At 45.3% G+C, this 72,089-nt stretch overlaps 1 protein-coding gene across 2 annotated transcripts; it reads right to left on the bottom strand.

Annotated features, from left to right (window-relative positions):
* Positions 1 to 21,399: 21,399 nt before the first annotated feature.
* LOC103634048 (aminopeptidase M1-C) lies at positions 21,400 to 42,090 on the bottom strand. Of its 2 annotated transcripts, none has more exons than XM_020540886.3 (20): positions 41,525 to 42,090; positions 38,168 to 38,416; positions 37,902 to 38,047; positions 37,524 to 37,626; positions 37,106 to 37,292; positions 29,472 to 29,565; positions 29,197 to 29,350; positions 28,869 to 28,973; positions 28,666 to 28,782; positions 27,697 to 27,810; positions 25,025 to 25,207; positions 24,544 to 24,835; positions 24,347 to 24,468; positions 24,157 to 24,254; positions 23,783 to 23,960; positions 23,594 to 23,708; positions 23,444 to 23,511; positions 23,246 to 23,323; positions 21,983 to 22,057; positions 21,400 to 21,875 (listed from the first exon to the last, which is right to left on the bottom strand). In XM_020540886.3, exons 1-20 carry the CDS (start codon positions 41,702 to 41,704, stop codon positions 21,693 to 21,695), a joined length of 2,841 nt encoding a protein of 946 aa, XP_020396475.1. In that variant the 5' UTR covers positions 41,705 to 42,090; the 3' UTR covers positions 21,400 to 21,692. The 2 variants fall into 2 exon arrangements, 1 of the variants encoding a protein (XP_020396475.1); XR_004851467.1 differs by having other exon boundaries at positions 21,418 to 21,875; positions 23,594 to 23,631.
* Between the last annotated feature and the right edge of the window lie 29,999 nt (positions 42,091 to 72,089).

Below are 72,089 nucleotides of genomic sequence, written 5' to 3'. Positions count from 1 at the left end.
CCAGTCATCATAACCCTGGGGTTTGGACCGTACGAGTTCAGATTGAGTGACTGCTCATACAGTCTCGAGTGGTTGTACTTGTCATGAGTACAAGTAGTGAAGGATAACAAATCGGTCCTTATATGAGGGGACAATCCTTTTGCTCACACCTAACCAGGCTGAGCCAACACCTGAGGCCCTCCCCTAAACTAGGGAGTCCCTGATCATCCCTACTCAAAGGTGATAAGGGTGGCAACCCTTCATCATACCCATTTTGAAAAGCATTTTCTTTTGAAAACTCACACCTTTTCTCAAATCATTTGTAACAAGGATATCAAGGAGTATAAAGATTAATTGCGGCAAGCGACTGGGTGGCCATAATAACTTGTCTCAAAATCATATCATGCATAAAATAACAGGCTGAGGGTTGTGGTTGAAAATCATAGGTAATTTATGCATCAAAGGGATCCAGTGAGCTTGCTGTGCTTATCTGGCAAAAGGGGGGAAGCTCGCGGAACTGGCTTCTAGCTCCACTGCCTGGCGTAGACTTGCAGATCTGGCCTCCACGAGACAGCACGAACGCTCCGATAACTATGCAACATGAATAAGCAAACATACAAACCAGCAAGTATATCAACAAATATTTAGTATAGTGGTCAGAATAGCGGTATATGGATGGGTAGAGTCTTGAGTAGAATCTATGTCATGTGGTGTTGAGATACTACTAGTGGTGGAGTGGAGGTGCTTACCAGGAGGGTGGATTGGAGGCGAAGTGACACTATGCGCGTAGCCAGCAGAGCGGAGTAACTGAGTGGGTGGGGTGTTTGCCTTGGCTGAGGGTGTTGAGTGTGTGTGGAGAGGGAGAGGGTAGCTGGGTGTATTTATAGCTGGGTGTATGTGGTGTAGCACAGTGAAATTCACTGTTGGTGAGAATAGTGACGAATGAATCGTCTGACTTAGTCTGAATAGGAGAGTTATAGGCAGAATATGGGACAAGAGTATTTTGGGAGTTTTCTGGAATATGAACCATGCTTAAGGGATGACATGGTTGGTTAGGGAATAGTTTGATAAGAATTTAGAAACAAGAATTATTGGAATCTGAGTTTGGAAGCCGGGTTCGAAGGATTCTCAAAGTTAAGCGTGCTCAACTTGGAGAAACCTGGGATGGGTGACCAGATGGGAAGTTCCCACTGGAAGTAAAATCACAGTAACCGGAGTTCGTATGACTGAATATTGGTCTGGCAGGTCTTAGGTGGACTGGACAGCATGATGGATGAGTAGTTCAAATTTGGGGTGATCGAATGATTGATGAATAGTAACGATGAATAGTGACAACAAAAAAGTATTGTATATATCATGGATGAATAGTAACGATGATGAATAGTGTCGGTGAATAGTAACAATGAATAGTAACGATGATCAATAGTAACTATGAACGATGATGAATAGGAACTATGAACGAATGGACGAACGATCGAATGATCGGACGAACGAACGATTGGAATTTCGGCAGCATAACGGCTAGACAAATATTTTCTGGATGAACGATGAATAGGGACTATGAACGAACGATGAACGATGAATAGGAACTATGAACGAACGATGAACGATCGAATGATCGAACGAACGAACGATCGGAATTTCGGCAGCATAACGGCTAAACAAAGATTATTTGGACGAACAAACAGACGAACGATCGAACGATCGGACGAATGAACGAACGAACCATGAACGATCAGACGAACGATCGAACGATCGGACGAACGAACAAACAAACTAAGAACAGGTGGACGAACGATCGAAGAACGACCGAACGATCCTTGTGCTTGTGTGGGAAGTGGAGTGGGCGTGGGGGGGAGGGAGAGAGTTGCCATGAAATGGCTTGGGGTGGCTTGAGAGGAGGCCCTTGGCCCTCTATTTATAGGCTCGGTGGGGGATTAGGGGGGAGGGATGAGAGGATTAGTGAGAGGATGAGAGGATTAGTAGGAGATAAGCATGGATTTGTCTTGTATAAGTGTAATTAGCTTGTAGAGCTCACTATATGATAGCGGAGGCGTACATATACGTATGAGCATGACGAAAGTTATGAAGAAAATATTTGTAGGGACTTTAAAAATGATTCTGAAGGTATTTCTCAGGAGGAAAATATTTGGAGATATATCGGTGGAATATTTGGGGAATATTTCTGGAAAGAATTTGAGGGGGTCACTGGTGAAATATTCGTAGGATACTTTGAGGAGGATTTTGGAGATAATATAGACCACTATATTTTATTTGCTGATATCAACTCGCAAACAAACATTTTGAAACGAAATTTAAAAGTCATTCTGAATTTAGAGCGAGTTTGAGAAATTTTCAAGATTTGAATTTTTGGGATGCTACAGATCTACCCCACTTAAAATGAATCTCGTCCTCGAGATTCGGCTTAGAAGGGTTATGGGTATAGCTTTACTTCAGCTACAAATCTTCACTTTGCATACTCTTCGAGGAGATGGAGCTTCAACAAAATATGGCCTTTGAGGAGCATCCTGTTGCTGATTGCAAACGCTGATTCTGGCTACTCAAGATCATCTTCAGGCTTCTAGCTTTCGCTTGGCAGCTAGCTTATTGAAGAAGCATCGATGCCAACACGCAAACCTTTCCCTTGCAAACTCCCACATGGATTCCTTCCTTGATTGGTCTTCTTGTGCTTCATCAACAGAACTTGGGTGACCACTTCTCATCCAGAAACTTATATACTTTGATGATCTGGTCCTCCACAAGCTTGCTACAGGCCTTCTTCTTTTTCTCCACAGCAGGAACCTTACTGGAACACTACCCCACTTAAAAAGAATGAGGGTAGATCTCTTAAATCTTGGGGATTTGAACTCCTTGAAGTACCTCATAACAAGGGTGTTACGGGGCCTTCTTCTGCTGTTGCTGTTTGAGCAGGCTGCGGGGAGATGACTGACACAGGGTTGATTCTGGGAGAACCTTCTTCTTATCTTCTCTTCGCTATCTTCTTTTCTCTTCTCACTTTTCACTGCCTCTTTCTTTCTCTTTGTTCTTCCCACTGGAGGATTCTATCAAAGAGTATTACCATCACACACTGGAGGAAACCAAAGACTATGAACCATGTACAACAGTCTTTCACCCAAGAATCACCAAACATTGTGATCTTAGGAGCGAGGGAGTGGAAAATGGAGTTGCTTGCTATTTGGCAGAGGGGATTTTATCGAGAGTGTTTTGCTTTGGCGAGGTGGGGATTGAGGGAGTTGGTGGGGGGGTTTATAGGCGAGCGGCATGCGAGGCGGTGCTCGGGGTGCGAAGTGGCGGTGATGGAGTAGGTGCCACGCGACAGCAGGTGCGACAAGGGGAGGGGCCTGTTGCCGGCGATGATGGTGGCGGTGGGTGCGCTGCAAAGGGGGCGTGGGCGGCGATAGTGCGCTGCAAAGGGGGCATGGGCAGTGGTTGGAGGCGGGGCACGCGTGCGGGGGGCACGGGTGAGTGGTGGGGTCGACGACCCTTATGTTTGTGGTCTCTAGTTCCAAGAATCTTTGCCTCTCTTTATGGTAATAACTCCTTCTGTCATCTTTTTCTGTTTACTTTGACTCAGGGGCAGTGCTTTGATTCTCACGGTCGATCCTTTTGACTGAGCGACTGGACATGTTCCTTCTGTAGCTTATTCCAGGCTTCAAGGGTATGCTTCCTTGTATCTTCTTGGGTAAGGCACTTTTCTCTTGAGATGGGTTAAGATGAGAATGGAAGCATAAGGTGAGGATTAGCCCTAATTTGTTATCTATGTTTTTAGAGAAAACCTTTCTTTAAAAAGAAGGAAAACACACAAGCTCAGCAATGATAAGCACAAACAAATCAAATGTTTTGAATAGGGGAAGAATAGAGTTTTTCCAAAGCACGGACTACTCAGAGTCGGGGGCTAAGCATAACTACTATTTCTCGGCTCCTGAACTGAGAACTATGCTAAATGCAACTTATGAGCACTAATGTTAAATCATCACATATGCACTCAAAAGGGGAGAAAACATCAAGCGAAATTCATTTTGAAATGCCCTAGGGGGAACACAATTAGAGTTTTGCAAAACACGAGTCTACACGATTACCTCTCATACATGCAGGGCTCTAGCCAAAGTGAAGAAAAAACTTCACTACCCAATGCATGCAGAGGACTGTGCATAACTAACTTAGATCTGGCAACTTCTCTTCTGGTGAGGCTGGCACAAAACTTCAATCTGAGACATCTCCTGGATGGGTCAAGAGGGAGCTAATGTTGATGACTTCTTCTGGCGGCAACTGAGATGGTAGGACGGGGTCGAACTCTTCTTCAAGCTGGACTGGCTCTTGTAGCTCCTCAGACGGCGGCGGTGTTGGCGGGGTGCTTACGACTCCTTCCTTGACCTCAAGGGATGGTGCTGGAATCTTCTTCATGGTGAGGGGCTCAAACAACTCCGGCGGGGGATCTTGGGAGGATTCGGGGTGCTCTTGCTTATCCATAGCCTGAGAGAAGACTGGAATTCCTTCCAAGACTATGGTTGCTTCTGGGAGTTCCCAAGCCTTCTTCTCTCCTCTGATAGAGACCGGGTGACCTTCAAGTATCTCAGGATCTTCAGCTCTCATGGGTTGAACTGGGTTGGATGAAGCGGGCTCTTGGATCCGCAGGGCTCTATGTTGGTTGTCGGTTACCAAGTAGGCCTCCATCAACTTCTGGACGTGCTCATCCTTGACTTGCTTCAGGGCTTCAACAGCAATGGCTTCACAACTTTCGAAGGCAGTTGCACAGGCTTGAGCTGAGGTGAGATCCACATGGAGCTGACGGTTGTGCTTCTCTGCATCTTCTGCTCGGGCAATCATCTCACGGTGGTGCCGAGCCAGGAAATCATACTGTGCGTCTAGGGTGAGCAGGTATGCGGTGAGGTACACAACTGTGGGGTCATCCTCAAGCAGCTGTTGTCCTTCCAATGCACGCATCCTGACCATCCAAACAAGACGGTCTCTCTGAAAGGGCGGAAAGAATCTGAGCGGGGTGTCGGCCACTTCTTCTTCATAGATTTGACATAGGGCCCTCAATGCCTTGCGAGCGATGACTTGGCAGGTGTCTTTGAATCTATGCCCCGCAGCAGTGACACTCCATTCCACATGGTGCGGACTAGATCCAATGTATACAGTCACGACACACTTCTTCGTGCCATGCTCGATGAATTCACGACCATCATACTCTGGCTGGCTCCTGATTCTGAGGCAAACTGTGCATGCTCTCAACAACTTGGGGAAACCATCTTCATTCTGACAAATGTTGGTTTGGCAATGGACCTCCATCTGACTTCTTAGAGAAGGAAAGGGGGGAAACATTTTTGAAATGAAGGGATGAGAGCAAGAATTTTTTTAAGAAAATGGTTTTGACTCAAAAACTTTTGGATCAAGCCTAAGGGTTACATCATGTGGCCAACCTAACAGCTCTGATACCACCTGAAGCGCCCTAATCCTCTGGGACTCAAATGTGATACAATTACTAGTCCCAGGAGGCTAGTAAACACATTTAGATGATTCCAAATCTGCTTAAACGAGACAAACCTATAGAGGTGGCGATCAACTTTAAGAGTTGGTCCACAACTCGGGACATATCATCAGAGTGGGGCTGAAGCAGCCCGATATACGCAGCGAAGCAAATCAGCGGTCCAACAGCCATAGGCAAGGTTGGGAACAGGCGTAACTCTTACCCGATCAACGATCTCCTTCTCTGAAAAACAACAAATAAGCAAGGGTGAGTACAAACGCACTCAGCAGCCCACCTTCACCCGCGGAATGGGGAAATCAGATATAATGCATGGAATATATGGAGCTAAGGATATTTTGCAGAAATAGCAGTATTTGATGCAGGGTTATTTTGTAAAACATTTTGTATTTGTCAAAGCACATCCTCTCCCAAAGGAGCAGGAAGTTTTTCAATATAGAGCAAAATCCCCTGGACTAAACCATCCAGGTATCTTAGTAGTTTCCCACTGGTTTTCATTTTCAAAAACAGCTACTGGACTTCTCGTCCACCATAGCTCACGGCTTAACCGCCGGACCTTTTAAAACCACTTTTCAAAAGCATTTTTGGAAAACAAAACACTAATTGTCATACCACACCAGACTCGTCCATACCAGTGGACATGGACTATTCGAATAGGTTTGAACTCTGCGTAGAGGTGTACACTTTACCCACTAGTCCGGTTTCTGCAATCTCACCGCCGTGAGACCCGAATACCGAATCTCTCTCTTTCCTTGCACGTCCTTACCTTAATGGTTATACCGGAATGAGTCAGGCCACCACCATGTCCAAACCGGACAAAACATTCCCCCTCCTTATCCTCTCGGTGCTCCCCGGCCATCATAACTCTAGGGTTTGGACCGTACGAGTTCAGATTGACTGACTGCCCATACAGTCTCGAGTGGTTGTACTTGTCATGAGTACAGGTAGTGAAGGATGATAAATAGGTCCTTATATGAGGGGACAATCCTTCTGCTCACACCTAACCCGACTGAGCCAACACCTGAGGCCCTCCCCTAAACCAGGGAGTCCCTAATCATCCCTACTCAAAGGTGATAAGGGTGGCAACCCTTCATCATACCCATTTTGAAAAGCATTTTCTTTTGAAAACTCACACCTTTTCTCAAATCATTTGTAATAAGGATATCAAGGAGTATAAAGATTAATTGCGGCAAGCGGCTGGGTGGCCATAATAACTTGTCTCAAAATCATATCATGCATAAAATAACAGGATGAGGGTTGTGATTGAAAAATCATAGGTAATTTATGCATCAAAGGGATCCAGTGAGCTTGTCGTGCTTATCCGGTGAAAGGGGGGAAGCTCGCAGAACTGGCTTCTGGCTCCACCGCCTGGCATAGACTTGCAGATCTGGCCTCCACGAGACGGCACGAATGCTCCGATAGCTGTGCAACATGAATAAGCAAACATACAAACTAGCAAGTATATCAACAGATATTTAGTATAGTGGTCAGAATAGGGATATAAGGATGGGTAGAGTCTTGAGTAGAATCTGTGTCATGTGGTGTTGAGATACTACTAGTGGTGGAGTGGAGGTGCTTACCAGGAGGGTGGATTGGAGGCGAAGTGACACTATGCGCATAGCCAGTAGAGCGGAGTAACTGAGTGGGTGGGGTGTTTGCCTTGGCTGAGGGTGTTGAGTGTGTGTGGAGAGGGAGAGGGTAGCTGGGTGTATATGGTGTAGCACAGTGAAGTTCATTGTTGGTGAGAATAGTGACGAATGAATCGTCTGACTTAGTCTGAAAAGGAGAGTTATAGGCAGAATATGGGACAAGAGTATTTTGGGAGTTTTCTGGAATATGAACCATGCTTAAGGGATGACATGGTTGGATAGGGAATAGTTTGATAAGAATTTAGAAACAAGAATTATTGGAATCTGAGTTTGGAAGCCGGGTTCGAAGGAATCTCAAAGTTAAGCGTGCTCAACTTGGAGAAAGCTGGGATGGGTGACCAGATGGGAAGTTCCCACTGGAAGGAAAATCACAGTCACCGGAGTTCGTATGACTGGAATATTGGTCTGGCAGGTCTTAGGTGGACTAGACAGCATGATGGATGAATACTGATGGTGAATAGTTCGTATGAACGAACGATGAACGATGAATAGTGACTATGAACGAATGATGAACGATGAATAGGAACTATGAACGAACGGACGAACGATCGGACGAACGAACGATCGGAATTTCGGCAGCATAATGGCTGGACAAAGATTTTCTAGACGGATGATGAATAGGGACTATGAACGAACGATGAACGATGAATAGGAACTATGAATGAACGAACGAACGATCGGAATTGCGGCAACATAACGGCTGAACAAAGATTATTTGGACGAACGAACGGACGAACGATCGGACGAACGGACGAACGGACGAACGAACCATGAACGATCGGACGAACGAACAAACAAACTAAGAACAGGTGGACGAACGATCGAAGAACGACCGAATGATCCTTGTGCTAGTGTGTGCTTGTGTGGGAAGTGGAGTGGGCGTGTGGGGGAGGGAGAGAGTTGCCATGAAATGGCTTGGGTGGCTTGAGAGGAGGCCCTTGCCCCTCTATTTATAGGCTCGGTGGGTATTATGGGGGGAGGGATGAGAGGATTAGTGAGAGGATGAGAGGATTAGTGCGAGATAAGCATGGATTTGCCTTGTATAAGTGTAATTAGCTTGTAGAGCATGAGGAAAGTTATGAAGAAAATATTTGTAGGGACTTAAAAATGATTCTGAAGGTATTTCTCAGGAGGAAAATATTTGGAGATATATCGGTGGAATATTTGGGCAATATTTCTGGAAAGAATTTGAGGGGGGTCACTGGTGAAATATTCGTAGGATATTTTGAGGAGGATTTTGGAGATAATATAGACCACTATATTTTATTTGCTGATATCAACTCGCAAACAAATATTTTGAAACAAAATTTAAAATTCATTTTGAATTTAGAGCGAGTTTGAGAAATTTTCAAGATTTGAATTTTTGGGATGCTACACCTTGCTTACAAAGCACTTGAGAGTAAGAGTTGAAAAGAAAAAGAAGGTGAAAGGGAAATAGGGTCAAACCTTTTCCTAAATGATTTTGGTGGTTGAATCGCCCAACACAAATAATTGGACTAACTAGTTTGCTCTAGATTATAAGTTCTACATGTGCCAAAGGTTCAACACAAACCAATAAAAAGATCTGAATGAGGGTTCAAAAGAAAGGAGCAAAAGAAACCGAAGAGAACCCTGGTCTGGCGCACCGGACTGTCCGGTGTGCCACCGGACTGTGTCCGGTGCACCAGGGTGGATCGACCTCAAACTCTTCACCTTCAGGTTTCTCCAGGCGCACTCCGCTATAATTCACCGGACTGTCCGGTGTGCCACCAGACTGTCCGATGCACCAAGCGGAGCGACGGCTATCAGCGCAACGGTCGACTGCACTGTGCCCTGGCAGAGCTACAATTCGTGGTAGAAGTCAGAGCAGGCGCCAGTGGCGCACCGGACAGTGAACAGTGTGTGTCCGGTGCGGCACCGGACTGTCCGGTGCACCAAGAGGTCAGAGCTCCAACGGTCGAAACCGTCAGAACCCTAACGGTTGGGTGACGTGGCTGGCGCACCGGACTGTCCGGTGCGCCCATCGACAGCAGCCCAACCCCAACGGTTGGTTGGGTGGTTGAGGCTATAAATACCCCAACCACCACCATTCATTGCATCCAAGTTTTTCAGACATCTCACTCAATACAAGAACTAGTGCATTCAATACAAGACACAATTCAATTGAATCAAAGCCTCTCCAAGTCCCAATTCCACTCAAAGCAATTAGTGACTAGAAGAGAGAGTTTTGCTCGTGTTCTTTGAGCTCTTGTGCTTGGATCGCTTTTCTTCTTCCCCATTCTTGTTCTCAACACCTTTGTAATCAAAGCAAGAGACACCAAGTTGTGGTGGTCCTTGTGGGGTCTAAGTGACCCATTTGATTGAGGAGAAAAGCTCACTCGGTCTAGGTGACCATTTGAGAGAGGGAAAGGGTTGAAAGAGACCCGGTCTTTGTGACCACCTCAACGGGGAGTAGATTTGCAAGAACCAAACCTCGATAAAACAAATCATCGTGTCATCCGCTCTATTTCTTTGGTTGATTTGTTTTCACCCTCTCTTTTGGACTCGGTTTTATTTCTAACGCTAACCGGGCTTGTAGTTGTGCTTAAAGTTTATAAATTTCAGATTTTCCTATTCACCCCCCTCTAGGTGACTTTCAATTGGTATCAGAGCCCGGTACTTCATTAGAGTCTAACCACTCGAAGTGATGTCGGGAGGATCCGCCAAGAGGGAGATGGAAACGGACACAAGCCGCGGGAAAGCTTCATCGAAGGAGTCCGGGGCCAAAGGAAGGGAGGAATCACCTCCCCGCGTCAAGTCGCATCGGAGTGGCGATAAGAAGAAGAAGATGAATAAAGTGGTCTACTACGAGACCGGCTCTTCATCGCCATCCACCTCTGGCTCCGACGCGCCATCCGTCACTTCTAAGGGCCATGAGCGCAAGAAGTTTAGTAAGATCCCCTTACGCTACCCTCGCATTTCTAAACATACTCCATTACTTTCCGTCCCTTTATGCAAACCACCGATTTTTTACGGTGAAGATTATTGTATGTGGAGTGATAAAATGAGGCATCACATAACCTCACTCCACTCCAGTATTTGGGACATTATTGAGTTTGGAGCACAGGTACCATCCGTAGGGGGTGAAGGATACGATTCGGACGAAGTTGCCCAAATCTGGCACTTCAACTCCCAAGCCACTACTATACTCCTCGCCTCTCTAAGTCGAGAGGAGTATAATAAGGTGCAAGGGTTGAAGAGTGCTAAAGAAATTTGGGACGTACTCAAGACCGCGCACAAAGGAGATGAGGCGACAAAGATCACCAAGCGGGAAACGATCAAGGGGGAGCTCGGTCGATTCGTCCTCAACCAAGGAGAGGAGCCACAAGCCATGTACAACCGGCTCAAGACCTTGGTGAATCAAGTGCGCAACCTATGGAGCACAAAATGGGATGACCATGAAATGGTCAAGGTTATTCTAAGATCACTCGTTTTTCTTAACCCTACACAAGTTCAATTAATTCATGGTGATCCTAGATACAAGCTAATGTCTCCCGAGGAGGTTATAGGAAAGTTTGTGAGCTTTGAATTGATGATCAAAGGCTCCAAACAAATCATTGAGCGAGGCACCACCTCCACACCCAAGGTGCAACCCGTCGCATTCAAAGCGATGGAGGAGAAGAAAGAAGAGTCTACATCAAGTAGACTCCCCATCGACGCCTCCAAGCTCGACAACGAGGAAATGACACTCATCATCAAGAGCTTCCGCCAAATCCTCAAGCAAAGAAGGGGGAAGGATTACAAGCCCCGCTCCAAGAAAGTTTGCTATAAGTGTGGTAAGCCCAGTCATTTTATTGCTAAATGTCCATTATCAAGTGATAGTGACAGGGGCGACGACAAGAAGGGAAGGAGGAAGGAAAAGAAGAGGTACTACAAGAAGAAGGGCGGTGATGCCCACGTATGTCGGGAATGGGACTCCGATGAGAGCTCCAACGACTCCTCCTCTGACGAGGATGCCGCCAACATCGCCGTCACCAAAGGCCTTCTCTTCCCCAATGTCGGCCACAAGTGCCTCATGGCAAAGGACGGCAAAAAGAAGAAGGTAAAATCTAGAGCCTCCACTAAATATGCAACATCTAGTGATGAGGATAGCTCTAGTGATGATGAAGAAAATTTGCTTGCTCTTTTTGCCAACCTAAACATGCAACAAAAAGAAACATGAATTGATAGGTGCTATTCATGAGAAGGATGAACTCTTGGATAGCCAAGAGGACATTCTAATTAAGAAAAATAAAAAGCATGTTAAGGTAAAAAATGCTTATGCTCAGGAAGTAGAAAAATATGAAAAAATAACTAGTGAGCTTAGCATTTGCCATGACACTATCTCTAACCTTAAAATTGAAAATGCCAAATTAATTGCTAAGGTGGAGAAATTAAATGTTTGTGATGATTCTCTTGTCAACCTTAAAAATGATAATGCTAGTTTGATTGCTAAGATTGACAAGTTGAATGAATCACTTTCTAGCCTTAAGATTGAGAATGATAAATTAATGTCTAAGGCTAAAGATTTAAATGTTTGCAATATTTCTATCTCCAATCTTAGAAATGAGAATACCATGTTACATGCTAAGATTGATGAATTAAATGTTTGCAAACCCTCTACATCCATCGTTGATCATGTTTCTATTTGCATGAGATGTAGAGATATTAATGTTGATGCTATCCATGATCACCTAGCTTTAATTAAACAACAAAATGATCACATAGCTCAACTTAGTGCTAAAATTAATGAGCATGAGATAGAAAATGAAAAAATTAAATTTGCTAGGAGCATGCTCTATAATGGGAGACGCCCTGGCATTAAGGATGACATTGGCTTCCAAAAGGGAGACAAAGTCAAGCTTAATGCCCCTAAGAGATTGTCTAACTTTGTTAAGGGCAAGGCTCCCATGGCTCAGGATAACGAGGGCTATATTTTATATCCTGCTGGTTATCCCGAACATAAGATTAGGAGAATTCATTCTAGGAACTCTCACTTTGGCTCTCATCATGCTTTTATGTATAAGAGTGAGGCATCTAGTTCTAGGCAATCCACTCATGTTAAATTGCCTAAAAAGAAAACTCCTACTGCATCAAATGAGCCTATTGTTTCATTTAAGACTTTTGATACTTCATATGTTTTAACTAACAAATCAGGCAAAGAAGTTGCCAAATATGTTGGGGCCAAACACAAGGGCTCAAAGACTTGTGTTTGGGTACCCAAGGTGCTTGTTTCTAATGTGAAAGGACCCAAGACCGTTTGGGTACCTAAGAACAAGGCCTAAATTGTTTTGTAGGTTTATGCATCCAGGGGCTCAAGTTGGATTATTGATAGCGGGTGCATAAACCACATGACAGGGGAGAAAAGGATGGTCTCCTTGTATGAGAAAAACCAAGATCCCCAAAGAGCTATCACATTCGGGGATGGAAATCAAGGTTTGGTCAAAGGACTTGGTAAAATTGCTATTCACCTGACCATTCTATTTCCAATGTTTTCTTGTAGATTCTTTAGATTATAACTTGCTTTCAGTTTCTCAATTATGCAAAATGGGTTACAACTGTCTTTTTACAGATATAGGTGTTACTGTCTTTAGAAGAAGTGATGATTCAGTAGCATTTATGGGAGTATTAGAGGGTCAGCTATACTTAGTTGATTTCAATAGAGCTGAACTCGATACTTTCTTAATTGCTAAGACTAATATGGGTTGGCTCTGGCATCACCGACTAGCCCATGTTGGGATGAAGAATCTTCACAAGCTTCTAAAGGGAGAACACATTTTGGGACTAACCAATGTTCATTTTGAGAAAGACAGGGTTTGTAGCGCATGTCAAGCAGGGAAGCAAGTTGGTGTTCATCATCCACACAAGAACATCATGACGACCGATAGGTCGCTTGAGCTACTCCACATGGATCTATTCGACCCGATCGCTTACATAAGCATCGGCGGGAGTAAGTATTGTCTTGTAATTGTGGATGATTATTCTCGCTTCACTTGGGTATTCTTTTTGCAGGATAAATCTCAAACCCAAGAGACCTTAAAGGGATTCTTAAGACGGGCTCAAAATGAGTACGGATTGAGAATCAAAAAGATAAGAAGCGACAACGGGACGGAGTTCAAGAACTCACAAATAGAAGGCTTTCTTGAGGATGAGTGCATCAAGCATGAGTTCTCTTCTCCCTACACACCACAACAAAATGGTGTAGTGGAGAGGAAGAATAGAACTCTACTTGACATGGCAAGGACCATGCTTGATGAGTACAAGACTTCGGACCAGTTTTGGGCGGAAGCAATCAACACTGCTTGCTACGCCATCAACCGACTCTACCTTCACCGAATCCTCAAGAAGACATCATATGAACTCCTAACCGGTAAAAATCCCAATGTTTCATATTTTATAGTCTTTGGTAGCAAATGTTTTATTCTTATTAAAATAGGTAGAAAATCTAAATTTGCTCCTAAGGCTGTAGAAGGCTTTTAACTTGGTTATGACTCAAACACAAGGGCATATAGAGTCTTCAACAAATCCACTGGACTAGTTGAAGTTTCTTGTGACATTGTGTTTGATGAGACTAATGGCTCTCAAGTAGAGCAAGTTGATCTTGATGAGCTAGATGATGAAGAGGCTCCATGTGTCGCGCTAAGAAACATGTCTATTGGGGATGTGTGTCCTAAGGAATCCGAAGAGCCCACACAAGCACTAGATCAACCATCATCATCCATGCAAGCATCTCCACCAACCCAAGATGAGGATCAAGCTCAAAATGATGAAAATGATGATCAAGAAGATGAGCCACCTCAAGAGGAGAGCAATAATCAAGGGGGAGATGAAGTTGATCAAGACAAGGAAGATGATAAGGGTCAATGACCGCCTCACCCAAGAGTCCACTAAGCGATACAAAGAGATCACCCCGTGAACTCCATCCTCGGCGATATTCATAAGGGGGTAACCACTCGATCTCGTGTCGCTCATTTTTGTGAACATTACTCTTTTGTGTCTTTTATTGAGCCATACAGGGTGGAAGACGCATTAAGAGATTCGGACTGGGTGTTGGCAATGCAAGAGGAGCTCAACAACTTCATGAGGAATGAGGTATGGCATCTTGTTCCACGTCCTAATCAAAATGTTGTAGAAACCAAGTGGGTCTTCCGCAACAAGCAACATGAGCATGGTGTGGTGACAAGGAACAAAGCCCGACTTGTGGCCAAGGGATATTCACAAATCGAAGGTTTGGATTTCGGTGAAACCTATGCACCTGTAGCTAGGCTTGAGTCAATTCGCATATTACTTGCCTATGCTACTTACCATGGCTTTAAGCTTTACCAAATGGACGTGAAAAGTGCCTTCCTCAATGGACCAATCAAGGAAGAGGTCTATGTTGAGCAACCTTCTGGCTTTGAAGATAGTGAGTACCCTAATCATGTTTATAAACTCTCAAAGGCACTTTATGGGCTCAAGCAAGCCCCAAGAGCATGGTATGAATGCCTAAGAGATTTTCTTATCACTAATGGTTTCAAAGTCTATAAAGCCGATCCTACTCTCTTTACTAAAACAATTGCAAATGATTTGTTTGTATGCCAAATTTATGTTGATAATATCATATTTGGGTCTACTAACAAATCTACATGTGAAGAGTTTAGTAGGATTATGATTCAAAAATTCGAGATGTCTATGATGGGGGAGTTGAAGTATTTCTTAGGATTTCAAGTCAAGCAACTCCAAGGGGGCACCTTCATCAGCCAATCCAAGTATATTCAAGACATACTCACCAAGTTTGGAATGAAGGATGTCAAGCCCATCAAGACACCCATGGGAACCAATGGGCATCTCGACCTCGACACGGGAGGTAAATCAGTAGATCAAAAGGTATACCGGTCGATGATAGGATCTCTACTCTATTTATGTGCATCTCGACCGGATATTATGCTTTCTGTATGGATGTGTGCAAGATTCCAAGCCGATCCTAAGGAAGTTCACCTTAGGGTCGTGAAAAGAATCTTGATATATTTAGTTCATACACCTAAGTTTGGTCTTTGGTACCCCAAGGGATCCACCTTTGATTTAATAGGATATTCAGATGCTGATTGGGTAGGGTGTAAAATTGATAGGAAGAGCACATCAGGGACTTGTCAGTTCTTGGGAAGATCCCTGGTGTCTTGGGCTTCAAAGAAACAAAATTCAGTAGCTCTTTCTACCGTCGAAGCTGAGTATATTGCCGCAGGCCATTGTTGCGTGCAATTACTTTGGATGAGGCAAACCCTTAGGGACTATGGCTACAAATTGAGCAAAGTCCCTCTCCTATGGGATAATGAGAGTGCAATCCGCATGGCGGATAATCCCGTTGAGCATAGCCGCACTAAGCACATAGCCATTCGATATCACTTTTTGAGGGATCACCAACAAAGGGGGGACATCGAGATTGCTTATGTTAGCACCAAAGAACAATTAGCCGATATCTTTACCAAACCATTAGATGAGAAAACCTTTACCAAACTTAGGAATGAGCTGAACATTCTTGATTCTCGGAATTTTGATTGATACTTTGCACACATAGCTCATTTATATACCTTTGATCATATCTCTTTCATGTGCTATGACTAATGTGTTTTTGAGAAAATTCTTATGCTAAGTCATAGATTGAAAGGGAAATGGAGTTCTTGGCGAATACAAGGCTTCCACTCCACTCTACCGGTATTATTTACCCTTCATCGTCACTCCAAATCGCTCTCCACTTTGGTATAATCTTCACTCTTATTACTCATACCATTGGGGAGAAAGTAAAAGGGCTCTAAAGACTCCGCTTTTGGCGATTAATGCCAAAGGGGGAGAGAGTATTAGCCAAAGCAAAAGGACCGCACCACCACGCCAATTTCAAAAAATTTCGAAACAAAGTTTTTAATGTTTTCAATTGATATCTTTCAAATTAGTATTCCTCTAAGAAATTCTATCTCAATTGGTATCTATATTTTAAGGAGGAATTTTTCAAAATTTGGTATCTAAAATATATCAATCTTCTTTCAATTGGTAAAAACCCTCTTGAACACTAAGAGGAGAATTTCATTTAGGGAGAGTTTTGTGAAGTCAAAGGAAAAGAATTTGAAACAGGAGGAAAAATTTTCAAATCTTGAAAATGCTTCTTGAAATCTTATTCATATACCTTTGACTATTTGCAAAAAGACTTTGAAAAGAATTTCCAAAAGATTTGCAAAAACAAAACAAGTGGTGCAAAAGTGGTCCAAAATGTTAAAAGAAAGAAAGCAATCCATGCATATTTTATGAAAGTATAGATTGGTTTAATTCCAAGCAACCTTTGCACTTACCTTATGCAAACTAGTTCAATTCTACACTTATATATTTGCTTTGGTTTGTGTTGGCATCAATCACCAAAAAGGGGGAGATTGAAAGGGAAATAGGGTCGAACCTTTTCCTAAATGATTTTGGTGGTTGAATCGCCCAACACAAATAATTGGACTAACTAGTTTGCTCTAGATTATAAGTTCTACAGGTGCCAAAGGTTCAACACAAACCAATAAAAATATCTAAATTAGGGTTCAAAAGAAAGGAGCAAAAGAAACCGAAGGGAACCCTGGTCTGGTGCACCGGACTGTCCGGTGTGCCACCGGACAATGTCCGGTGCACCAGGGTGGATCGACCTTAAACTCTTCACCTTCGGGTTTCTCCAGGCGCACTCCGCTATAATTCACCGGACTGTCTGGTGTGCCACCGGACTGTCCGGTGCGCCAAGCGGAGCAACGGCTATCAGTGCAACGGTCGACTGCACAATGCCCTGATAGAGCTACAGTTCGCGGTAGAAGTCAGAGCAGGCGCCAGTGGCGCACCGGACAGTGAACAGTGTGTGTCCGGTGCGGCACCGGACTGTCCGGTGCACCAAGAGGTCAGAGCTCCAACGGTCCAAACCGTCAGAACCCTAACGGTTGGGTGACGTGGCTGGCGCACCGGACAGTGTCCGGTGGCGCACCGGACTGTACGGTGCGCCCATCGATAGCAGCCCAACCCCAACGGTTGGTTGGGTGGTTGGGGCTATAAATACCCCCAACCACCACCATTCATTGCATCCAAATTTTTCAGACATCTCACTCAATACAAGAGCTAGTGCATTCAATACAAAACACAATTCAATTGAATCAAAGCCTCTCCAAGTCCCAATTTCACTCAAAGCAATTAGTGACTAGAAGAGAGAGTTTTGCTCGTGTTCTTTGAGCTCTTGTGCTTGGATCGCTTTTCTTCTTCCCCATTCTTGTTCTCAACACCTTTGTAATCAAAGCAAAAAAAACACCAAGTTGTGGTGGTCCTTGTGGGGTCTAAGTGACCCATTTGATTGAGGAGAAAAGCTCACTCGGTCTAGGTGATCGTTTGAGAGAGGGAAAGGGTTGAAAGAGACCCGGTCTTTGTGACCACCTCAACGAGGAGTAGGTTTGCAAGAACCGAACCTCGGTAAAACAAATCACAGTGTCATCCGCTCTATTTCTTTGGTTGATTTGTTTTCACCCTCTCTTTTGGACTCAGTTTTATTTCTAACGCTAACCCGGCTTGTAGTTGTGCTTAAAGTTCATAAATTTTAGATTTTCCTATTCGCCCCTCTCTAGGCAACTTTCAGAAGGCCAAGCCAAGCAAACAAGAGCAACAAAGAAACACAAGGGATCCTCTCACAAGTCCTAATGCACTAGAGTTGATTTGGGGACTTTGAGTGGATCGATCGCTTTGATTGTGTCTTGGAGTGGAGTCTATTGCTCTTGTATTGAATGCAAAGTTCAGAATGCTTGGATACTTGGAGATGTGGTGGTTGGGGGGTATTTATAGCCCTCAACCACCAACAAGCTGTTGGGGAAGGCTACTGTCGATGGGCGCACCGGACAGTCCGGTGTGCCACCGGATAGATCCTGTAGACTGTCCGGTGCGCCGCCATGTCACCCAACCGTTAGGGTTCGGGAGCAGTCGACCGTTGGAGGCTTTGTCCTCATGCGGCACCGAACAGTCCGGTGCCACACCGGACAGGTCCTGTTGACTGTCCGGTGCGCCTCTGACTCTGCGCTCTGACTCTGTCGCGCACTGTTCTCCACTATAGCGCTGTCCGAGCGCCGTTGCAGTCGACCGTTGCGCTGGATAGTCGTTGCTTCGCTGGTGCATTGGACAGTCCGGTGGCACACCGGACAGTCCGGTGAATTATAGCGGAGCACGCCTGGAGAAACCCGAGAGTGGCTGGTTCAGCCCTGTACGGACCTGGTGCACCGGACACTGTCCAGTGGCACACCGGATAATCCGGTGCACCAGACCACAGCACACTTGGTTTATTTCCTCCTTTGAATTTGGATCCCTAACTTGAATATTTATTGGTTTGTGTTGAACCTTTATGCACCTGTAGAACATGTATTCTAGAGCAAACTAGTTAGTCCATATATTTGTGTTGGGCATTCAACCACCAAAATTAATTGTGGGAAATGGTTAACCCTATTTCCCTTTCAATTCTCTCCGCGACCTCTTCTCCGGCCCTACCGCCGGTGCCCACGACTGTCCGTGGTGCGCTTGCCGACCCACAGTGGTGGCGTGCCATGGAAGAGGAGTACGAGGCTCTCCAGGCTAACCACACCTAGGACCTGGTGCCTTGTCCCCATGGCGCCAACGTGGTCACCGAGAAATGGATCTTCAAGCTGAAGTTGCACGCCGACGGGTCCCTGGAGCGGTACAAGGCCCACTATGTGCTCTGGGGCTTTACCTAGCGTCCTGGGGTCGACTACGACGAGACCTTCAGTCCGGTGGTCAAGCCTGCCACCGCCCAGACTGTCCTAACTCTCGCTCTATCCAGGGACTGGCCAGTCCACCAGCTCGACGTGAAGAACGCCTTCCTCCATGGCACCCTGACGGAGACGGTCTACTGCACTCAGCCCGTTGGGTTTGTCGACCCTGCTCACCCCGACATGGTCTGCAAGCTCAACATGTCCCTCTACGGCCTCAAGCAGGCCCCCGGGCTTGGTATAGTCGCTTCGCCACCTTCTTGTGTTCGCAGGGCTTCGTCGAAGCCAAGTCGGACACGTCCCTGTTCCTCCTCCATCGCGGCTCGGACACTACGTACCTCCTCCTCTATGTCGACGATATTGTGCTCACCGCCTCCTCCCCTAGGCTCCTGTGTCGCATCATCTCCTGCCTCTAGCAGGAGTTTGCGATGAAGGACCTAGGGGCGCTCCACCACTTCCTGGGGGTCACCATCGAGCGTCGTCCCCAGGGCATGTTCCTTCACCAGTGGCAGTACACCGTCGACCTCCTACGTGACCTCGGTCGACACGCAGGGCAAGGTCTCCGCTGCCAGCCCCTCAGTCGCCGATCCGACCGACTAACGGAGCATTGCTAGGGCACTTCAGTACCTCATCTTCACCAGGCCCGACATCGCCTATGCCATCCAGCAAGTGTGCCTCCACATGCACAACTCTCAGGAGCCGCACCTCACTGCGATGAAGTGGATCCTGCGGTACTTGTGTGGTACCCTCGACTTCGGGCTCCTTCTACGCCGGTCCTCGACCACGGAGCTTCGCGTCTACACTGATGACGACTGGGCGGGCTGTCCCGACACGCGCTGATCCACCTCGAGCTATGTCGTGTTCCTCGAGGACAGCCTCATCTCATGGTCGTCAAAGCGCCAGCCGGTCGTCTCCCGCTCCAGCACCGAGGCCGAGTACCGCGCCGTGGCAAATGGCGTGGCTGAGGCGGCCTGGCTCTGCCAGCTGCTCCAAGAGCTCCACAGTCCGCTGGCCACAAGCACCCTAGTCTTCTGCGACAACGTCAGCGCCGTCTACCTCTCCACCAACCCCGTCCAGCACCAGCGCACAAAACATGTCGAGATCGATCTTCACTTCGTCCGCGAACGGGTCGCCTGTGGCGCTGTTTGCGTTCTTCACGTCCCGACCGTCTCCCAGTTTGCTGACGTCTTCACCAAGGGGCTTCCATCGATGGTGTTTGCGGAGTTTTGGTCCAGTCTCAACATCTGCAGTGGCTAGAGTTTCGACTACGGGGGTGTTAGAGTGCTTATGCATATGGGCCTGGCCCATTAGGGTTCTCTATATTTGTATCCATGTAGCTAGGGCTTTCCTGTGTACTATACAGTCCCACACTTATATCAAATTCATGGGGTGGGGGATGGGAAATGATTTTATGTATTACTAGAATTTGTTTCTACTATATAACTTAAAAGACGATCTTAGACTCACTCCTCTATAGTAAAAATGTAGCACATAAATATCTCCGACATCTTGTTAATAATAGTATACTGATATATTTTGCATAAAACCGAACTCGTTTAATTGATATATGACTAAATTAATATTATTAGAATGGAATTCAATTCCAATGATCCAAACAGGGAGTTAGTCTATTTTATATCTATATCTTGAAAGAGCAATTAAGTGAAGAGGATTTTATCTTTTCTTCTTATTTCAAACTTGGTTTAGTTTTGTGCTAACTTCTAATTTTAGATCGAAATTGTGTTTGAAATTATGCTTTTGCAGAATCACCTATTCATCCTCTCTAGATGCTCTCATAAACAGTATGGTTGCCTTGCATTCTAATCTTGAAGACCATACAATTGTTATCTGTAGGCATTCTTTGTTGTGCAATCTCCCTTCATCCTCGAGCCGACACGAGGGACGGCCATGTCCTACGAGGCGTTGGTGGTCCTCGAGTGCCTGCTCACCAGCGGCCTCGAGGACGTGCCCTGCGAGTTCCTAGCAGACATGCGCGCCATGCACAATCTCCGCAGCTTCAACTACGTCGACAACAAGGGCTTCAACTAGAGCCCCTGCATGCCGCGCCAGACCGACAGCGTCCTGTCGCTGCTCACGGACGCCGACCGTCTCAGGGAGGCGCGACGCAGGGCCATCAGGGTCTCCCACGAAGTGCAAGGTGCGCGACGGCGGCTTCGATAGCCCGACGTCGTCGTCCTCCCCGTCCTTGGCCTCGGTCTCCGCCTACTCTAGGACCTCGCGCACCTGGTGTCCTGGTCCTTCGGCGGGTCTCCCACTTCTCCGACATCACCACAACCATGTGCCCTCCTCCTACATGACCGACGACTACCGTTGGGCCTCGTCTAATTACAAGAGCTGCAGCTGCAGGTGGGCAGACAGGTTGGTCGAAGGCGAAGGCGAGGACCAGCACCAGTGGCTCACGGACGACGCCCACTATAGGTAAGCTACTGGGGAGATGGACTTACCGGATCTGTTTGGGTCCGTTTGCACGTAACAAACACCAAAACAAATATTGAGCCTTTAAGAGATATATTTTAAAAGTTTATAGATCAGATTAACACAGCCGCACAAATTTAAGAATCGGAAATGCACTTTAATCTTCTTTTAAACCTCTACGCTTCTCAAATTAGACACGAGATCACTGCTAGCACATGCTTGGGCTAAAAATTCAACCCAATAGCTTACATTTGCATGCTGCCATGAACACTAAGAGAGGTAACCTTTTACACACTGAGAATGTACAAAGCGTATGTCATCTACGACCAGCTTATTTCCGGCCACACCTGCAACTCAACCGAGGGCAGATCAGGGTCTACGCAGCAGCTCCTGCACCGTTTGAGCGAGCCTCGGTTCGCTCTTGATGCCCTGGATCCACCTTGCGCTGATCCGGACGTTCTCAAGGCTCTGCTTTAGTGTTCTCTCGAATTCAGGCTTCTTGCGGGTTGCGAAGAAGCGGGAGAACTCTGCTGCCTTCTCGTTGGAGGTGAACTGATGGCCAGAAATTGAGGAGCTCGATCGATCATTTGGTACATATATTGGAGGAGTAGTATAACAAGCACGAGCAGTTTGAAAATGACGTGTGGCCTTAAACTTACCAATGTGACGACGTATCTGATAAAACCTCCTGCTTGTGTGTCCCCGTATTTCCTTGTCACACGATCCCAGTTATCCTTCACCAACAGCAGAACAAATGTTACGTAAGCAACTTGCTTCCAAATATTTCAAGGTTTACTACATGAAAATTTGGCCATTTCCTAATTTGGCCCTCCTAATCTAGAAAATATTTGAGCTATCCATGGAAGAAAGTTAGTGTAATTCCAAAGATTTAGCTATGACAAAACTGCATAAAGACATAGCAGCAAAATAGTTCCTTTAGGGCTACTTTGGAAACCACATTTTTTCAAAAAAAAATTAGTTCATTTTCCCTTGCGGGTCGTTTGAATCCCTTCATTTTACAGGAATTAAAATTCACTTAATAAAGTAACATATTTAGCTTGGAATTCGACATTACACCGCTTTCAAAAGTTCTGATATAAGCTTATCTTAAATTCATGGGATTGGGGATGGGAAATTATTTTATCTATTACTACAATTGGTTTCTACTCTGTATCTTACAAAACGATCTTCGACTCACTTCTCTATAGTAAAAATGTAGCACATAAATATCCTCGGCATCTTCCTAATAATAGTATACTGGTATATTTTGCATAAAACCGAATTAGTTTAATTGATATATGCCTAAATTACTATTATTAGAATCGAATTCAATTCTAATGATCCAAACGGGATGTTGGAAAAATAGGAATCCTTTGGAAAAATGGAGTTCCCAAGGGCTAGTTTGGGAACCCCATTTTACCAACGATTTTTCAATTTTTCAAGAGAAATTAGTTTATTTTGCCTTGGAAAATAAGAATCCCTTGGAAAAATAGAGTTCCCAAACTAGCCCTTTCCAAAGGGATTTTCATTTTTCCAAACGGAAAATTAACTAATTTCTCTTGTGAAAGTTTTTTTTCGACCAAGTGGAGAGACGTCCCCCTGACTTTTTCACTTTAAGAAGTTGATGCCGCGACTCGAACCCGGGCTGGCACAGCAGACCGCTTCTCTTGTGAAAATGAAAATCCCTTAATAAAATGAAGTTGTCAAACTAGCCCTTATAAAATTCTCCCGGAATGTTTTCAACTTTCCATGGACGACAATACCCTGAGGCTTGTTTGTCGGGCAGGAATTCCAAAACACCAATAGGAATCCCATATTTGGAACAGTCATACAGGTCCAGGAGTTTCAGCTTGTATGTTGAAAATGAAACAAATTTGATGACTTCTCTACCTTTCAGTATAATTCATTAAAACATACTTTACCTTCAACCACACCCATGCGGTATCACGCGTCTCCACGTCAAGACCTTGAAGTACATAATATGCATCTTGCTTGCGAAACTGACAAGTAATAGACGCAAGTGAGACTTCATAAGAGTACAAGCGCATCCGATTGAACTTCCACGGTCATGGTGGAGAAACAACAAAGAAAAAAACGGAAAAGAAAATGAAGAGGTCAACCTCATTGGTAAAAAGAAGATTCAGTGATTCAAGAACAATATTCTCGTCCTTACAAAAGCACAGTGTGCCTGGAACAAGGAAACAGCATTCAGAACAACCCGACACGTCAGCAGGCTTTGTTAAATCAAGAGTGGTTAAAAAGCCACATACTTAGGACACGCCCCCTTTCCTCTGCTTCATCTGACTCCCTGTAGACTTTCAGAAGATCATTATAAGCAGATCTGTATGAAGCAGTTACATTCTGCATTGCAGCTAGGTATGCAGCCTGTAGTGCATCGCAAAAAATATGAGGTAGGTCAAACGCAAGAGCATCATATAAAGTAAGGAAAAAGGCAGGACCTTTCTGGTATCAGGACGAAGAAGAGAAGTGTTCCGATCATGTACAAAGATACTGAAACGCCTAGCTCCCTCATTTATACTCTTATCATGCCCAAGTTTGACAAGAGCAACCAAGAGCACTGGTCTAAGCAACGAGTCCAGGTGGCTCTCACCATTCTTGAGGTCCCAACCTAATTTTCTGGAAAAAAATAAACAAGGAGACTGCCATGCGGTCAAAGTCTCTATGTTGGCAAACAGAGTACTGCTGAAACACTACATCTGACTGTATGACAAGGCATGTTAGCAATAGCAAACAGGCAAATAGAAACAAGATGACTCTCAGCGCAATGACAACTAAAGAGACTCAAAAGCAGGCAAGACATGGTTTGACATACACAGCAGGTGGCAGAAGAAGCTTGATCAGAAGTTGTTTGATGTCACCGACCAATCCAGGAGTAGCATCAACCGATATTTTAGCAATACTTAAACTCGCCTGTGAAAAGCGAAATGAAATAGCTTGATAAATATCTTCAAATAAAAATATTCAAGATCATGGAATTGATTGGTTATACAAGATTTACGTACAGTATTTATGTGTGAAAGAACACTGTAATCAGCCTCCTCGCGGTAAGCATACAGTAAACGTAGCAACGATGTTAAGGTTTGTTTGCAGGCCATAGATAAGGCCAGTGAATCTTCCACAATGCCTGCAATGTTAATTTTATGATACTTGTCACTAAAGTAGTGACAAGAAAATTATTAGTATCACATGTGGTTCTTACCAATTTTATCCATTACAGACAGCTTCTTGGCCTGCAATGCATTTTGAAGTGCAGCTGCAAGTTTATCGTCATATTGGACTCTATAAAATCCTGTTTGATTAATGTTCAACTTAATCCAAAAGTTTCCACCCTTCTCTTGGTTACCACACTGTGAAGCAATGTCTCTTATATCCAGCCTATCACTTTTGCCTTTCAGTAGAATTTTTTTCTGTGTATAATATGAACCACAGTCTGCAGTTATAGGAACAATCCACATTCTGGGGCCAGAGGACCCATCTAACAAAAACTGTGCCTGAAACAGAAGAAACAGTAACTTCATAAAGGCTGAAGCAAAAGAACATACTATAGAAATCCACAGGTCCATGAACTAGCATACCAAATTTTCCATTAAAACAAAATATCATGTTTTGACACTCAATAGAGCAGGTCACATGTTGATGAGTGCAAAGATTACACGGGAAAGACAATGTATTATAAAAACCTGTTCAAGTTCCAGATAATTCCCTTGAAGCTTTGCATTAATAACAGGGTACCCTTGTTGCTTTGTCCATGTAGTCATCATATTCTTGATAGGTTCACCAGAATTCTCTTCAAGAACAGCCCAAAGGTCCTCGGTTTTAGCATTTGAGTAGGCAAATTTTCTTATATATGAAGCCAACGCTTTCTGAAAGATTATTTTTCCCACATTTAGCACAATGAGAAGTATTAGGAGTATTACTCAAGAAATCAGAGAGTTAAAGCAAACAGAACTGGACAGAAAAAGGCAGGAAAAAATCGGCCTTTACTAAATAATATAATATCGTAAAAGCATAAGTTGGATACAGATAGAAATTGTTGAAGTGTATAAGTGGATTGACTACCTTCTCCCATAAGCTTAAGCTTTTGGGTTGATTGGTTAGCACGTCCACTCTAACATGGTATCAAATACAGAGGTCTCGAGTTCAAATCCTGGCAGATGCTTTATTTATGCCTCCACCCATTTTTTTTCTCGAACGCGCAAGAGACATGCACATCTTTTCATTAAGAAGGAAGAGAAAAGGATCCAAAATGGATCAGTACAAGAAGACCCCCATTACGGTGGTCGAAAGCAAAGAAACAAAAATACATCCATAAATAAAAGGAACCAGAAACTACTTTGATCTAAAGACCTAGGATTGGGGCTGTTAGGAGATCTAAGTTTGTAGCCCCTCCTAACACCCACAGATTCCTCTCCTCCTCGGTTCTCTTGATGGCTTCATTAAGGCAGGGAGAAAGGCCATCAAAAACACAGACGTTTCGATGGTTCCACAATATCCAGAGGCCGAGACTGATAAGCGAGTTTAGTCCTTTTCTGGCAATTCCATGTAACTGATCACTACATCTTTTCCACCAGAGCATGGTATTCTCTTCATAGACATAAGGAGTGAAATTCTGGAGGTTAACATTTGTCAGCAGCTTGAACCAGTAAATGCCTCCACCCATTTATTTCCACGTTTGTGCCTTTCTCTCTAGCTACACATGAGTGGGGGCGTTGAAGTGTATAAGTGGATTGACTACCTTCTCCCATAAACTTAAGTTTTTGGGTTGACTGGTTAGTGTGTCCACTCTAATAGAAATCAAGATAACTTGCAATAAAAGAATGACCAAGTGAAAAACAGCTATAGCTTACTCTGCCATTCTTTCTTAACAATTTGGTTTTTAAACTTGTGCACACTACAATAACACAATTAGACTCCAATGGTAACATAAACATATTCCAGGGTTAAAAAAAGTAAAAGAAGATCCTTGCTAACAGTTATGAAACTCCTTTCAGTGACTTCCTATGGACCATTGTCACTTAATTAACCGATTTCTCTACTCTATTTCTCATCTATGAATCATCCAAATTTAGGGTCTCTTTTGATTGGTCTTTTGAAACTCCGCCTATGTTGTCTCAGCATATGTTGGTGCAGCATAGCCTGGTCCCAAGTCCAAGTACAAGGAGGAGGGTTGCGTTAGGCGTGGCGAGCCAGCTATAAAAACTTAGCCATTTAAATGGAGATGAAACCCAATAGAAAACCGTTGGGGCGTAACCCTCTTAGCAACACGCCATATCGGAACCCGGGTACGGTGTTAAATGGGCAAGGGTCGGGCCACCACCCCCTTGGTGGCGCGTCGTGTCGTGATCTGGATGCGGTGTCAAGTGAGCAAGGATCGGGTCGTCGCTTCCTTAGTGGCGCGCTACATCGGCGCCCGGGTGTACTGACAAATGTGCAAGGGTCTTCACATCTGTCTCAACGGGTGCGAGGGGTAAGGAAGCTAGTTGAGCCGACTAGGATCCGTGTAGGTAGTTGGAACGTAAGGTCCCTTACAGGTAAGCTGAGAGAGTTAGTCGATGCAGTGAGCAGGAGGTGTGTTAATATCCTATGTGTCCAGGAGACAAAATAGAAGGGGCAAAAAGCGAAGGAGGTGGAGAACACTGGTTTCAAACTTTGGTACTCAGAAACAGTGGCAAACACCAAACTTTGGTACTCTGGGAAGACGGTGCCCGCGTTGGTGAAGAGGCCAACGTCAAGGAGAATGGCTGCGGCGGTGATGGTTGTGCTGCGCACGCCACACCCCAGACCGCGCCTGCAGTGGTGATGGCGAGGCCGGGGCGCAGGCCCGCGCTCATGCCAGCAGTGTTGAAGGCGGCGACGTGGCGGCATGGCCCCTGGTGGCAAGGGAGGCGCTAGAGGGCAGGGTCTCCATGGGGAAGGGAGCCGACAGGGGTGGTGGCCGGCGGAAGAGACTGGCAGCAGGAGAAGCTGGCCGGTTGGGAGAAGAGAGGTACCAGCGGGCAGGGGGAGGTCGGCGGCTGGGGGTGGAGGGAGGGGAGGGGAAAGAAAAATTTGAACTTAGCTCTGATACTACGTGGGAAACCCTAACCCCAATCAGGTTTGGGAGTGCATATATATAAGCCAAGAGTTGGGCCAAGCCCATTACACTGAGAAGTAAACAGGTAATTACACGGAGACTGACCAAAACTCTAACACGGGATTCTAACACTAATCGATATCAAAATAGAAGGTAAAGAGATCAGGGAGATTTCATACAACTTTGAGCAGCATACTACAGCAGAAGATGCTGACTCAGCATTGCAGAATATTAAGGCTTGAATAGTGAAACAGAGTTTCAAAGAGAGCCAATCCAAACCTGAAAACGCTCTGCACCAAGGTAATTATGTAGCATGCGAATAACAGAAGCACCCTTATCGTAGCTTATGGCATCAAAGATTTCATCAACTTCAGTGGCATGATGTATTTCAACCTAGCGGGGGGAAAGGGAATATTGTTACCAAAATGAACCACAAGCTAGTACCTATAGACAAGGGAAAAAGTTAGCATCAACAGCTAAGTTATGGATTTGATTTCTGAAAATGTTCCATAAGTTTTAAGGGATCTTTTATTAAAAATGCACTACAGCTTATTCTTCAACTTATACTCCTAAAATAGTTCAAGAGTGAGTCGATGGTTCCAGTACATAAAAGGCTTGTGACCCTCTTAGCCCAAGTTCGATCCCAGGTAATAGAGTTGGTCCAACCCAAAGTAAATAAATAAATAAATAAAAATTCTAACGAAAAGGAAAGGAAAAGAAGCAAAAAAAGTCTCTAATCTTTAACTAGTGTTACCAAGGACACCTGAGCCCATAATTTTTTCCCCAAGTCTGTTACTGAATACCCACATTGCAACCAGACACTTCCGTCTGATTTCAAGTTCTATTTGCCATGTGCATAAGTATTTTGTCAAATCAGACACCCAAGTCCAAGAAGATTTTGGCACCCATGTTTGTGTCCAGGTACAACTAGAACTAATTAAAAGGAAACCAATAGAAAGAAAGAAAAAGGATGGTACATGAATAGCCAATTGTTTTAATGTGAGGAGACAGGAGTTTATCATATATATCCTTGTTATTTTAATTATCAACAATTGTGCACCACAATGAACTCGTATATTTCTGCTGGACCTCAGTAAACATTTACCACTAGATTGTGGTCAAACTTAAAAGCATGTAATGTCTTTAGTTGTATACAAAGCGATGAAAAAGCAGAACGTATGAAAAACAGTTAACTTTCAAACTATTGGACAGGGCCATAGCTCATAGTAAATCCCAAAGGAGGGTTACCTCAATAGGGTGAGACTCTTCAAGTGAATCCAATTTGAGACCAGCGGTTGTGTCATCAAGAAATTGTGTCCAGATATTCCATTGCGGAAAGAAAGAATTTACAGCTAGATTACTCATCTGTTAAAAGAAAATTCTATTTACTCAATATATAGTGGCAGCCTACGAACTGAAACATCGAAATGTTAGGTTCTAAAATTGATTACCCATGTAGCAAAACCTTCATTTAGCCACAAGTGGGTCCACCACTCCATGGTTACAAGATTGCCAAACCACTGATGAGCCAGCTCATGTGCTACAGTAATTGCAATCTAAAACAAAGAAATTTGAGGTGGTTAAAGCAAGGACTTCTCTACATCTGGTATTTGATCGCCTGAAATGACCAATCTAACTATGAATTCAATGCAATCCTGTATTTTTATTACAGAAATAATATTATCTGATTCCCAAATATGGTAGCAACTTGTCATTTATAACAAGTGAAAGCTAGATGGTGGAAAGTTGTGAACAAAGAGTCTGAGTAACGAAAGGTACACTCTGTTTGCTGGATTCCATTGAAGACTCCTCATCAAAAAGCAAAGCCACTTCGCGGAAAGTAACAAGCCCATAGTTCTCCATGGCTCCAGCAGCAAAATCAGGGATAGCAACCATATCCAATTTGGGAAGCGGATAAGGAGTACCAAAGTAACTAAAAAATGAAGAAATGAACTTTATATTAGTGGTTCTATCCTATTGTAACCATAACTATTCATAAAATGTTGTTATGGTTCTGCAAGCTTGTTTAGTAGCAAGAGTGTGGTTGATCATACTCTTTATAAAGATGCAATGATTTGATTCCAACATCTAGTGCAAACTTCCCTTGGCTACTCTTGCCAACTTGAGTGTATACACGAACTTTTGTGCCTTCATACAATTATTAAACAAAATTAAGAAAATGGAATGCAATGGGGAAAAAGATGATACTGACTTTGTGCATGTTCATGTTATTTATTTTATTATTTATATATTTATCAGCGTCCGGGGAAAGGCATCCCTGCGAACACAAGGTTGTATGTCCCTTATGGTTCGGGTTGATGATGAACATAGTTGTTAAGGCGGTAAGGCGAGCGACCCCCTTTTCACCTTTTAAGCGATAAGGCGTAAGGCGAGGCGACACCTTACTAATATATAAAAAATAGGCAATAAAAACAGAATATATAGGAATATAGTCTCAAATAGATAAGGATAATAGTATTAAAGTAGCAAATAGGAGTGCAAGTTCAACATAAACCAACATCATAGACATAAAGTTCAGTATAAGTAATAGATAGTAGTAGTAGTAGTAGTAGTCGTCGTCTAGTAGAGTAGATAACACTCTCATCTCTCAAGCCTCAATGGCTCAATCTCAAAGATCATCATCAAACTCATTATGGGGTGTAGGATTCTCTTCTCCATCATCTTCCTCCTCGTTTGCCTCATCACTATCACTCATACCAATGTCACCTTGTGGATCCACCACTTCATTGCTTGAATCTAGGGCTGGAAACGAGCCGAGCCGAGCTCGGCTCGGTGCGGCTCGGTGCCTGAACGAGCTCGGCTCGGCTCGGCTCATCCATTCCACGAGCTGGCGAAAGAGGCTCGGCTCGACCTTGGCTCGCGAGCCGGCTCGGCTCGGCTCGCGAGCCATATTCTGGTACTTATCGTTGCATTATTTGGTGAATTAACATTATATAAATTTGAAATATAGAATCATCATTCTACATTATGAGTAAATTAAATTATAACTTGTAATATATTCATCATCAAAGACTAAAAAATGAGCTATTATCCATAAAATTATCTAATATTCATTATTATTCCATAAATTGATCATTTTTGCAAGGCTCGCGAGCCGGCTCGCGGGCTGGAACGAGCCGGCTCGGCTCGACTCGCTGCAAAAACGAGCTCGAAGAAGGGGCTTGGCTCGGCTCGTTCGAGGCTCGCGAGCCGCTCCGAGCTCGAGCCGGCTCGCGAGCCTCGAGGTAATTTTCCAGCCCTACTTGAATCATTTCCATCATCCTCCTCACCTTGTTCATCTTCCTGTGCCCTCATTGTACTAAGCCTTTGGTAGGTGTTTGAATACATACGAGCTTGTCTTGAAAGTTGCGGCCTCGAAGGGACTCAGATGCTCTAATGGCTTCATCAACTTGTTCCCATGTCAAGTTATGCTCATCATCATCCCTACCAGCATGTACAACCGATGAGTGTACCCACTCATTGTCCCAATCAAAATCGTCAAGCACTAATGGGTCATAACTTGTGCCACCCGTCTCCCTCCTCTTTTGGAACCTATTTTGCATCTTCCGGTTGTATGATACAAAGACTAAGTCATTTAGCCTTTTGTTAGCAATCGATTCCTCCTTTTTGTGTGCATCTAAAAAAATGAGAAGAGTAAATGATAGTCATACAATACATGAATATTAATTTATAAACACAAGTCAACTTATACTCACAAATTCAAAGGTACTCCAACTCCTCTCACAACTGGGTGATGAAGCACATAGACTAGCCACACGCTTTGCAAACCTTTGCAATTCGAAGGCACGACCACCATACGAACGCCACCAATCAACGATAATAACATGTCACATGACACATACATATTAGGGACATTGAAACATGTAGCATGCTGAAATTAACAAAAGCACATAGACTTACGAGGGCTTTTTGTTTCAATGTTTGCAAGTGCCAATTTGCTTGAGAAGATAGGGCTACATTGTTCCTCAGAATGCATTGCAAATTCATCAATCTTAGACCGAATAGCATCATCCGGTTCCATTCTTTCAAGCACATCATTAAAGTAGCTACTTAGCTCTGCAACATACATATCATCTCCTTTGTTTTTAATGGCAAAGAATTTTCCCGGATTCAAATACAATGCAGCACCATACAATGGATGGTCCATTTGCGACACCCATCGACGCTCAACAATACTCAAGACTCTTTTTAGCAAAGCTTGCTTTTTTTTATGTAAAGCTAAGCTTTATCCTCTCTTTTGCACTATCCATTAGTGTTGCAACTTCCACCATGGCAAGCTTCTCATCACCATCGATCGCCCTAAGGACAATAAGAAGTGGTGCTGAAGCTCTAAGGCAATCTTCAACTGTGCTCCAAAACATTGAGGCTAGAACAATGTCATAAACTCCCTTCCCAGCCTCTGTTTTTGACTACTTGTTTGACTTCCATGCATCCCTTCCCACCCTTCAAATGATTTCTATGCTTATGTAGGCTCTTCAAAGTAAGGAAGCAAGTGACAAACCTAGTGGCTCCAGGTCTAACTAGGTCCATGCCACCTGTTTGCTCCCTCATTCCACTAAGGATCCTTCCATGCCTATAAATAAAAGTGGTGACTCGTTTGGCTAGAGCAATTGTTTCCTTGAAATCTTTCTACTTTCCAATATCTTCTAGCATTAGATCCAAGCAATGAGCTGCACAAGGACTCCAAAACAATGTTGGAATTCGATCCATGAGAATCTTGCCTGCAGCCTTATAATTGGCGCCATTATCTGTCACTACTTGAACCACTTTGTCTCTGCCAATATTATCAATCCTCTTCTCAAGCAAATCACCATGCATAGTAGCACTATGTGCTTCACTTGAAGCATCAACAGACTCTAAGAAGTAAGTCCCCTCAGGATTGTTCACAAGAAAGTTGATCAACTGATGTCCCCTCCTGTCAGTCCATCCATTTGACATATGTGTGCAACCATAAGTCTTCCAAGCTAACTCATGATAAACCCTCAAGTTAGTCACATCTTTGACACATTCAGCAAGTAAAGGCTCTTTAACCTCATGAATACTAGGAGGAACATATTCAGTACCATGTTGAGCAGTGGCCTCACAAGCAATGTGAAACTGTCTAGAATTAATGGCATTAAAAGGTACACCACACTCATAGAACTACATAGCTCATTGCTTGTTGACATAATCTTTGTCAGCCTTAGACTTAGTGCATGCTTCCATGGTGGTTTGGTGGTGTGACCCTGAGGAGCGCCTCTCATCCACAACTTGTTCAGTAGTTCTTCGAAGCATGGTTGCAATTTTCCCTTTTTCTTTTCCTTGTTTGATGTCTGTGGCTGTGCAGTTGTTCTAAACTGAAATGCAGCTCTCTTCCTTTTGGCAGTTGTCCCCGAGCTAGGTTGTTGCATAGATGTGGTGGAATCCTCTTCGCCTTGCTGCCCCTGACCATCATGATCATCATCATCAAGGAAAGTAGGCCTAGTCCTCTTGTTCTTGTCCAAATATGCCTTCACTTCTTTTCTAATCTCAGTTGTAGTCTTAGAACACATTAATGTGTCCGCATAACCACCAGCAAGATGTTCTTTTAACCTCTTGATTCCTCCCATTGTCACGGTCTTGCAAAGGTTGCATGTGACCTTATCTCGATTCCCAATCTCTATCCAATATCCATAGTTCCATCTAGGATCATTAGACTTCGCTCTGCGCTTTGGATCTGCCATAGGGTCAGTGTTTGAATCCACAGGCACAGAAGCGAGAGCAGAGCCTGTGCTCTCCATCACTGACCTACAAAGGTAATTGGGAACAACTAAACAACTGAACTGGATAAAGAGGCAGAGAGCAGATCAGCTGAGGGGGAGGGGGAGCTCACCGCGGAAGGGGGAGGGGGCGGAGCCTCACCAGGGAGCAGGGCAAGAGGACTTCGCCGGGTAGGGAGAGGTTGCGGGCTCGCGGTAGGGGGCCGCCGCCGCCGCCCGAATCTCACGTGAAGCCCTAACCGCGAGTCTAGTACGTGGACAGCTAACAGCAGCGAACATAAGGGTTTGGGGAGTGGAAAACTTTACAATCCGGCCAAACGCGTCTGCAGGGCAATGCCTTGTCTTCCTATGAAGCGCTAGGGCGACGCCCTAGCCAAGAAAGTAAGGCGAGCAGGACGCCTTGGACCTAAGCCTCGCCTTAGCGCTTAGGCGACGCTAAGGCGACGCCTTGACAACTATGATGATGAGTGATTGTCAACGTGTAGTGTCTCAGGTTGAGTCGTGGACTACACGAGGCGTGATTATGTGTGTGCAACCATGTCTTTCGGTTTGTGGTGTGCAGGTGTGGAGCACAGGGACAGTGGTCGATGCCGAAGGTGAAGGACATGCGGGTTCGTGTTGATGGACCAGGAGCGGTGAAGAACGAGCGTTGCCGCGCTAGGACTTGACCGAGGGACCAGGATTGTCGGGTGACTAGCCATGGTGGCTGACACCTGAGAACGCACTTGCGCGAGGACGTGGTGGAGCAGGTCGTGTTGCCGGCGCGGTCGAGGACTGACGGGACACGTGTCCAGGACGTGGGGGACGCGCACGCGGTGCAATACTCACGGTGGTTTAGTGGCTGATCCTCGAAAAAACAACCAGCGCTACGGACGGCGGGTTTTCGACCGAGATCGGCCTCAAAACTCGGTGGTGGCGGTTCCGACAGGAATCGGAGGCGGCATGTGGCGTCATCACGGAGGGTGCGTCGAGGAGAAGCAACTTCGTGTGGAGCGCGTAGCCGTCAGATCAATATCCCAGGAGTTGGTCCATTTCGCCCCGGCTAAATGGATAGGCACTACGTATCTAGGGGTAGTTTAGGAAGTAGTAATAACCCTCTATAAATAGATGGGTGGGCTGTTATTATAACCATCTCTTTGGCTTAGAGTTTTAGCAGTATTTGTTTTCAATTCCTAGAATAGCTCTAGCTTTGTAGCTAGAGGTCCACAGGGATTTGAACTCTTCGTCTGTGATTTTGTAATCTTCATTGTTTAATCTGATAAAGGGTGGCCAGTCCCGCCCACAGGTTTTGTTGGCTCTCAATCTCAGTTTTTGTCTTGGATGAAGTTTCTGAGTCATTTTGCTCTTGTGTTCTTTCCCTTTGTGTTGGGAGTTTGTTTTGGGGACACCAACTGTTGGAAGACCATCCCTTGATCATTTTAAGTCTCAGGTTTGAGCAGATCATGGGCAAGTTTCATTCTTCCTCAGTTTGAGTTCATTTGAGAAAACCCCAACAAAACCCCAATCACAACTGAGATTTTGAATCTGCGCTTGAAGTTTTGAGTAGCTCACGTTCATACTTCACGGATAGACTTCCTTCCCTCTACGCAAATTGTCTGTAAAGTTTGAAGAGGTTCTAAGCATTTTTGCCCAAGCGGCGCTGCCGCTCCTCTATCGGGCACTGTCGCGCAAGGTACTTTGATCCTTTCTTGCTCAAACTTCACGGTTCACCTCTACTCCCTCGTATCTTGATGCCTGCAAAATTTGAAGTCGTTCTGACAAAATTTTGTCGAGCGGCACTACTTCTCGACGATTTTTTCGGACTTTTCCCAGAACTTCTGGTGGTCCTTGAGGGTGTTCTTTGGAGTTTCTTTTGAAAGTTTGGGTTCCAAATCAAGTTCTTTTGTCCATTTGAGCTCTTATTCCTCTCTGGAACTTGGTAGGAGCAATCAATCAATTCGCGGTTGAGCTATTCTTTTGAGAAGTGTTTTTGGTGTCCCCGGAGGTTGGATTGGGTCGGGGAATCAAGCCACAAGCTCTTGATTGAGAAATTTTTAGGGGCTCCCATTCACCACCCCCCCCCTCTAGTCGCCTCACCGGTCCTTCAATCCCCTAATACTGGCAAAACGTCCTCCGAGAAATTTTGCCACATGAAGGAAGACCTGTAGTGGGTCCGACTAGTGCTAGCTCAACATCATTGGACATGTAGCTTGGAAACCATTAGGCCAAGCCCTAGAAGCGGCAGATCCTGGAGCCCTGCAGGACCGGAGGCCCTCACGCCAGGATCCTCCAACTCTCCAAGACACCCACGAGGCAGGAAGGCCACATGTTGTACAGCCCAGTGTCGTGTGACGACACCGGTGCCTCGTGCGACTCTGACCCGATCAATCACGTGACTCCTAGCTGTTGAGAGAAGGCTCTTGTACATCATATTTAAAGCAATGTTATGGTCGATGTTATGGTCAAAAGGCATCAATGCTCGTGGCGCAAGCGAACCAATACCACTATATTAGATGTGCAGGTGCAGGTGTCATTGTAATCACGCCTATGGTGGTGGGTGTACCCAAAGGTATTATAAAGTACAAGTTGTTATACTGTCTACCAACTATGTTGTACTCAATGGCATGGACACACCTACCGACCACTGCAGCACGACATGCTCAACACTAGCACGACCAAGGCATGCTCCACATACGACTTTGCAACTATGACAAGATAGGAGTAGTGGTTAGACCTCTATTGAACAGGGCCCAGTCGCGGAGCCAAGGAGGGGCATCCAGGGGTTTGACCCCCCCCCCCAACCCTCCTGTAATAATATACATATATATATATATATATATATAGAGAGAGAGAGAGAGAGAGGATGAATTATAGAGTTTTCATTGGTTAAAATAAAGTTATTTGTTCAAGCAAAAAAGTCGACGTATTTTCTAAAATATCAAATTTGTCGCTAATATTAAAACCGAAAAAAATCAACTAAAGTTGTCATCTGATGGTTGTCGTGTACACGACGAATTTGACATGTACCTGTGCAAGTTGACAAATTTTCATGGATCCTCGAGGCTAGTTGAATTTTGAATTCTACTAAAATTTTGATAGTTGCCTCATGAATACTAGAGTCATTATATAAAAGTTTAATCTCATCAATCGGACATTCATCTAGATGTCTTCTTTATTATTTTGATATTGTTACTGTGCCACAATTTTAGTTCAACAAATCAATTAGCTAGAAAATGAACTCATAGACTAGGACAATTTGTAAAGAACTAGAGTTCTTATTCCATGTCGAGTGCTTGATGTGGTCAAATCTACGAAAAAGCTTGATAACATCATACGGTATTTTTTCACCATATAGTGTTGATGAATTGGTCGGACCCCTTATGTCATAATTCTAGCTCCGCCCCTGACAGGGCCCACCATTCACGCAGACGCAGAGATGTAGCTCTTTCCTCCCTTGAGCTATAAAAAGGGAGTAGTGCAGTGTAGCGGAGGATCTGAAAGGTCCAAAGGTCCTAGTGTTTAGATAGAAAGTCCGAGGTCCGAACTTTCTTTGACTTTTGCCCTTTTTGGGACATAGACGAGAACTCTCGCTAGAACCAAAGTGAAGGAAGCTAAGCGGCCCTTTAGCTTAGATAGTATCTAAGCATGTAATCTTTGCCTCTGCTTCTATCAATTCATCCACCATAAAAAGGATGTAGGGTATCACGTTTGCGTGGCCTGAACCTCTATAAATCGTTTGTGTGCTTGTTGTCGTGCCAGTGCCCTGATCCAACAACCTCTAATGTACGCCCCTCTATCTCTATAACTCTACGTATTTATATGGTACCTTGGTACCTTCGTGTGATGGTGTCGTACATGTGAGAATATTTATCAGTAGGAGCTCACCCCTAATGTTCCTTAACAAAAAGATGATACATGTCAAAGTAATGCAAGAAAAGTAGAGTTGATACCTTCTGGTGTTACACCCTCTATATATTCAAACAAACCAATAACTATAGCCACTAAATAAGTAGACATAAGAGGTGATTCCACATAGTGAACAGTCCTGATAGGACCAGCAACTGTCTGATTAGCTATTGGCATATTGGACAATGCCACCATCCCAACATTTACTTCAAGTGTTAGCTTGAACTTAGCCTAAAATAGACATAACAAAATGGAAATGTAAGAAATAGTTGATATTTTATTAGGCTTGTGTACATGAGACTGGAAAGATCATAAAGCTACAGGTTGGAGTAGAACTTGCTACTACATATGTATTCTTTTAAGTGCAACAAAGATGTTGCTCAGAGCACAAAAGCCTAATAGATGAAACACTTGAAGGAGCACACCCATATTATTAGATATTTCATTTAGTACTATAATCACCTTGAATGCAGGCTCATCCCAGCATGGGAAGCACCGCCGAGCATCCACAGACTCAAATTGTGTCACTGCCATATTCTTCATCTTTCCCTTATACTGGTACTTGCTGCATAAAACAGCACTCAGGGTTATCAGCACAAGAAAAACACTTAGTAGAATGACGAGAAGGAACAAACAAAATGGATGCATAACGAACCCTGTTTTTGTTAACTTTAGAGTGTTTTCATGGTTGTGTCATAGAGCTCACAAATTTTAGGAGCTATACAATTAAAGGATTAAAGATACGACTAGAAGTCTCTCCTACCAGCAAAAGCAATTCATTTCAGCAACGCTCAATTTATAAGTGTCAAAAATGAGTTTAGGATCAGAGAAAACTCATACCTCCGGTAGAACCCCCTCATCTGGTCGTTGAGCGTGCCGTTGAACTTCATACTGAGCACGCCCTCACCGAGCACCAGGTCCTTGGAGAATCCGAGCACCAGGATCTCGTCGTCCGCGAAAAACACCACCTCCTTAGGCGCCAAATCCTTCAAAAACCGGCCCCGGACCGGCAACCGGCATCCGAGATGATATTTGGCGCCAAGGCAAGGACAAATATATGGCAACATTTTTCTTCCTTCGAGATAGTAAGGTCAGCGCGTACGTACCCGGAAACGGATGGAGGCGCTGTCGATTGAGAGGTCAGCAGAGTTGAGGACGAGGAAGCGGGTTGGCGCGGAGACAGCGACGGTGACGGCAGCAGTGCCCGAGAATGTGCAGGTGACGAGGTCGGGGCGCAGGCGCAGGTCGTAGCGGCGCGGCGCGGCGAAGCGCGGGAGCTGCGCCTGCCCACGGAACTGCGCCGCCGAACCGGCCAACGCCGGCGGCGGCGGTGATGCCGTTTCGACATTCGCGTCCTGCGTGACGTGAATAGAATAAGACAGTGGCCCAGATTCCTGACAAATTAGACTATCTGCAGCGGTTTTTTCTAATTTTTTCCTTCAATATTATTTTTGTGTCACATTATTAATATTTTATCTTCTAATTTTTTATCTTCCGCATGGCTTCCTCTTGTCATCCATCTATATTCCATTACAACCATAAAATATCAATTTCCAACAAACATATGTTTGGGGCTGCATAGTTCTCCCCCATATCCGGCGGACTACTGCCCATACCGCTTGTATTGTTGCGCGTAGAGGTTCAAATAGGGTGCATCGTTGCGGACGGTAGAGTAGCTCTGTAGCCGCTGCACTAGCGTCGGAGGAGCAGACGCAACGAGCGCTGCAGACAGTCTTACCTGTCTGATCCCCTATTTCAAAGTGTAGTTCTACTGTGTTCCCTATTTTACATTACTCTATCTTATTTCCTACTTCAAACTTTTTCTACAATTTCGTGTTCTCTATTTTACACTATCCGCTGAAAATTGTCTTACGTACGTCAAATTATAAGTAAGCCTGGCTAAAAGCATGTACAAACTAGATACTATGTTATGGTTCTCGAAGCACTAGATATATCTAAGAAACATTTTCATACAACCCAATGTATATGGTCTTGTATCTTATTCACTATGTGACTACGACTTATTTATGTAGGTTGTATGAGTAGAATCGTATATAGACTCATAGAACCATGTTATAGACGTTCTTCATCAAGATACCGTCTTTTATATTTTTTACACTTATCCACTTATTACCCCTAAAAATACGAGACATTCATGTGGGTTGTAAATGACCTAACAGCCTACACGAGACCCATACATAACAGGGTTGATTTGGTGACAAAGGGAGCATGGGAGGATTGGAGGGGATTTAGGGGGAAATGAACTAATTTTCCCTCAATCCTCTACAATACCCCGTGATCTCTGGTCACCAAATCAGCCATTATAGAGTAAAGCCCATCTAACGCTATCTCATGTCTAGCTTTGCGACCAAGATCAATACATAATCTTTGTATTATACTCGCTCCGTTCCAAAATATTTTTTTCTAGTTCTCCTTTTTTCGTCCACATTCGAATATAAAAATGAATATAAATATACATATCAACTACATTAATATTCATAGATTAATTAACAAATATATATATATATATAATCTAAAACGAATTATATTTTGAGACGAGGAGGGTATTATAGTATTTTGTAGATATTGTTACTCTCTTGGTTTTAAATTTGTCGGGTACCGTAATTAGGGGTACCCTCAATGCTCCTAAACACGGCTGGAAAACATCTTTAGAACAAACCGCAAAAGGCTGATAAGCACGATTCAAGTCAGGGCCTCAACTACCAAGGGACGCGACCTCATCCGAGCCCAGCCTCGGCCTCGGGCGGGAACAGTAGTCCCGGTCGGATTCACGCCTCGCCCGAGGGCCTCCTCAGGCAGTGAGCGCACCCTCGGCTCGCCCGAAGCCCAGCTTGGGCAAACTTTGTCGTGCAGCGACCTCGGCCAAATCGCCTTACCAACCGACCGTATCGTATGCGCATTTAATACGTGGATCGCCTCACACCTTATCCTGACACGCGTGCCTCAGTCGGCAAGGTCGAAGTGACCGCAGTCACTTCGCCCCTTTACTGACCGCTCTGACAGGAAAGCAGCGCTATTCACCCCGTTCCGACTATTGTGCCAACCACCAGGGTAAAGCTGAGTCATGACCTCCCCCGAGTTCAGCCTCGGGCGCAACAGGGAGCTCCGCCTCGCCCGACCCTCAGCCTCGCCCTCAGGAGGAGTCACGTCCTCGCCCGACCCCAGGCCTCGGCCTCAGGAGAAGTCTCCGCCTCGCCCGACCTCGGCCTCGGACCAACTGCGCTACAGGGGATACATCATTACCCTACCCCTAGCTAGCTGCCTCAGGCTACGAAGAAACAAGACCGGTGTCCCATCTAAGGTTACTCCGGTAACAGGTAATGATGGTTCCCCGCGTGCGCCCATGACGTCGGTTGCTCTCAACCCTCTACGGAAGCAAGGAAACGTCAGCAGGATCCATGCCGCACCGCCAGCTATGCTTCTACAGGGCTCAAGACACTTCTCCGACAGCCACGTTAGCACACGTACAGCCGTACAGGGCTTAAGGCACTTCTCCGCCAGCCACGTTAGCACATAGCTACACCCCCATTGTACAGCTGGGCATCCCCTTGTATCTATAAAAGGGAATGTCCAGGGCCTTCCTAGAGGCAGACAAACAGACGCAGACGCGGAGACGGACGCACACAGGGACAGGGCGAGCGAAGAGAGGCAGGCAGGGTAGGAGAGACGCGGAGGAGGCTAGCTCAGACAGCTCACCTCAAGGCCAAACTCTCTCTCTCTTGCTCGCTCTCGCTCTCTCGCGACGCTTGTAACCCCTACTACGAGCACCCTGGTGCAAGATAATATAAGCCTCATTCCCTCTCTTGTGTTCCATCTTGCATCAACACATCTGGACAGGGGCACGCAGCAACAAATTCACTGGTCGGTTGACGGTCCTCGCGGGTCCGAAACGCCGACAAAATTATAAATAGTTTTGATTTTTAGTCTTTTCTATATACATAAATATGATTAATATCTTGATATATACAGTAAAAGTTATACTTATTTATAAAAACAAGAGTATTAGTTAAAATGTCATAGTATTAGAGATGGCTCAATACAATTGTTGCATAACCCATAATCCCGTATTAGTGACGAGAGTACGAGACCTACATATATGACCGACTTTACCTGTTCTAAAGTATAGGACTTCAAAATTTTATGCTAGATATTTTTTTTAATAAACTAAGCATGTTTATACTCTTTCTGCTCGTAATATGTTTTGCCTTCTTAATGTTGTCTTGTCTAGATATATAGTAAAACATATATGTTTTAAAAAAATGACAAAACATTATAGGAACAGATGGAGTACAAACATACTGCAACCCGGATGGGTTTATTTGAATCCAACGTAAAATACAATCTAAGCAAGTTTATTCAAAAGTACAAAACCGAATGAGTTCATTTGAATATTATCGCAACAAAAGTACTAGTAGACTGTATATGTGGCGATCTAGCGCTACCTTGTTGAAGGAATAGCGGGCAAGTACTCCTGCGGTCTCCCCGGCGAACACCATCTTCCTGCCGTCGAGCGGCCCAGAGTCGGCACCACTGGCGCCCGGCAAGACTGAGACGAGCAGCAGCACCACCAGCAACGACGTCATGCCGGCGCCGGCGGCCGTTGCCGTGGGCAGTCTCTGCATGATTCTCGTCGTTGTTCTCTCTCTGTCTCGATCGACCGAGATCAGGTCGTCGGTCGACACACTCTGTCAGTGAGACTGCCTTGGGTTGAGTTGGGATCGGACTCGGGAGAGAGTGCGTTATTTAGTGGTGGTGCGTTGACTGGGAGAGAGTGATCGGAACCGGGGAGGGGCGGAGGGGGGGACGATGAAAAGGTCGTCGGAGAACCCCGCGGATCGCGCAAAAGAATTGGATCATGTGAACCGACGCATTCCGGGGCAGGCATGCAGGGGCAGAGGGCAGACAGACCAGCAGAGTGGCAGGCAATGCTGCTGGAAGTGGTGGAGGGTCTCACTCTCGCTCTCACGTGCCGACAAGGGCCTCCTGTCTGTCTGCCTCGCCCATCACTGCAATAAAAAGCTTTACGAAGAGAGTTTTCTTGGACCTTGCTCTTGTTGGAAACGATGGGCCGGGGTTCCATGTACTGTACTGTATCCGCTCACGTGGTGGTTTATGACCCATTGTCCATTGATATTACACGGTCAATGCAAAGTTAAGCTAATAAATAGTACAGTATATTTATTTATACAAAAAAGTGTATATAACTCTCCGATCTTCACAGACCGTCTGATTATTTATCTACATCATCTCATCTTGAATCACCGCATGCGTTTACTTTATTTAAGATTATGTTTGGTAGCTTGTATGTAAAAGTCATAGTCTGTATGAGTGGATGCAAAATAAGTCATTTTGATGCTATTAACCTGCATCCACTCATACGCTTAAAATTATTGTATATGGCTGGCTAGTGCGGCGTCAGCCTGCGCATGGACGTGCAGCCATCCAATCGGGCTGAGAGTGATCTAATTACCCAGGGCCGGTCCTCACATTTTCGAGGCCCTGAGCAAAAGAAATATATTTTCTAGGCCCTGAGCAAAAGTTAATATTGAGGCCCCTCCTATCTCCATATATGTGTATATATGTATAAATGTATAATATATATATATATATATATATTTATATATAGAAACTTATATATGGTGAAAGCATCTAGGCCCCTGATTGGTTTTAGTGATTAATGACAACGTAATATTACATGTGACTAACATGTGTTTTGCAGAGGCAAATGGTAAGTTAGGTCGCATTACAGGTAGATGTACTACAACGGTGAAAACAATCTCGGAGATAAGAACTTGAAGCGACAGCTAAAGCGAAGAAACACAAAGTGAAGGTCTTCGTATTCCGAGTGTCAAGGAGTTGCGGACACTCGTGATATTTTATCTTAGCCGTACTATAAAGAGGGGTTGTCGATGAGTAGTTTGACCAAGAGAGTTCTAGTGTAGTGTTGATGCATATTCACACTCACATATAGTGCTAGGTGTCACTCTAGAACATACTCACGAGTTAGAACGAAAACCGATTTGAAAAACAGCAGAAAATAGAAATTAGGGTTTCTGTCTGTAGGGCATCGGACTGTCCGGTGCGCCCTCTGTTAGATGGGGCCAGGTTGGCCCGGGGAAGGGTTTCCCCCTCGCAGAAACCCGAGAGCGCAGGGTTTGAGAGTTGAATTTTAGTGGCACACCGGACAACAGTCCAGTGCGCACCGGACAGTGACTGTTCACTGTCCGGTGTGCCATCTGCCCAACGGCTAGCTGTCAGAACTAGCCGTTGGAGTCGACCGTTGGCGCACCAGTGGCGCACCGGACTGTCCGGTGCGCCCATGTGCAGCAGGGTTTGTGTAACGGCTAGTTGGTGGGTGAGGGCTATTTATACCCCCTCCACCCACCATATTCAATGTCTTGCTGCCCACATTTACTCCTACACTTTGGTAGAGCATTGCAAGCACCACAAAATCTAGTGAGGTGATTAGAGAATCTTAATCCCGCATTTGGACCTCATTAGCGCTAGCAAGAGCCACCTAGAGCACACACCACTTGTATTAGGCTTCTCTTGGTCAAGCGAAAGTCTACGACTTGTTACTCTTGGTGATCGGCATCACCTAGACGGCTTGGTGGCGTTGGGAGCTCGGTGATCACCGTGGATATCTTGTTGGTGACCCGACTCAAGTTTGTTAGTGGTCGTGAGGGATCCATCGCGCCGGAGTGGCAAAGGATCATCTCGTAGTGAGCACTTGGTTCTTGCGAGGATCAAGGGGGAGCGATACCCTTGCGCGGGTGCTCCAACGTGGACTAGGGGAGAGTGCTGACTCTTCGATACCTCGGGAAAAATTGGAGGAGTCTTCTAAACCTTGCTTTACATTCCACACTTAATTCAAGCATTTTACATTGTGTATTTGTTTAGCAAGTATTTGAAGTATTGTCTTAGCATTATTGTATTTCTAGTATTATTCTCTTAGTACTAGTTGGGGTGAAGTTGGGCTCTTGCTTAGGTTTTAATTAGTGTTGATTTTTAGAAAAGCCCAATTCACCCCCCTCTTGGGCATCGTGATCCTTTCAATTGGTATCGGAGCCTTGTTGCTCTTAGATTAGCTTAACCGCTAGAGTAACGATGTCCGGTGGGGATGGACCTCCGCCCGTTTTTTATGGTGACGATTTTCCATATTGGAAAATTCGTATGGAAGCATATTTAGAGGCTATAGACATTGGTGTCTACAAAGCCGCCACACAAGGATTCCCCGAACCTAGAGAACCCACAAATCTTGTAGGTGAAGAGTTTAATTATGAGAAATGGAATGCTAAGGCCAAAAACACCCTTTTTAGAGGCCTTTGCAAAGATGTGTTTAATAGAGTTAGAAACCATAAAAATGCTCATGATTTGTGGATGGACATATGTGCTCTACATGAAGGAACTAGAAGTGAGCGTGAGGAGAGATATCACATTGCTATGAGAAAGTTAAATTATTTTGAAATGCTTGCTAATGAAAATGCCAATGCTTTGTACTCACGTCTTAATATTCTTGTAGAGGAAGTAAATGGCTTGGGGCTTACACAAATTTCACAACTGGATGTTGTGAGGAAGATTCTCAGTGTCCTCCCAATTGACAAATATGGACACATTGTCACAGTGCTGCATCAAATGGATCTTTCAGTTACCACACCTACACAGATTTTGGGAAAGATCAATGCTCATGAGATGTACATGCACATCAATGACAAGGATGAGTCATCTTCCAAGAGAAAGGATTTGGCTCTCAAAGCAAATCAAGAAAGAAAAGGAAAAGCTAAAGTACAAATTGAGGAGGAATCCTCAAGTGATGATGACCTTGATGCTAACATTGCCTTGATGGTGAGGAAGACCACCAAGATGTTAAAGAAGCTCAACAGAGAAGGCATCTGTAACGCCCTGAATTTGGGGGTAGAATTTTTTCTTCTTTTCTCTTACCAAATTCAGGCGTTACCCTTTTCTTTTTTTCTCGTTCCCTCGCTAAACCTTGACCTTTTCCAAAGTTATAGCGGGTTTTGGCTTTAGACCCCGTGTAGAGCAAAACCCTAAATTACTTTATGTTGTTTGATGCACCATGCCGAACCATGCATTCTTTCGATTGCTTAAAAATGTAAGTGCATTCATCCAGGAAAAAACGGATTTCGAAAAGGAGAAAAAACCTTTTCTTTTCTTTATTTTTCTTTTCTTTTCTTTCTTTTTCCTTTCTCTCTCTCCTCCCTTTTTCTCTCTCCCGCGCCGTGGGCCGCCCCTGGCCGGCCCAGCCGCCCCCCACGCGCCCCCTTTGGGCCCATTGGCCCAGCCGCCCCCTCCCTTTCCCTCCCAATCCCCCCAATCCCTCTCCCTCCCTCTCATTCTCTCTCTTCCCCACCCCAGCCGTCGCCCCCTGCCCTAGCCGCCGCCCCTGCTCGTCGCCGGTTCGGCCGCCCGTCCCCGTCCCCGGTGAGGTCCCCCTCCCCCATCCCCCCTCCCCTTCCCCCTACCCGGCTCGGCCCCGCCGCTCGGCCGCCCCTGCGCTCCGGTCCGGCCGCCCGCCGCCAGCTCGGCCGCCCATGGCCGGCTCGGCCGCCGCCGCCCCTGCGCGCCCTACCCCGCCCCTGGCCGGCTCGGCCGCCCCTGCGCGCCAGCTCGGCCGCCCCCTGCCCCTGCGCCCCCGCCGGTTCGGCCGCCCGCCCCCCACCAGCTCGGCCGCCCGCCGCCGGCTTGGCCGCCCCCGCCCCTGCCCAGGCCGGTTCAACCGCCCCCTGGCCGGTTCAACCCCCCCCCTTTTTATTTTATTTTATTTTATTTTATTTTCTTTCATTGCTGTTATTTATTTTATTTTAGGCAGGTTAATCATTGTTCATGTTATTGAAGTAGGAAACTTAATTTAGAATTCCGTTACGCTAGTTAATTCATATAATCAATTGTTTATCCAGTTCAAAGTTGATCGACTAAAAATGACTAGGTTCCCATTAGTGCATATAACTAAATTCTTTTGTTAGAACCAATTGTAACTAATCATTAGTGCATAAGCTTTAACCCCCCCGCGAGACCTTTTCCCGTTTCTTTCTAACCATAATGAATGCGATATCGAATGTCATACTTGATGCATATTCACTTTATTTGTTCCCTTGTATGATGTACTGTTTGTCTCCCAATTTGAATGGATGAATGTATGTATGCTTGCAATCGCATAGAGAACGATTCGGTCGAAGAGCCCGAGGAACTCGCAGGAGAAGCCCCTGAGCAGCAGTCGGTTGGTGGAGGCAAGTGTCCTTTGACCTATGTCTGTCCTAGTCATTATTTAATTCACCTCCCGCTTTACACATTTATGCCTAAGGACTGACTAGATTTTGTTATCCATATCCTTGTTTACCTATATGGGTTGGATTATTATTAGTTAGCTTTATGCTATTGCTCAACTCTAATCAATGAACATGATGAGATTATCTATGATACGTTGTTTTCCCTTCTCTTATTATGATGTTGTACTTGTGGCTTTAAGGGGGCTCGAGCGGTTTCTCGAGTGCCTCTCCGTAAGGACCTGTTCTATGGATGACCGCCCGGGAAAACAGTGCAACCATGAGGGTGGAATGGGGTGCCCTTAGCTGAATAATTAGAGGATCCGGGGTGTAGTTCGCTTCGCCGTTGTGCCGTCAATGGGGTTCGGTGTATGCGGCTCGCTCTGCCAAGGTTGATTTGTCCCTTGGGGAGGAGTGCGGTACATTTAGGAAACCTAACGAGTGACTACAGCCCCGGGGAATCTTTGTAAAGGCTACATAGTGAAACCCTGCCTATTCACCTTGGTAGTGTTTAAGGGTTTGATCGGCCCGAGGCAAGAGGGAATCACGGCTTGTGGGTAAAGTGCACAACCTCTGCAGAGTGTTTGAAAACTGATATATCAGCCGTGCTCATGGTTATGAGCGGCCAAGGGAGCTCCAGTGATTAGTGGTACTTGATCAGAGATACTTTGGTACAGGTGGCTATGAGATCGATTGGTTTTGGTTATGACTATGGTGCTGGTAAGTGGTATTCTTTCCGTTTGGAAAGGGTACATCGGGCTAATAACTTGGGTTAATGCTAAAACTTGGCTTTCTATTAGTAAATAATAATCTGACCAACTAAAAGCAACTGCTTGACTTATCCCCCACATAAAGCTAGTCCACTACAGCCAAACAGGATACTTGCTGAGTATGTTGATGTGTACTCACCCTTGCTCTACACACCACCCCCCCATCCCCAGGTTGTCAGCATTGCAACCACTGCTCAGGCGAAGATGAAGCTGTGGAAGGAGATTTCCAGGAGTTCCAAGACTACGACGAGTTCTAGGTGTGGGTTAGCGGCAACCCCCAGTCGGCTGCCTGTGAAGGCCGCGGTTATCTACGTTTCGTTTTCGCACTTTGATTTATTGTAAGGACTATATGGACGTCTCCGACGTATGATGTAATCGACTATTATTTCCCTTTTAATACTATTTTGAGCACTGTGTGATGATGTCCATGTTATGTAACTGCTGTGTACGTGAATAACTGATCCTGGCACGTACATGGTTCGCATTCGGTTTGCCTTCTAAAACCGGGTGTGACATAAGTGGTATCAAAGCCGTGCTGACTGTAGGACCGCTAACCTAGAGTAGAATGGTCGTTCTAAGGACTATAGACCTCTGTCCCTGCCTTGACTTTGATATCCCTTCAAAAGTTGGTCATACCGACCAAACCTATGTTCTACTATATATTATACCTTGCTGAAAAATCATGTTTTATTCTAATCCTTCATTTACTTATGATTCATTATTTGCTGGTCATATTAATTCTGTTCTCACCCTTTTGCTTGCGATGTCTTTTGTAGATGGCTCGACTTAGACACACTGCACGAAAGTCTGTCATCCCCTTCTTACCCTCCCGCCTTGCTGAGCGTCCGCTTCGCCGTCCCGTGGCCGGACAGTCCAGCCACTTGGAGAGACTGCACCACCGCCTGCATGAGGAGCAGGAGCGTCGACGACAGGAGCAGCAGGGCTCTTCTTTCTCGCTCCACCAGGAGATAGAGTCTGTGAGGAGCTGCTCCCCTGTGCTTCCTCTGGAGGCGCCCCCTGCACCACCACTGGGCGCCCCAGCTTCTGGAGTAGCTGCTGGAGGAGACCCAGACGACGGAGGTGGCGACGACAGCTCGAGCCACGACATCGACTTCTCTGCTAACCATGAGCCGGAAGGATGGGTTGCTCGACCCATCACTCGCGACGCTGCTCGCGGGTGTCACTTCCACGATGCGCTCGACACCCTGCTACGTCAGGCATTTAACCGGCATACTTGGTCCGTCGAGTATCGCTGTGTGGTCTACCAGCATAGTCGCGGGGTTTACCCGGACCGCTGGGAGGCAACCTGCTTGGTGCGCTGCCCGGAGAACAGTCTCCAGGGTGCAGAGGCCTGCTCAGAGCACTATTCTATCTCTGAGCGGGACTCAGCTGAGGCAGCCATGCAAGATGCTGCACGGCGTGCGCTTTCGCACTACTGCTCGGTCTTCGGTGGGGCAGCTGACGGTCTTGACCTGAAGTATTACCCCCGCCGTCCATCAGGCAGCACAGGAGGCGTGATTGTCTCACCTGTTGGTGAGGGCAATCCTAGGTTGAGCAGCACAGTCAACCTAGCCGCCGTGCTAAACACGGAGCTGGACCATGCATTAGACGAGCTGAGTAGGGCTCGTGCTGAGATCGCCCTGCTGTGGGCTGAGCGCGCGGAATGTCGTCACTTGGATGGTGGTTCCCCCGCTCCCGTCGGGACTCAGCACCCGTACCGCTCACCTCGGCGTGGACACCAGTCTTATGACAATCCCGACTGCAAGACCAAGATAACTCTAGAACCATAGATCGTTAGAGTTGGATCTTGTAATTAATACGAAATATATACGTAGAAGCTACAGTCTTAGCGTTAGTCTCGGTCTTAGTTAGTCTTAGTTAGACAGGGTAGTTTGCTATATCCTGTGCATCTATGTTTGTCATGATGAACTACGCTTGGTTTGGATCTTTGTGATGACTGTCACCAGAGTGTGGGTATCCCCCGCATTTTGGTTTACCTATTATGTTAATGGAGTTAGTTATATAGTTGGGAAACCTTTATATTCCACTTTCCTCTTTATCTGAGAAGCTGTGTGGTCTGTGTTGGAGATCAGTGAAGATGCTCATCTGTTCAGTGCTGTTGAAGAATTCTATACTCTTTTCTTATGCTGCAAGATTTGCCAGATCAGTTCTGATGCGTGGTTGCACTCTGCAGATGTCAGAGAACAGGCGCAGAGGAGGAAGGCGTGCTCAGCAGGAGCGAGCCGCTCAACAGGAGGAGGTGCCCCAGCAACAGCACCTGCCGCCCCCGCCCCCGATGTCCATCGAGCAGATGTTTCTAATGCAGACTCAGGCAGTTCAAGCCATCGGTCAGACTTTGGCCGCCATTCAGCAGCAGCAGCAGCAACAGCAGCAGGCCCCACCTCAGCCTCAGATGCCTCAGATGCCCAGAGACAAGCGTGCTGAATTCATGAGAGGTTATCCACCCACGTTTGCTCATTCTTCTGACCCCATGGATGCTGAAGACTGGCTGCGCACTGTGGAGCGGGAGTTGCATACCGCTCAGTGCGATGACAGGGAGAAGGTTCTGTATGGTCCCCGTCTGTTGAGAGGAGCAGCCCAATCATGGTGGGAGTCTTACCTCGCCACCCATGCCCACCCTGACGCCATCACCTGGGAAGAGTTCAGAGGAAGCTTCCGTCAGTACCATGTTCCTGCAGGTCTGATGACTGTGAAGAAGGAGGAGTTCCTGGCTCTCAAGCAAGGGCCATCGTCTGTCAGTGAGTACCGGGACAGGTTTCTGCAGTTGTCTCGCTATGCTCCTGAAGATGTCAACACCGACGCCAAGCGACAGTACCGTTTCCTGAGATGCTTGGTTGACCCTCTGCAGTACCAACTGATGAATCACACCTTCCCGACATTCCAGCACCTGATTGACAGAGCAATCATGACAGAGAGAAAGCGTAAGGAGATGGAGGATCGTAAGCGCAAGATCAGTGGACCCCAGCCTGGAAGCAGCAATCGTCCTCGTTTCTCAGGCAATCAACCTCAGTAGTTCAGGCAGAACCAGCGTCCACCTCAGCAGCATCAGCAGTTCCAAAGGCAGTACCCTCCGCACCAGTACCAGAACCGTCAGAGCAATCAGTCAGGAGGTCAGTTTCAGAGGCAGAATCAGCAGGCACCTCGTCTTCCTGCCCCAGCAACCCAGCAGAACAGTCAAGCAGCACCAGCTCAGGTTGGAAACAGAGCATGTTTCCACTGTGGAGAGCAAGGCCATTGGGTGATGCAATGTCCGAAGAAGGCAGCCCAGCAGCAGTCAGGCCCCAATGCCCCAGCGAAGCAGAATGCGCCTCAGCCTGGAGCAGGCAACCGCTCTCAGCCGCGCTACAATCATGGGAGGCTGAACCACTTGGAGGCTGAAGCAGTTCAGGAGACCCCCGGCATGATAGTAGGTATGTTCCCAGTCGACTACCATATTGCAGAAGTGTTATTTGATACTGGAGCAACACATTCTTTCATTACTGCATCATGGGTAGAAGCACATAATCTCCCAATTACTACCATGTCAACCCCCATTCAAATTTACTCAGCCGGTGGTAGAATTCGAGCCGATAACATTTGTTTGAATATAAGTGTGGAAATAAGGGGGATAGCGTTTCCCGCCAACCTTATAGTAATGGATACTCAGGGAATAGATGTCATCCTAGGGATGAATTGGCTAGATAAGTATCAGGCAGTTATCAGTTGTGATAAGAGGACAATCAAGTTGGTGTCCCCACTAGGAGAGGAAGTGGTGACCGAGTTAGTCCCGCCTGAGCCAAAGAAAGGAAGTTGTTATCAGATAGCTGTTGATAGCAGTGAAGCAGACCCAATTGAGAGGATCAAGGTTGTGTCCGAGTTCCCAGATGTGTTTCCAAAGGACTTACCGGGTATGCCACCAGAGCGGAAAGTTGAGTTTGCCATAGAGCTTCTTCCCGGAACCGCCCCTATCTTCAAGAGAGCTTACAAAATATCCGGACCAGAGTTGGTTGAACTTAAGAAGCAAATTGATGAGCTGTCAGAGAAAGGTTACATTCGACCAAGTACCTCGCCTTGGGCCGCCCCTGTCTTGTTCGTGGAAAAGAAAGATGGCACCAAGAGGATGTGTATTGATTACCGAGCTTTGAATGAGGTCACGATCAAGAACAAGTATCCTTTGCCCAGAATTGAAGATCTGTTCGACCAGTTGAGAGGAGCCAGTGTGTTCTCCAAGATTGATCTGAGGTCAGGTTATCATCAGCTCAGGATCCGACCTTCGGACATTCCGAAGACGACATTCATTGCCAAGTATGGGTTGTATGAGTTCACAGTGATGTCTTTTGGTTTGACCAATGCGCCATCGTTCTTCATGAACTTGATGAACAATGTATTCATGGATTACCTTGATAAGTTTGTGGTGGTATTCATTGATGACATTCTGATTTATTCTCAAAGCGAAGAAGAGCATGCAAGTCATTTGAGGATGGTATTGCAGAGATTGCGAGAGCACCAGTTGTATGCAAAGTTGAGCAAGTGTGAATTCTGGATCAATGAAGTCTTGTTCTTGGGTCACATAATCAACAAAGAAGGATTGGCTGTGGATCCGAAGAAAGTGGCAGACATTTTGAACTGGAAAGCGCCAACAGATGCTCGAGGAATCAAGAGTTTCATTGGAATGGCCGGATATTATCGGCGATTCATTGAAGGGTTTTCAAAGATTGCGAAACCAATGACAGCGTTGCTAGGCAACAAGGTTGAGTTCAAGTGGATCCAGAAATGTCAAGAGGCCTTTGAAGCGCTGAAAGAGAAGTTGACTACAGCGCCTGTCCTAGTCTTGCCTGATGTGCACAAGCCCTTTTCGGTGTATTGCGATGCTTGTTACACAGGTTTGGGATGCGTGTTGATGCAAGAGGGAAGAGTTGTGGCTTACTCGTCCCGACCGCTGAAGGTTCATGAGAAGAACTACCCAATCCATGACCTAGAGTTGGCAGCAGTGGTTCATGCACTGAAGTCATGGAGGCACTATTTGTATGGACAGAAATGTGATGTTTACACAGACCACAAGAGTCTGAAGTACATATTCACTCAGTCAGAGTTGAACATGAGGCAGCGAAGATGGTTAGAGTTGATCAAAGACTATGAGTTGGAGATTCATTACCATCCAGGCAAAGCAAACGTAGTGGCAGATGCTTTGAGCAGGAAGAGTCAAGTAAACCTGATGGTCGCTCGTCCGATGCCTTATGAGTTGGCCAAGGAGTTTGACAGGTTGAGTCTTGGATTTCTGAACAATTCGCGAGGAGTCACAGTTGAGTTGGAACCTACTTTGGAGCGCGAAATCAAAGAAGCGCAGAAGAATGATGAGAAAATCAGTGAGATCCGGCGACTGATTCTAGATGGCAGAGGCAAAGATTTTCGAGAAGATGCAGAAGGCGTGATGTGGTTCAAAGACCGCTTGTGTGTTCCCAATGTCCAGTCCATTCGGGAGTTGATTCTCAAGGAAGCTCATGAGACAGCCTATTCGATTCACCCTGGCAGTGAGAAGATGTATCAGGATCTGAAGAAGAAATTCTGGTGGTACGAAATGAAGAGGGAAATCGCAGAGCATGTGGCTATGTGCGATAGTTGCCGAAGAATTAAGGCAGAGCACCAGAGACCTGCTGGATTGTTGCAACCGTTGTAGATCCCTTAGTGGAAATGGGATGAAATTGGTATGGATTTCATAGTCGGATTGCCTCGCACTCGAGCCGGCTACGATTCCATTTGGGTAGTAGTGGACCGCTTGACCAAGTCAGCCCACTTCATACCCGTCAAGACCAACTACAGCAGTGCAGTATTGGCAGAATTATATATGTCTCGGATCGTTTGTCTTCATGGTGTGCCAAAGAAGATAGTATCAGATAGAGGAACGCAGTTCACCTCTCATTTCTGGCAGCAGTTGCATGAAGCCTTGGGCACCCATCTGAATTTCAGTTCAGCTTATCACCCGCAGACAGATGGCCAGACCGAAAGGACCAACCAGATTCTTGAAGATATGCTGAGAGCCTGTGCGTTGCAAGACCAGTCCGGATGGGACAAGAGATTGCCTTATGCAGAGTTTTCCTATAACAACAGTTACCAGGCCAGTTTGAAGATGTCACCATTTCAGGCGCTCTATGGACGGAGTTGCAGAACTCCGTTGCAATGGGATCAGCCTGGAGAAAAGCAAGTGTTTGGGCCGGACATTTTGCTTGAAGCCGAAGAGAACATCAAGATGGTCCGAGAGAATCTGAAGATAGCGCAATCGAGGCAGCAAAGCTATGCAGACACAAGAAGAAGAGAGCTGAGTTTCGAAGTCGGAGACTTCGTCTATCTGAAAGTGTCACCGATCAGAGGAGTCAGAAGATTCGGAGTGAAAGGCAAGCTAGCACCCCGCTACATTGGTCCGTATCAGATTCTTGCAAGACGTGGAGAAGTGGCCTATCACCTCAGTTTGCCCGAGAGTTTGTCTGCTGTGCATGATGTCTTTCATGTGTCTCAGTTGAAGAAGTGCTTGCGTGTGCCAGAGGAGCAGTTGCCAGTGGAAGGTCTTGAAGTCCAGGAGGACTTGACCTACGTTGAGAAGCCAGTGCAGATCCTCGAGGTTGCAGACAGAGTCACCCGAAGGAAGACCATCAGAATGTGCAAAGTTAGATGGAATCACCATTCAGAAGAGGAAGCAACCTGGGAGCGTGAAGATGATCTGATGACTAAATACCCTGAGCTCTTTGCTAGCCAACCCTGAATCTCGAGGGCGAGATTCTTTTAAGGGGGATAGGTTTGTAATGCCCTGAATTTGGGGGCAGAATTTTTTCTTCTTTTCTCTTACCAAATTCAGGCGTTACCCTTTTCTTTTTTTCTCGTTCCCTCGCTAAACCTTGACCTTTTCCAAAGTTATAGCGGGTTTTGGCTTTAGACCCCGTGTAGAGCAAAACCCTAAATTACTTTATGTTGTTTGATGCACCATGCCGAACCATGCATTCTTTCGATTGCTTAAAAATGTAAGTGCATTCATCCAGGAAAAAACGGATTTCGAAAAGGAGAAAAAAAACCTTTTCTTTATTTTTCTTTTCTTTTCTTTCTTTTTCCTTTCTCTCTCTCCTCCCTTTTTCTCTCTCCCGCGCAGTGGGCCGCCCCCGGCCGGCCCAGCCGCCCCCCACGCGCCCCCTTTGGGCCCATTGGCCCAGCCGCCCCTCCCTTTCCCTCCCAATCCCCCAATCCCTCTCCCTCCCTCTCATTCTCTCTCTTCCCCACCCCAGCCGCCGCTGATAGTCGCCTAGAGGGGGGGTGAATAGGGCGAAACTGAAATTTTCAAATATAAACACAACTACAAGCCGGGTTAGCGTTAGAAATAAAAAACGAGTCCGCGAGAGAGGGCGCAAAACAAATCGCAAGCAAATGAAGAGTGTGACACGCGGATTTGTTTTACCGAGGTTCGGTTCTCGCAAACCTACTCCCCGTTGAGGAGGCCACAAAGGCCGGGTCTCTTTCAACCCTTCCCTCTCTCAAACGGTCCCTCGGACCGAGTGAGCTTCTCTTCTCAAATCAAAGCCGGGAACAAAAACTTCCCCGCAAGGGCCACCACACAATTGGTGCCTCTTGCCTTGATTACAATGGAGTTTTGATCACAAGAACAAGTGAGAAAGAAAAGAAGCAATCCAAGCGCAAGAGCTCAAAAAGAACACGGCAAATCTCTCTCTCTAATCACTAAAGCCTTTTGTGGAATTGGAGAGGATTTGATCTCTTTTGGTGTGTCTAGAATTGAATGCTAGAGCTCTTGTAGTGGTTGAGAAGTGGAAAACTTGGATGCAATGAATGGTGGGGTGGTTGGGGTATTTATAGCCCCAACCACCAAAAGTGGCCGTTGGGAGGCTGTCTGCTCGATGGCGCACTGGACAGTCCGGTGCACACCGGACAGTCCGGTGCCCCCTGCCACGTCATCACTGCCGTTGGATTCTGACCGTTAGAGCTCCTGACTTGTGGGCCCGCCTGGGTGTCCGGTGCACACCGGACATCTACTGTTCCTTGTCCGGTGTGCCAGTATGGGCACGCCTGACTTCTGCGCGCGCTGCGCGCGCATTTAATGCACCGCAGAGAGCCGTTGGCGCGGAGATAGCCGTTGCTCCGGAGTTGCACCGGACAGTCCGGTGCACACCGGACAGTCCGGTGAATTATAGTGGACTAGCCGTTGGCGTTTCCCGAAGCTGGCGAGTTCCTGAGGCCGCTCCTCCTTGGCGCACCGGACACTATCCGGTGTACACCGGACAGTCCGGTGAATTATAGCGCGAGTGCCTCTGGAAATTCCCGAAGGTGGCGAGTTTGAGCTGGAGTCCTCTGGTGCACCGGACACTGTCCGGTGTACACCGGACAGTCCGGTGCTCCCAGACCAGAGGGCCTTCGGTTCCCACTTTGCTCCTTTGTTGAATCCAAAACTTGGTCTTTTTATTGGCTGAGTGTGAACCTGTATAATCTATACACTTGGGCAAACTTAGTTAGTCCAAATGTTTGTGTTGGGCAATTCAACCACCAAAATTAATTAGGGACTAGGTGTAAGCCTAATTCCCTTTCAATCTCCCCCTTTTTGGTGATTGATGCCAACACAAACCAAAGCAAATATAGAAGTGCATAATTGAACTAGTTTGCATAATGTAAGTGTAAAGGTTGCTTGGAGTTGAGCCAATATAAATACTTACTAGATATGCAAGGATTGTTTCTTACTTATAACATTTTGGACCACGTTTGCACCACATGTTTTGTTTTTGCAAACTCTTTTGTAAATTATTTTCAAAGTTCTTTTGCAAATAGTCAAAGGTAAATGAATAAGATTTTTGCAAAGCATTTTCAAGATTTGAAATTTTGTCCCCCTGTTTCAAATGCTTCTCCTTTGACTAAACAAAACTCCCCCTAAATGAGATACTCCTCTTAGTGTTCAAGAGGGTTTTGATATGTCCTTTTTGAAGTACTACTTTCTCCCCCTTTTGAACATAATAGAAAAACCAATAGATAAATATTTAACACTAAGGTTTTTGAAATTGGTGGTGGTGCGGTCCTTTTGCTTTGGGCTCATTTCTCCCCCTTTTTGGCATGAATCGCCAAAAACGGAATCATTAGAGCCCTTAGAAGTGCTTTTCTTCCCCTTTGGTCATAAATAAATGAGTAGAGATTATACCAAAGAAGAAGTCCGATCTTTTAGCTTTGGGCTCTTACTCTCTCCCCAAAGTCCTTTTCTTTGATGCTCATGCTTGGAGTGACGGCGAAGGATGAGTTACGTAGTGGAAGCCTTTGTCTTCGCCGAAGACTCCAATTCCCTTTCAATATACCTATGACTTGGTTTGAAATATACTTGAAAACACATTAGTCATAGCGTATGAAAGAGATATGATCAAAGGTATATAAATGAGCTATGTGTGCAATCTAGCAAAAGAAATTGCGCGAATCAATAATATTGAGCTCATGCCTAAGTTTGGTAAAAGTTTGTTCGTCGAGAGGTTTGGTAAAGATATCGGCTAATTGATCTTTAGTGTTAATGTAAGAAATCTCGATATCTCCCTTTTGTTGGTGATCCCTAAGAAAATGATACCGGATGGCTATGTGTTTAGTGCGACTATGCTCGACGGGATTGTCGGCCATTTTGATTGCACTCTCATTATCACATAGCAAAGGGACTTTGGTTAATTTGTAACCGTAGTCCCGCAGGGTTTGCCTCATCCAAAGCAATTGCGCGCAACAATGGCCTGCGGCAATGTACTCGGCTTCGGCGGTGGAAAGAGCGACCGAATTTTGCTTCTTTGAAGCCCAAGACACCAAGGATCTTCCCAAGAACTGGCAAGTCCCCGATGTGCTCTTCCTATTGATTTTGCACCCCGCCTAATCGGCATCCGAATAACCAATCAAATCAAATGTGGATCCCCGAGGATACCAAAGCCCAAACTTAGGAGTATAAGTCAAATATCTCAAGATTCGTTTTACGGCCGTAAGGTGTGATTCCTTAGGGTCGGATTGGAATCTTGCACACATGCAAACGGAAAGCATAATGTCCGGTCAAGTTGCACATAAATAGAGTAATGAACCTATCATCGACCGGTATACCTTTTGATCCACGGACTTACCTCCCGTGTCGAGGTCGAGATGCCCATTAGTTCCCATGGGTGTCTTGATGGGTTTGGCATCCTTCATTCCAAACTTGCTTAGAATATCTTGAGTGTACTTCGTTTGGCTTAGGAAGGTGTCCTCTTGGAGTTGCTTCACTTGAAATCCTAAGAAATATTTCAACTCCCCCATCATAGACATCTCGAATTTCTGTGTCATAATCCTACTAAACTCTTCACATGTAGACTCGTTAGTAGACCCAAATATAATATCATCAACATAAATTTGGCATACAAACAAGTCATTTTCAAGAGTTTTAGTAAAGAGTGTAGGATCGGCCTTTCCGACTTTGAATCCATTTGCAATAAGAAAATCTCTAAGGCATTCATACCATGCTCTTGGGGCTTGCTTGAGCCCATAAAGCGCCTTAGAGAGCTTATAGACATGGTTAGGATACTCACTGTCTTCAAAGCCGGGAGGTTGCTCAACATAGACCTCTTCCTTGATTGGTCCATTGAGGAAGGCACTTTTCACGTCCATTTGATAAAGCTTAAAGCCATGGTAAGTAGCATAGGCCAATAATATGCGAATTGACTCAAGCCTAGCTACGGGTGCATAGGTTTCACCGAAATCCAAACCTTCGACTTGGGAGTATCCCTTGGCCACAAGTCGAGCTTTGTTCCTTGTCACCACACCATGCTCATCTTGCTTGTTGCGGAAGACCCATTTGGTTCCTACAACATTTTGGTTAGGACGTGAAACTAAATGCCATACCTCATTCCTCGTGAAGTTGTTGAGCTCCTCTTGCATCGCCACCACCCAATCCGAATCTTGTAGTGCTTCCTCTATCCTGTGTGGCTCAATAGAGGAAACAAACGAGTAATGTTCACAAAAATGTGCAACCCGAGATCTAGTAGTTACCCCCTTATGAATATCGCCGAGGATGGTGTCGACGGGGTGATCTCGTTGGATTGCTTGGTGGACTCTTGGGTGTGGCGGCCTTTGCTCTTCATCCTCCTTGTCTTGATCATTTGTATCTCCCCCTTGATCTATGCCGTTATCTTGAGGTGGCTCATTTGATTGATCTTCTTCTTCATCAACTTGAGCCTCTTCCTCATTTTGAGTTGGTGGAGATGCTTGCATGGAGGAGGACGGTTGATCTTGTGCTTTTGGAGGCTCTTCGGATTCCTTAGGGCACACATCCCTAATGGACATGTTCCTTAGCGCGATGTACGGAGCCTCTTCAATACCTATCTCATCAAGATCAATTTGCTCTACTTGAGAGCCATTAGTCTCATCAAACACAACGTCACATGCGACTTCAACTAGTCCAGTGGACTTGTTAAAGATCCTATATGCCCTTGTGTTTGAGTCATAACCAAGTAAAAAGCCTTCTACAGTCTTAGGAGCAAATTTAGATTTTCTACCTCTTTTAACAAGAATAAAGCATTTGCTACCAAAAACTCTAAAATATGAAATGTTTGGCTTTTTACCGGTTAGGAGTTCATAGGATGTCTTCTTGAGGATTCGGTGTAGATACAACCGGTTGATGGCGTAACACGCGGTGTTGACCGCCTCCGCCCAAAACCGATCCGAAGTCTTGTACTCATCAAGCATGGTCCTTGCCATGTCTAATAGAGTTCTATTCTTCCTCTCCACTACACCATTTTGTTGTGGCGTGTAGGGAGAAGAGAACTCATGCTTGATGCCCTCCTCCTCAAGGAAGCCTTCGATTTGAGAGTTCTTGAACTCTGTTCCGTTGTCGCTTCTTATTTTCTTGATCCTTAAGCCGAACTCATTTTGAGCCCGTCTCAAGAATCCCTTTAAGGTCTCTTGGGTTTGAGATTTTTCCTGTAAAAAGAATACCCAAGTGAAGCGAGAATAATCATCCACAATAACTAGACAGTACTTACTCCCGCCGATGCTTATATAAGCAATCGGGCCGAATAGATCCATGTGTAGGAGCTCTAGTGGCCTGTCGGTCGTCATGATGTTCTTGTGTGGATGATGAGAGCCAACTTGCTTCCCTGCTTGGCATGCGCTACAAATCCTGTCTTTCTCAAAATGAACATTTGTTAATCCTAAAATGTGTTCTCCCTTTAGAAGCTTGTGAAGATTCTTCATCCCAACATGGGCTAGTCGGCGGTGCCAGAGCCAACCCATGTTAGTCTTAGCAATTAAGCATGTGTCGAGTTCAGCTCTTTCAAAATCTACTAAGTACAGCTGACCCTCTAACACACCCTTAAATGCTATTGAATCATCACTTCTTCTAAAGACAGTGACACAGACATCAGTGAATAGACAGTTGTAGCCCATTTGACATAATTGAGATACAGAAAGCAAGTTGTAATCTAAAGAATCAACAAGAAAAACATTGGAAATGGAATGGTTAGGAGATATAGCAATTTTACCCAGACCTTTGACCAAACCTTGATTTCCATCCCCGAATGTGATCGCTCTTTGGGGATCTTGGTTTTTCTCATATGAGGAGAACATCCTTTTCTCCCCTGTCATGTGGTTTGTGCATCCGCTGTCGAGTATCCAACTTGAGCCCCCGGATGCATAAACCTACAACACAAGTTTAGTTCTTGACTTTAGGTACCCAAATGGTTTTGGGTCCTTTGGCATTAGACACAAGAACTTTGGGTATCCAAACACAAGTCTTTGAACCCTTGTGCTTGCCCCCAACATATTTGGCAACTATTTTGCCGGATTTGTTTGTCAACACATAAGATGCATCAAAAGTTTTGAATGAAATGTCATGATCATTTGATGCACTAGGAGTTTTCTTTCTAGGCAACTTAGCACGGGTTGGTTGCCTAGAGCTAGATGTCTCACCCTTATACATGAAAGCATGATTAGGGCCAGAGTGAGACTTCCTAGAATGAATTCTCCTAATTTTGCTCTCAAGATAACCGGCAGGGTATAAAATGTAACCCTCGTTATCTTGAGGCATGGGAGCCTTGCCCTTAACAAAATTTGACAATCTTTTAGGAGGGACACTAAGTTTGACATTGTCTCCCCTTTGGAAGCCAATGCCATCCTTGATGCCAGGGCGTCTCCCATTATAGAGCATACTTCTAGCAAATTTAAATTTTTCATTCTCTAAGTTATGCTCGGCAATTTTAGCATCTAGTTTTGCTATATGATCATTTTGTTGTTTAATTAAAGCCATAAGATCATGAATAGCATTTACATCAACATCTCTACATCTAGTACAAATAGTGACATGCTCAATGGTAGATGTAGATGGTCTGCAGGAATTAAGTTCAACAATCTTAGCATGAAGAATATCATTTTTATCTCTAAGATCGGAAATTGTAACTTTGCAAACATCAAAATCTTTAACCTTAGCAATTAAATTTTCATTCTCTACTCTAAGGCTAGCAAGAGAAATGTTCAATTCTTTAATCCTAGCAAGCAAATCATCATTATTATCTCTAGGATTAGGAATTGAAACATTACAAACATGTGAATCAACCTTAGCATTTAGACTAGCATTTTCATTCCTAAGGTTGTCAATCATCTCACGACAAGTGCTTAGCTCACTAGATAATTTTTCACATTTCTCAATTTCTAGAGCATAAGCATTTTTAACCTTAACATGTTTCTTGTTTTCTTTAATTAGACAATCCTCTTGTGAATCCAAAAGGTCATCCTTTTCATGAATAGCACTAATTAATTCATTTAATTTTTCTTTTTGTTCCATGTTAAGGTTGGCAAAAAGGGTACGCAAACTATCTTCCTCATCACTAGCATTATCATCACTAGAGGTTTCATATTTAGTGGAGGATCTTGATTTTACCTTCTTTTTGCCGTCCTTTGCCATGAGGCACTTGTGGCCGACGTTGGGGAAGAGAAGTCCCTTGGTGACGGCGATGTTGGCGGCGTCCTCGTCGTCGGAGGAGTCGCTAGAGCTTTCATCGGAGTCCCACTCCCGACAAACATGGGCATCGCCGCCCTTCTTCTTGTAGTATCTCTTCTTCTCCTTTCTTCTCCCCTTCTTGTCGTCGCCTCGGTCACTGTCACTTGATATAGGACATTTAGCAATAAAATGACCGGGCTTACCACATTTGTAGCAAACCTTCTTGGAGCGGGACTTGTAGTCTTTCCCCCTCCTTTGCTTGAGGATTTGGCGGAAGCTCTTGATGACGAGCGCCATTTCCTCATTGTCGAGCTTGGAGGCGTCTATTGGTTGTCGACTTGGTGTAGCCTCCTCCTTCTTTTCTTCCGTCGCCTTGAATGCGACGGGTTGAACTTCGGATGTGGTGGGTTCGTCAAGCTCGTTGATCTTTCTCGAGCCTTCGATCATACACTCAAAACTTACAAAATGCCCGATAACTTCCTCGGGGGTCATTTTTGTATATCTAGGATTACCACGAATTAATTGAACTTGAGTAGGGTTAAGGAAAATAAGTGATCTCAGAATAACCTTAACCACCTCGTGGTCGTCCCACTTTATGCTCCCGAGGTTGCGCACTTGGTTCACCAAGGTCTTGAGCCGGTTGTACATGTGTTGTGGCTCCTCCCCTTTGCGAAGCCGGAACCGACCGAGCTCCCCCTCGATCGTTTCCCGCTTGGTGATCTTGGTGAGCTCATCTCCCTCGTGCGCGGTTTTGAGCACATCCCAAACTTCCTTGGCGCTCTTCAACCCTTGCACTTTGTTATACTCCTCTCTACTTAAAGAGGCGAGGAGTATCGTTGTCGCTTGAGAGTTGAAGTGCTCGATTTGGGCCACCTCATCCTCATCATAGTCCTTATCCCCTACCGACGGTACCTGTGCACCAAACTCAACAACATCCCATATACTTTTGTGGAGTGAGGTTAGATGAAATCGCATTAAATCACTCCACCTAGCATAATCTTCACCATCAAAAGTTGGTGGTTTGCCTAATGGGACGGAAAGTAAAGGTGTATGTTTAGAAATGCGAGGGTAGTGTAGGGGGATCTTACTAAACTTCTTACGCTCTTGGCGTTTAGAAGTTACGGAGGGCGCGTCGGAGCCGGAGGTCGATGTTGATGAAGTGTCGGTCTCGTAGTAGACCACTTTCCTCATCCTCTTTTGCTTGCCCCCACTCCGATGCGGCTTGTGGGAAGAAGGTTTTTCCTTCTTCTCTTTGTGGTGAGAAGAAGATTTCTTCTCCTTCCCTTTGTTGGAGGAGATCTTTTTCTTCTCCCTCCTCTTGGTGCGGGACTCTTCCGATGAAGTGCTCCCTTGGCTTGTAGTGGGCTTTTCGCCGGTCTCCATTTCCTTCTTGGCGTGATCTCCCGACATCACTTCGAGCGGTTAGGCTCTAATGAAGCACCGGGCTCTGATACCAATTGATAGTCGCCTAGAGGGGGGGTGAATAGGGCGAAACTGAAATTTTCAAATATAAACACAACTACAAGCCGGGTTAGCGTTAGAAATAAAAAACGAGTCCGCGAGAGAGGGCGCAAAACAAATCGCAAGCAAATGAAGAGTGTGACACGCGGATTTGTTTTACCGAGGTTCGGTTCTCGCAAACCTACTCCCCGTTGAGGAGGCCACAAAGGCCGGGTCTCTTTCAACCCTTCCCTCTCTCAAACGGTCCCTCGGACCGAGTGAGCTTCTCTTCTCAAATCAAAGCCAGGAACAAAAACTTCCCCGCAAGGGCCACCACACAATTGGTGCCTCTTGCCTTGATTACAATGGAGTTTTGATCACAAGAACAAGTGAGAAAGAAAAGAAGCAATCCAAGCGCAAGAGCTCAAAAAGAACACGACAAATCTCTCTCTCTAATCACTAAAGCCTTTTGTGGAATTGGAGAGGATTTGATCTCTTTTGGTGTGTCTAGAATTGAATGCTAGAGCTCTTGTAGTGGTTGAGAAGTGGAAAACTTGGATGCAATGAATGGTGGGGTGGTTGGGGTATTTATAGCCCCAACCACCAAAAGTGGCCGTTGGGAGGCTGTCTGCTCGATGGCGCACCGGACAGTCCGGTGCACACCGGACAGTCCGGTGCCCCCTGCCACGTCATCACTGCCGTTGGATTCTGACCGTTGGAGCTCCTAACTTGTGGGCCCGCCTGGGTGTCCGGTGCACACCGGACATCTACTGTTCCTTGTCCGGTGTGCCAGTATGGGCACGCCTGACTTCTGCGCACGCTGCGCGCGCATTTAATGCACCGCAGAGAGCCGTTGGCGCGGAGATAGCCGTTGCTCCGGAGTTGCACCGGACAGTCCGGTGCACACCGGACAGTCCGGTGAATTATAGTGGACTAGCCGTTGGCGTTTCCCGAAGCTGGCGAGTTCCTGAGGCCGCTCCTCCTTGGCGCACCGGACACTGTCCGGTGTACACCGGACAGTCCGGTGAATTATAGCGCGAGTGCCTCTGGAAATTCCCGAAGGTGGCGAGTTTGAGCTGGAGTCCTCTGGTGCACCGGACACTGTCCGGTGTACACCGGACAGTCCGGTGCTCCCAGACCAGAGGGCCTTCGGTTCCCACTTTGCTCCTTTGTTGAATCCAAAACTTGGTCTTTTTATTGGCTGAGTGTGAACCTGTATAATCTATACACTTGGGCAAACTTAGTTAGTCCAAATGTTTGTGTTGGGCAATTCAACCACCAAAATTAATTAGGGACTAGGTGTAAGCCTAATTCCCTTTCAGCCGCCCCCTGCCCTAGCCGCCGCCCCTGCTCGTCGCCGGTTCGGCCGCCCGTCCCCGTCCCCGGTGAGGTCCCCCTCCCCCATCCCCCCTCCCCTTCCCCCTACCCGGCTCGGCCCCGCCGCTCGGCCACCCCTGCGCCCCGGTCCGGCCGCCCGCCGCCCAGCTCGACCGCCCATGGCCGGCTCGGCCGCCGCCGCCCCTGCGCGCCCTGCCCCGCCCCTGGCCGGCTCGGCCGCCCCTGCGCGCCAGCTCGGCCGCCCCCTGCCCCTGCGCCCCCGCCGGTTCGGCCGCCCGCCCCCCCCCCACCAGCTCGGCCGCCCGCCGCCGGCTTGGCCGCCCCCGCCCCTGCCCAGGCCGGTTCAACCGCCCCCTGGCCGGTTCAACCGCCCCCCTTTTTTTATTTATTTTATTTTATTTTATTTTCTTTCATTACTGTTATTTATTTTATTTTAGGCAGGTTAATCATTGTTCATGTTATTGAAGTAGGAAACTTAATTTAGAATTCCGTTACGCTAGTTAATTCATATAATCAATTGTTTATCCAGTTCAAAGTTGATCGACTAAAAATGACTAGGTTCCCATTAGTGCATATAACTAAATTCTTTTGTTAGAACCAATTGTAACTAATCATTAGTGCATAAGCTTTAACCCCCCCGCGAGACCTTTTCCCGTTTCTTTCTAACCATAATGAATGCGATATCGAATGTCATACTTGATGCATATTCACTTTATTTGTTCCCTTATATGATGTACTGTTTGTCTCCCAATTTGAATGGATGAATGTATATATGCTTGCAATCGCATAGAGAACGATCCGGTCGAAGAGCCCGAGGAACTCGCAGGAGAAGCCCCTGAGCAGCAGTCGGTTGGTGGAGGCAAGTGTCCTTTGACCTATCTCTGTCCTATTCATTATTTAATTCACCTCCCGCTTTACACATTTATGCCTAAGGACTGACTAGCTTTTGTTATCCATATCCTTGTTTACCTATATGGGTTGGATTATTATTAGTTAGCTTTATGCTATTGCTCAACTCTAATCAATGAACATGATGAGATTATCTATGATACGCTGTTTTCCCTTCTCTTATTATGATGTTGTACTTGTGGCTTTAAGGGGGCTCGAGCGGTTTCTCGAGTGCCTCTCCGTAAGGACCTGTTCTATGGATGACCGCCCGGGAAAATAGTGCAACCATGAGGGTGGAATGGGGTGCCCTTAGCTGAATAATTAGAGGATCCGGGGTGTAGTTCGCTTCGCCGTTGTGCCGTCAATGGGGCTCGGTGTATGCGGCTCGCTCTGCCAAGGTTGATTTGTCCCTTGGGGAGGAGTGCGGTATATTTAGGAAACCTAACGGGCGACTACAGCCCCGGGGAATCTTTGTAAAGGCTACGTAGTGAAACCCTGCCTATTCACCTTGGTAGTGTTTAAGGGTTTGATCGGCCCGAGGCAAGAGGGAATCACGGCTTGTGGGTAAAGTGCACAACCTCTGCAGAGTGTTTGAAAACTGATATATCAGCCGTGCTCACGGTTATGAGCGGCCAAGGGAGCTCCAGTGATTAGTGGTACTTGATCAGAGATACTTTGGTACAGGTGGCTATGAGATCGATTGGTTTTGGTTATGACTATGGTGCTGGTAAGTGGTATTCTTTCCGTTTGGAAAGGGTACATCGGGCTAATAACTTGGGTTAATGCTAAAACTTGGCTTTCTATTAGTAAATAATAATCTGACCAACTAAAAGCAACTGCTTGACTTATCCCCCACATAAAGCTAGTCCACTACAACCAAACAGGATACTTGCTGAGTATGTTGATGTGTACTCACCCTTGCTCTACACACCAAACCCCCCCCCCATCCCCAGGTTGTCAGCATTGCAACCACTGCTCAGGCGAAGATGAAGCTGTGGAAGGAGATTTCCAGGAGTTCCAAGACTACGACGAGTTCTAGGTGTGGGTTAGCGGCAACCCCCAGTCGGCTGCCTGTGAAGGCCGCGGTTATCTACGTTTCGTTTTCGCACTTTGATTTATTGTAAGGACTATATGGACGTCTCCGACGTATGATGTAATCGACTATTATTTCCCTTTTAATACTATTTTGAGCACTGTGTGATGATGTCCATGTTATGTAACTGCTGTGTACGTGAATAACTGATCCTGGCACGTACATGGTTCGCATTCGGTTTGCCTTCTAAAACCGGATGTGACAGCATCAAATTTGACTCAAGAAAGAAGAAACCAGCAAAAGAAAGCCCATTTCTGAAATGGATTGCTACAATTGTGAAGAGCTTGGTCATCTTTCTCATCAATGTAACAAGCCCAAGAAGAACAAGTTCAAGGGCGAGAAAGAAGATGACAGCGATGATGAGAAAAAGGAAAAGAGATTCTTCAAGAGGAAGGATAGGAAGCACAAGAGGTTCCACAAAAAGAAAAATGGAAAGGCATATATTGTTGGTGACTGGCTCACTGACATTGAGTCATCAAGTGGATCTTCTTCAAGTGAAGAAGAAAATGGTGAAAAAGTTGCCGCCATCGCTGGAGACTTCTCTTCACCACCACCATCGCCATCATCGACTTCTCACCTATGCCTCATGGCTAGAGGTGAACGGAAGGTACAAAATGATAATGATATTACTGATGATAGTGATAGTGGTAGTGATAGTGATGATGAATTTGCTTCACCTTCCTATGATGAACTAGCTGACTTGCTTAAAAATACACTCAATTCATTAGGAAGTCAAAAACTAAATGCGATAAGTTGAAAAATGAAAATGAATCTTTGAATGCCAAATATGACATAGTTATGAAAGCTAGTGATGAAATGAAAGAAGAATACAAAACCATGTCATCCACTGTAAATGAGCTTACATCCTCCCTAAAAGATGCTAAGGATAAATGTGACAAGTTAAATGAAGCTAATAGGGAGTTGAAAGATAGACTAGTGAAAATTAAGGAAGATTATACTAAGATTATATTTGATCATGATAATCTTCTTGTTGAAAATGAACTTTTATCTTGCAATACACATGAGGCTATTAACCCTGTTGTTAAGATTGATGTAGCAACCTCATGTGATGATTTGAGTCAAGGTGATCAAACTAGTCTACATGATGAACTGAGTTGAAGTCTTGACATTAGACAACCAAAAATTGAAGAGATACTTGATTGATGCAACTACTAGAGGAAATGTTGCCATTGAGGACAATGATTTCAACAATGAGTTGGCAGTGGATAATGAAAGGCTTAAAAATGAGGTCAAGAAACTTAAGAGTGAAAATGAACATCTTGCAGCAAGTGTGCAAAAGTTCAACAAGGGCCAATACCTCCAAAATAAATTGCTCATGAACACTGTCATGAAAAACAACAAGAGTGGTATTGGATACAATTCTCTTGTGCAAAAGAAAGCTGCAACTCAATACAAGCCAAAGCAAACTCATAAGCCTATCAAATGCTTTGAGTGTGGAAAAGAAGGTCATTTTGCCCACAACTGCAAAGCCAAACCACGAACTCCCTTGCCTAAACACTCAAGACCATTTGCCTTCAATGTTCATTATGTTCTAAGAAAAGTAGCAAATGAAAAGGTCAAAGTTACATTCCTAGGTCCACCAAGCAAGAGTAGACCTAGACAAATTTGGGTTGCAAAGTCCTTGATTGAGAAAGTCATTGGTCCTATGCAATATAGGCCCCTCAAAACTCAAGTTTGAATTGTCTGTGGATGTAGCTGAACTACAAGACCGGTGGGAGCCATTGGGTTATTGACAGTGGATGCACACAACATATGACTGGCAACCTACGGATGTTCACCTCACTTGATGAGAATGTTGATGGACAAGACAAAATCACATTTGGGGACAATTCAAAGGGAAAAGTTCAAAGACTTGGCAAGGTGGCAATTTCAAATGATCTATCAATTTCAAATGTTCTCTTAGTTGCACCTTTGAGCTTCAACTTATTATCACTGGGTCAACTTTGTGATCTTGGACTTCAATGCTTATTCACTCCAACAGAGGTTATTGTATCAAAAATGGATGATGAATCAATTGTGTTCAAAGGATTTAGATACAACAATCTCTACTTAGTGGATTTCACCTCTGAAGATGCAGACTTAAGAACTTGCCTCTTTACCAAAGCATCACTTGGATGGCTTTGGCATAGGAGGCTTGCACATGTTGGGATGAGCACACTCAAGAAAGTATTAAAGAAGGACATGGTTAGAGGATTAAAGGATGTTGTATTTGAAAAGGACAAGCCTTGTAGTGCATGTCAAGCTGGGAAGCAAGTTGCTAACACACATCCTACAAAAGATTTCATGTCAACATCAAGGCCACTGGAACTACTTCATATGTATTTATTTGGACCTACAAATTATGTAAGTGCTGGTGGCAACCTCTACTGTCTAGTGATAGTTGATGATTTCTCAAGATACACTTGGGTGTTCTTTCTCCATGATAAATCTAAAGTTGCATCTATATTTAAGAAATTTGCCAAGAAAGCTCAAAATGAATTTGATTGCAAGATCAAGAAGATTAGAAGTGATAATGGTAAAGAATTTGACAACACCAACATTCATGAATATTGTGATGAGATTGGGATCAAGCATGAAGTATCTGCAACATATACACCTCAACAAAATGGAGTTGTTGAAAAGAAAAACAGAACCTTGATCACACTTGCAAGAACAATCCTTGATGAGTATAACACACCGGAGAGGTTTTGGGCCGAAGCTGTCAACACTGCATGTTATGCATCAAACAGGCTATTTCCTCACCGGCTACTTGCGAAGACTCCCTATGAACTGCTAAATGGGAAAAAGCCAGACGTCTCCTTCTTCCGGGTGTTTGGATGCAAATGCTACATTTACAAGAAACGCCATCACCTAGGGAAGTTTCAAAGACATTGTGATATTGGTTTTCTATTGGGTTATTCATCAAAGTCCAAAGCATATCGAGTATTCAATCATGCCACTGGCGTGGTAGAAGAAACATATGGTGTGGAATTTGATGAGACTAATAGCTCCCAAGGAGCACTTGAAAATCTTGATGGTGTAGGTGATGAGCCACTTAGGGAAGCCATGAAGAACATGTCAATTGGAGCTATCAAACCAAAAGAAGATGAACAAGAGGTGCAAAACATTGACATGCCTTCTTCATCAAGTGTACCACAAGATGATGAAAAAGATGAGAGGCATGCAAATGAAGATACATTTGTCTCTCATGAACAAGCAAGGGTACAAGCCGAAGATGTTGATGCTCCAGGATCTTCTTCCCAAGTGGTTGACAGGAGAAACTCATCACTACTGCAAGCACACCCAAAAGACCAAATCATTGGGAGTCCTTCACAAGGGGTTATTACTCGATCACATAAACATGCTTCTTTTATTGAACATCACTCCTTTGTTTCTTGTGTTGAGCTTACATGTATAGATGAGGCACTACAGGATTCGGATTGGGTGAACGCCATGCATGAAGAACTAAACAACTTCACCCGTAACCAAGTTTGGACCCTGGAGAAGCCCCCACAAGATGCAAGAATCATTGGAACAAAGTGGGTGTTCAGAAACAAACAAGATGATCAAGGCGTGATTGTAAGGAACAAGGCAAGACTTGTTGCAAAGGGATTCTCTCAAGTTGAAGGCTTAGATTTTGGAGAGACCTTTGCACCGGTTGCTCGATTGGAAGCCATCCATATCCTACTCGCATATGCATCATGCTATGATATAAAGCTTTATCAAATGGATGTAAAAAGTGCATTTTTAAATGGCTTCATAAATGAACTCGTATATGTTGAGCAACCACCCGGGTTTGAAGACCCTACATATCCTAACCATGCTTACAGGTTGTCCAAAGCACTATATGGGTTAAAGCAAGCTCCAAGGGCTTGGTATGAGCGTCTTCGCGACTTCCTCATCGAAAAGGGCTTCAAGATCGGGACCGTCGACACAACTCTATTCACAAAGAAACATAACGGTGGTATTTTCATTTGTCAAGTATATGTTGATGACATAATCTTTGGCTCGACAAATGACTATCATTGCAAGGAATTTGGTGAGTTGATGTCGAAGGAGTTCGAGATGTCAATGATTGGTGAGCTGACGTACTTCCTTGGCTTTCAAGTCAAGAAAATGAAAGATGGTAACTTCCTCTCATAAGAGAAGTATACCAAAGACTTGTTGAAAAGGTTCAACATGGAGAAGTGCAAACCAATCAAGACACCTATGCCAACAAATGGACATCTCGACCTAGATGAGGGAGGTAACCCGATTGATCAAACTCTCTACCGTTTTATGATTGGTAGTTTATTGTATCTTACCGCATCTAGGCCCGATATCATGTTTAGTGTCTGCATGTGTGCAAGATTTCAATCAAATCGTAAGAAATCTCATCTTCACGTTGTTAAAAGAATTCTTAGGTATCTCAAGCTCACCCCAAGCGTTGGTCTTTGGTATCCCAAAGGAGCTACTTTTGACTTAATTGGCTATTCCAATTCGGATTATGCCAGTTGCAAAATTGATAGAAAAAGTACTTCTGGGGGTGCCATTTGCTTGGGAGATCACTAGTATCATGGACATCCAAAAAGCAAAATAGTGTTGCCTTGTCAACTGCCGAAGCGGAGTACATTGCCGCGGGTGCTTGTTGTACACAAATTTTATATATGAAGCAAACTCTTCTAGACTATGATGTAGTTCTAGAAAAGGTACCTTTGTTGTGTGACAATGAGAGTGCTGTTAAAATTACTAATAATCCTGTACAACACTCGCGCACCAAGAACATTGATATCCGTCATCACTTCCTTAGAGATCATGTTGCGAAAGGAGACATCATTTTATAAGGAGTGAGGTCGGAAGATCAATTAGCAGATATTTTCACTGAGCCACTTGATAAAACCCGCTTTTGCATGTTGAGGAATGAATTAAATATACATGATCTCAGAAATTTTATTTAAAGATCTCAAAATGGTGTTGTCAAGCTTGCATTGCATATTTAAATTTCTTGTATTGCATCTAGGGCTTGTCTAACCTAGTTAAGATAACCGCCAACAAAGCGAGTGAAAAAGCTTAACTCGGGCTCAAACTTAACAAGCCTTAGTTTTAAGCTTTTAGTACTTAAATTTCTATTCACTATACAAATTGTTGGTTATTGAGATATGCATGAAGTACTGCACTTAGGGGGAGTATTCAAAACTCAAATCTTTCATGAAAACCCCTAGTGCAAAGCCAAAATGCAAATCTCACCATTTGCCTATTTTCTCTAAAAATTATCTAGCCTATGGCAAAATATTTTAAAAATTATGAGAAAATATATGAGGGTGCCAATACCTGTCCCAACAAGTGTTCTTTTGTGTGATTATAAGTTGGGATTTGGTTTGGCTGAAAACTAGATAGAAAATTTGAAAAATTTCAAAATTCCCTCTGTCTGGGCTCACTGGACACTGCACTATGCACTGTCTGGTGCACCGGCCGCGTGCGCGCAGAACTCCTTTTTCCTGTGCGCTGACCGGTGGTTCACCGGACAGCTACTGTGCTCTGTCCGGTGTGCACCGGACAGGCACTGTAGACTGTCCGGTGCGCCCATAACTCGTTTTTAAAAATCATTTCCTGCCCGAGCCCGAGGCCAGGGCATTTTCTCTCTGTCTCCTCTCTGTTCCCTGGCTCTCTGACGATCCTCCTCCCTCTCCGTCGATCTCTCTCTCCGGCAGCGATCCTCCGACCACCAAGTGCTATCCTCCTTCCTCCTCTCTGATAAGCAGCCCCAGCTTCTTCTCCTCTTTCCCCTCTCTGTTTCCAGCCCATTGAAGCTCCTATTCCACCCCTTGGTTCCTTATATCCAATCTGTGAAATTCCTGAGAATCAATGTGTGGGATGTGTGTCCTTGTGTCCCATTGTATCCCCCTGCAGGTCTTGAGCTCCTTAGGGAGGGTTTCACCATCTAAATTGGTCGTTTCACCTCAACCCTAGATCACCGCACACCACATGCTCGGTGAAATGACCAAACCAGCCAAAATTGCTCCAATTGAACCCAAACTTTTCAGGCACCTTCACAATACCTCCAGTAACATATTCACCAAATTTCACGCCAATTCGATATCCCAGGCTTCAATTTTACACAAATCCCCGTTTCTAGCGATCGTTTCCGAGCCGAGTGCCCAAATTCCATTTTCTTCGCCTAAAATCAAACCAAGTGCACACTTCACTCATATTTACCAATATAAACTTATTCGTGAAGTATCGACTCAA

This window comes from Zea mays, chromosome 7 (genome assembly GCF_902167145.1).
Source record: "Zea mays cultivar B73 chromosome 7, Zm-B73-REFERENCE-NAM-5.0, whole genome shotgun sequence".
Classification (NCBI taxonomy): domain Eukaryota; kingdom Viridiplantae; phylum Streptophyta; class Magnoliopsida; order Poales; family Poaceae; genus Zea; species Zea mays.
Note: the sequence above shows the minus strand (reverse complement) of the source record. Positions and strands in the feature narration are given on the sequence as shown.

Excerpts from the sequence above, each read along its gene's own strand:
- LOC103634048 (XM_020540886.3), bottom strand. The coding sequence starts at position 41,704 with ATGCAGAGACTGCCCACGGCAACGGCCGCCGGCGCCGGCATGACGTCG. Across the intron at positions 29,351-29,471 it reads TCATTGCATCTTTATAAAGA|TTACTTTGGTACTCCTTATC; the intron begins GTATGATCAACC and ends TTCATTTTTTAG. Across the intron at positions 21,876-21,982 it reads TCAGATACGTCGTCACATTG|TTCACCTCCAACGAGAAGGC; the intron begins GTAAGTTTAAGG and ends TCTGGCCATCAG.